Below are 72,089 nucleotides of genomic sequence, written 5' to 3'. Positions count from 1 at the left end.
ATAAAGCAGAAATAGATGTTTTTATGGAACTCTCTTGCTTTTTTGATGATCCAGCGGATGTTGGCAATTTGATCTCTGGTTCCTCTGCCTTTTCTAAAACTCTGATGCTGGGAGAGATTGGGGGCAGGAAGAGAAGGGGAAGCCAGAGGATCAGATGGCTGGATGGCATCACTGCCTCGATGGACATGAGTCTGAGTGAACTCCGGGAGTTGGTGATGGACAGGGAGGCCTGGCGTGTTGCAATTCATGGGGTTGCAAAGATTCGGACAAAACTGATCGACTGAACTGAACTGAACTGATAACCACTATCATTTCTGTGTTCTGTTCAGTTTTCTAAACAATTTATCTGATGTATAAAAGACAATAGAGCATCTTGAACAACTTGTGCTTTTATGTTCACAATTGAAGTGATAGGTTGTGCTTTCTGTCCAAATTGAGTCTACAAAGAAATAGATGTTTCTTTCTTCTTCAAGATGAATTTATTGATATTTGTTCAAAATCCCATCACTTTCAGTATCCTCTGGGAACTTGCTCTATTCATTATCCTATGTTTTTCATGTTTCTTCATTTGTCTCATTTCTATTGGCCACCTCATAGCATCTAATCCACATCCAGGTTCCACCATTTCAAAGGTAATAAACAAATAAATAACAAGCATCATTCCCTTTGGCTTTGATCCCCTCTAAATCTTATGGCACATGTCTCCTCCCTTCCATAGAAAGTTTCTAGAAAGAACAGCTTATATTTGTTGTTTCTACTTCATCATCCTAATTCTTTCCAAAACTATATTTTGCCTTCTACATTTTCCATTTTATACGAACTGGTCTTTTTAAAGTTATTAATGGCCTTCTCATTTCTAAATAAATGACATTTTTTTCAGTCTTAACCCTTTTGGCTCATTAATATATGTTACTCTCTTAGTTCACATTCCCAGACTATAGATGCATTCTCAAAAGGGATGATAACTTTCCCAAGAGAGAAATAAGTTCTCAGTGTCAGGGTATTGTGAAAAAAAACTTATGGTCTTTTAAAAATAAATCATATGTATGAAAACAATACATTAACATATTTATAGTACATATGTGGAATGAAAATTTTGCTAAAATTATTAGTGAAAATATTTATCTAAAAAAGCATTTTTAGGACTTCCCTGTTTGTCCAGTGGTTAAGAACTTGGCTGTCAATGTGGGGGACATGGGTCTCCATCTCTGGTCTGGGAAAATTCCACATGCCACAGCAACTAATCCATAAGCAGCAACTATTGAGCCTATGTGCTGCAATTACTGAGTCCACACGTCTACAGTCAATGCTCTGCAACAAGAGAAGTGACCCCAGTGAAAAGCCTGAGCACTGCAACTAGAGAGTAGCCCCCATTTGCTGCAACTAGAAAGACTTGCACATAGCAGTGAAGACCCAACACAAACCAAAATAAATAAATAAAAATATAAAAGTTTTTTTTTAGCAGGGAGCTAAAACTGGACTGGTGGTTGTTCAGACACTAAAGCATCTGCTTACAATGTGGGAGACCTGGGCTTGATCCCTGAGTCTGGAAGATCCTCTGGAGAAGGAAATGGCAACCCACTCCAGTACTCTTGCCTGGAAAATCTCATGGATGGAGGCGCATAGTAGGCTGCAGTCTATGGGGTCTCAAAGAGTCGGACATGACTGAGCGACTTTACTTTACATTTTTACAATAAAAAAAAGGTTGAGAAACACTGTTAGCCAATTAGGAAACACTCACAAAGCACCTTTTTTACTGGTTATTTACCTGCCTGGAAAATCCTTTCCTTGTACACCTGCATAGTCTAGTTTTCCAAAAATATTTACAATGACATCTTTCATTATTTTCCTTGCCATTTATTTTTCTTTTTACCAGTAACTGCTAACACTTTTATATATTTATTTTGTCAAATTTCTTTCTCTTTCATTAAAATATAAGATCCAATAGTAGGGATTTTATCTTTTTTCAGTATATTTTCTAAAGTCTAAAACACTGTATGCCATAACAGTTAAACACAGTGTACATTTGTGATTGAATGGGTTGACTGAAAGATAACATCATTTAATGTTGGCAATGATGAGAAAGGGCAGATAGACCTAGGCCTTTAGCTTATATAAATACTTAAAGCATTATAGCTGTCAGTTGAACTTTGTAATGCTACATTTATCTCTCCATCCATCAATCTGGAGAATCTGGGATATCGTACAAATCTGTGGAAGGATTGATTGAATTCATTCAAATTCTATGTTGCTTAAAGCAATGTGGCTAGAGATAAACATTAATGGACACATCCTGAAGATCCCTCTCTCTCATTAATTCAGAAATTAGGGATTGCCATGAGCAACTGACAGTCTACAACATGTTCTGCAAACTCACAGAAGTTCTATGTCTTTCAAGAGTACCCAGATGAGAAACCACATGTTTTGCTTGCCTTATTCAAAAAGTCCATTTTAGTGTGCACAAAAAAGGAGAACTACCTCTTACCCGCTTCCAGATATTTCATTCTTACTATAGAGAACTTTATCAGTATGTTTCTTCTGCCTCTTCTTTGTTTTACTTACTCAGACAACTTGTTCATTCAAATCTTAGAGAGATGGACTCAATTACCTGACTCATATATTTGAAAATGAAAATGTACTTACTCAGTTCACCTGGACTCTCATCCTCTTGAAATCAGGTCTGCTCATGGCCAGCAAAAACATTCCTGTGTTACATGAAGACAGAATTTATTTTATCTGTTTCTATATTGTCTTGGGAATGAGTGGCTATGTATGCCTTTAGTTGCTCAGTCATGTCTGACTCTTTGTGACCCCATGGACTATAGCCTGCCAGGCTCCCCGATCCATGGGGATTTTTCAGGCAAGAATACTGGAATGGGTTGCATGCTATCCTTCAGGAGATCTCTCCAACCCAGGGATGGAAACCAGTTCTGCCACATTGCAGGCAGATTCTTAACTATCTGAGCCACCAAGTTTGCCTAAGTAAGCCTACTTGACGTTGGAAAAGACTCTGATGCTGGGAGGGATTGGGGGCAGGAGGAGAAAGGGACAACAGAGGATGAGGTGGCTGGATGGCATCACTGACTCGATGGACGTGAGTCCGGGTGAACTCTGGGAGTTGGTGATGGACAGGGGGGCCTGGCGTGCTGTGATTCATGGGGTCACAAAGAGTTGGATATGACTGAGTGACTGAACTGAACTGAACAAAAGCCCAAATCCATAGCTTCTATCATTCGTAAACATGATATTTTGGCCTGAAAACAGTTTTGCTTTTCTCTCAAATGTGTTCAGAATTGGGCAGAGAAGATGCATATTAAAAGCCCTATTGACTACTCCAATTTTTTTTTATTCCATAGCTTCTTTTATTCACTCTTTTATTCAATTACATATTTAAACAATGTTTATTGAATTTACTATTGAGAAAACCACTTTTTATGCACTGTTTTAATACCAAGAAAACATACCATGTTGTCTTTCATGTATAAGGAGGTTTTTTGGGGTTGCAGAAACATTACTTCTATATTAATATTGCAATTGCACAACAGCCTGAGTATAGAGAAAACACAGACCTCCCCAGTGAGTGTTCTGGCTTATAAAGCAAATGTTAGGCCTTCTGTGAATATGTAGATTCTACCTTATGGCAAGGATTCATTAGAATGTTCAAATTGCTGACTAAAACATCAGCACTCATAATCAGAAGAAGAAAGATTGCTGGTCTGGCCTACTAAAGTAGTTAAGATGCTTGATTGTAAGCAACAGAAACTAACTCATGGTAGGGAATTTGTGTCCAGTTCCAACACTGAGGACAATGATCTATTTTAAATAGAGACTCTGAATAAGGATTTAAAATGTTGTCAGGATGCCTCTGATTTGTGATAAAATAGGCTCCTCTTATACCTTCCACAGTTTCAGCCATATGTTGATGATTTTTTCTGGATCCCATTTCTAAATTTCGGAGAGCCAACACCTGATTAGCCCAGTTAGGAGCAACTTCTCTTCCTTTTACATCTGTTGCAGCCAGGAAACTGAATAATATGATAGAAAAATGGAACAATCTCACGTGTAGGATAAGCATTTTTAAGAGAGATGTTGCTGGTCAGAATTACTAGTAGGTCTCTTCTACACAGAGAAGAGATAGAATTTAGTGAGCATCCATCCTAATATTTTGTTGTTTAGTTGCTAAGTAGTGTCTGACTCTTTCATGACCCCATGAACTGTATCCTGTCAGACTTTTCTGATCATGTGATTTCCCAGGCAAGAATAATGGAATGGAGTGCCATTTCCTTCTCTGGGGGACCTTCCTGACCCAAGGATTGAACTATGTCTCTATGTCTCCTTCATTGGAGGTGAATTCTTTACCACTGAGCTATTGAGTAGGTCTCTTCTATACTGAGAGTATGATACACATTAGTAACTGTTCATCTTAATATTTAGTCTTTATCTTTTGAGTAAGCTTATGAGTATTTGCATATTCATGGAAATAGAAAATTGTGTCAGCCACGTTAAAGTAGTTATGGCAATAAGGGAAAATCAGCCCTCCAGGATCATTTGGGGGAAATTTAACCATTGCTTTTACCCTTTTCTGTGTATTTCCATTTATGTTTCAAATATTGATTAATTATTTGGTGATTAAAATCACCAAAAAATCTGAAGTATAATAGTAAAATTTTTCCAATATGATTAGACCAGAATTAATGTGTATTGACAATAGGTATGTCACAGTCTTTATAACCGGGACCTGGGGACTGGAGTTGATGAAAAGAAGGATGCAGGGGACCCAAGTCTTGAGTGAAACAGGGTACTTTATTTGTAGCAGTGTGTGCTTTATATATCTCCATACAAGGAAGCTTTAGGCAGCAAAAATAAAGTTGAGCAAAAATAAAACTAGGTGAATAACAATCGTCACAGGGCCAGAAGACAATCCATATCCTGAGTAACAGGTACATGACTGAATAGATTATATTAAAGTAAGAGGTCACTGAAGGGAATCCACTCCTGTGCTCTGTCTCATGATCTCAGTCCTGAGAACTGCATGCAGCTCTGCTCATTCCTGTTTTCCAGAAACTGATAAGGAACAGAGGGCCCTTGAGAAACAGCACACAAAAGAAGAAAACAACATATTGGATTCCTTAAAGCTGAATGTCCCCTGACAAAAGTATAAGCAATGAGCTGAAATGTGACAGGTTTACAATGTTAAAAGACTATACAGATCATTCATGTCATTGTCACTCACTTCCTTTATTTATGGCATCTTCAATAAGAAGGGAAAGGGATCAAGGTACTGTTGGCATAAATGAAAATAACTACAGAATATACATATCAGTGTGTAAGCAATGTTTACCCAGCATTTTCTTTCTTTCTTTCTTTCTTTTTTGGTGTTTTACATTTATTTGAGAAAAGTTAAGGATACATATAATATACTATTCTGTAAGAGAAAAGCTTGCAGTTAATATAATTCAACTGAGAATATTCCTCATTCTAACTTGAGTCTACCTAGTCTTTTTCACACAACATTCTCCAGAGATTTATGATTCCTTGTCTTTTTCTAGTTGTTCTCAGCCACTTTCTGATTTATTTTTTTCTCTTTTTTTTATTTTATTTTTTAACTTTACAATATTGTATTGGTTTTGCCATATATCAAAATGAATCTGCCACAGGTATACATGTGTTCCCCATCTGAACCCTCCTCCCTCCTCCCTCCCCATACCATGCCTCTGGGTCATCCCAGTGCACCAGCCCCAAGCATCGAGTATTGTGCATCGAACCTGGACTGGCAACTTGTTTCATACATGATATTATACATGTTTGAATGCCATTCTCCCAAATCATCCCACCCTCTTCCTCTCCCACAGAGTCCATAAGACTGTTCTATATATCAGTGTCTCTTTTGCTGTCTCGTATACAGGGTTATTGTTATCATCTTTCTAAATTCCATATATATGTGTTAGTATACTGCATTGGTGTTTTTCTTTCTGGCTTACTTCACTCTGTATAATAGGCTCCAGTTTCATCCACCTCATTAGAACTGATTCAAATGTATTCTTTTTAATGGCTGAGTAATACTCCATTGTGTATATGTACCACAGCTTTCTTATCCATTCATCTGCTGATGGACATCTAGGTTGCTTCCATGTCCTGGCTATTATAAACAGTGCTGCGATGAACATTGGGGTACATGTGTCTCTTTCAATTCTGGTTTCCTCAGTGTGTATGCCCAGCAGTGGAATTGCTAGATCATAAGGCAGTTCTAGTTCCCGTTTTTTAAGGAATCTCCACACTGTTCTCCATAGTGGCTGTACTAGTTTGCATTCCCACCAACAGTGTAAGAGGGTTCCCTTTTCTCCACACCCTCTCCAGCATTTATTGCTTGTAGACTTTTGGATCACAGCCATTCTGACTGGTGTGAAATGGTACCTCATAGTGGTTTTGATTTGCATTTCTCTGATAATGAGTGATGTTGAGCATCTTTTCACAAAGACAGAAATATAGATCAATGGAACAAAATAGAAAGCCCAGAGATAAATCCATGCACATATGGACACCTTATCTTTGACAAAGGAAGCAAGAATATACAATGGGTTAAAGACAATCTCTTTAACAAGTGGTGCTGGGAAAACTGGTCAACCACTTGTAAAAGAATGAAACTAGAGCACTTTCTAACACCATACACAAAAATAAACTCAAAATGGATTAAAGATCTCAACGTAAGACCAGAAACTATAAAACTCCTAGAGGAGAACATAGGCAAAACACTCTCTGACATACATCACAGCAAGATCCTCTATGACCCACCTCTCAGAATATTGGAAATAAAAGCAAAAATAAACAAATGTGACCTAATTAAACTTAAAAGCTTCTGCACAACAAAAGAAACTATAAGCAAGGTGAAAAGACAGCCTTCAGAATGGGAGAAAATAATAGCAAGTGAAGCAACTGACAAACAACTAATTTCAAAAATATACAAGCAACTCCTACAGCTCAATTCCAGAAAAATAAATGACCCAATCAAAAAATGGGCCAAAGAACTAAATAGACATTTCTCCAAAGTAGACATACAGATGGCTAACAAACACATGAAAAGATACCCAGCATTTTCTACAATCTGCCATTTATTAATGATTTGTGCTTTCCCTCTTGTTGTCGTTCAGGCACTGTCATGTCTGACTCCTGGCAACACCATAAACTGCAGTACACAATACCTTCCTGTCCTTCACTATATCCCAGAATTTGCTCAAACTTATGTGCAGTGATGCCATCCAACCATCTCATCCTCTGTAACTCACTTCTCCATTTGCCTTCAATCTTTCCCAGCATCAGGATCTTTTCTAATGAGCTGGCTTTTCCCATCAGGTGACCAAATTATCTGAGCTTCAGTTTCAGCATCAGTCCTTCCACTGAATATTCAGGGTTGGTTTCCTTTAGGATTGACTGGTTTGATGTCCCTGCAGTCCAAGGGATTCTCAAGAGTCTTCTCCAGTACCACAGTTCAAAAGCATCAATTATTTGGTACTTAGCCTTATTTATGGTCCAACTTTAGCATCTGTACATGACTACTGAAAAAAAAACAAAAACATAGCTTTAACTAGGTGGATCTTTGTTAGCGAAGTGATGCCTCTGCTTTTTAATATGCTGTCAAGGCAATGGCACCCCACTCCAGTACTCTTGCCTGGAAAATCCCATGGATGGAGGAGCTTGGTAGGCTGCAGTCCATGCTAAAGGTTGGACACGACTGAGCGACTTCGCTTTCACTTTACTTTCATGCATTGGAGAAGGAAATGGAAACCCACTCCAGTGTTCTTGCCTGGAGATTCCCAGGGATGGGGGAGTCTGGTGGGCTGACTAGGTCTATGGGGTCACACAGAGTCAGACACGACTGAAGTGACTCAGCAGCAGCAAGGTTTTTCATAGCTTTTCTTCCAAGAAGCAAACATCTTTTAATTTCATGGTTGCAGTCACTGTCCACATGATTCTGGAGGCCAAGAAAATAAAATCTGTCACTGTTTCCACTTTTTCTCTGTTTTCCATGAAGCGATGGGACTGGATGCCATGATCTTAGTTTTTTGAATGTCGACTTTTAACATTTTAACATTAACAGTAATGTTTAGCCTTAGCAGTTTAACATTCAGCCTTTTCACTCTCCTCTTTCACTTTCATCAAGAGGTTCTTTGGTTCCTCTTTGCTTCCTTCCATTAAAGTATCATCTGCATATCTGAGACTATTGATGACTCTTCTGGCAATCTTGATTCCAGCTTGTGATTCAACCAGCTTGACATTTCACATGATGTACTCTGCATGTAAATTAAATTAGCAGGGTCACAATATAGAGTTTTTATATACCCCTTTCCCAATTTGGAACTAGCCCATTGTTCCATGTCCAGCTCTAGCTATTGCTTCTTGACCTTTATACAGGTTTTTCAGGAGACAGATAAGCTGGTGTGATATTACCATCTCTTTAAGAATCTTCACAGTTTCTTATGATCCATACAGTCAAAGGCTTTAGCATAGTCAATGAAGCAGTAGTAGATTTTTTTTTTTAATTCCCTTGCATTTTCTATGATTCAGCAGATGTTGGCAATTTGATCTCTGGTTTCTCTACCTTTTCTTATTCCAACTTGAACACCTGGAAGTGCTAGGTTCACATACATTTAAAGCCTAGCTTGAAGGATTTTGAGCATTACCTTGCTAGCATGAGAACTAAGCACAGTTTTGTGGTAGACTGAGCATTCTTTGGCATTGCCATTCTTTGGGATTGGAATGAAAACTGATATTTTCCTGCCCTGTTGCCACCGCTGAGTTTTCCAAATGTGTTGGCCTATTCAGTGCAGCACTTTAACAGCATCAAACCTTTAAGCTGGTGGTAAATTTTACAGCTGTGATAGGAAATTAATACATCACCTAATGTATTGTTGCCAACTTAATGGGAATACAAACTGTCTATAGATCTTTAAAAGAAATAGATCTTGGTTAGTTCCCGGGATTCTGCATTCCTAATTCGGTCCCAGGTTATGCCAGTACTGTTGAAGCTGGCCTGTACTCCGGTTGGCAGTGTGCCTTATGTCAGTCTGATCCACTCATGAACCTTATGACAAAAAATTTGAGTTGTAAATATTTCAATTTTGTTTAAGAAAGTTATCATGTGCTATTTATTTTCTTCTGATTTATATTTTTGCTTCATACTTTGTTCTGTTTCTGACCCTAGATCTTCTTTACTGACTGTATAAAACAATGTTGATTTTAAAAAATGATTTAAATGTTTTACATATTAATACTGTCAGAATTGATTCCAGCATGCTTCACCAACAACAAGCACCTTTAGGACCAAGATTTTGAGTAGAATAGCTGTCACCCCTTCAACATTTAAGAGATACAAAAACCATTTTATTAACTAGAGTAAAAACCATGTTATTTAAAAGTCTCCACCCTTTTTGAAACAGGCCCCATTTGAGGAAAGACATGTCACATAATTCTAGACAAATGAAAATTACAAGTAGAGTTTCAGAATGTCAGGTCCATTAGATATGATATTTTAATTACTGTAGCTTTTCTGTATTCTATTCCATGGCTTGTGGTAATATTTACCCAATTGTAACTATGTTCTATTTTTAGACACATAAGAATTTAAATAGATTCTTTCTGCTAGTCTTCATATCCCAGTATTCAACTTTGCAATAGATTTGCCTTAGAAGTTTGGGAAAGATAAATCATACATACATACACAAATATATATTACATATGAGGGAGATACATAGTTACATAGATAAACCAGCCCCTCTACCACACTACATACATTTAAAGCAAAATGTAGTTGATAAAGGAAGAGATGTTAATAGACTTAAAATGAATGTCCCTTGATGATTCAAATCAGCTGCCAAATTTGAGGATGACTGACATGAGTAATAATTCTGGCAAGCTTATACTTTTTTATAATGTACATAAAATTTGCATTCTAAAATAACTTGAATCAAATATCAGTTTAAAATTCCATTTCTACTGAAAGAATGAAATATTAAAAACTATCTACATGGTGAATTAGTTGTTTATTGCTGTATAAACAACCATCCTAAAATTTGGTGGACTAAAACATCAATTTGTTTGCTCACTATTTTATAATTTATGTTAACCTCAATTGGTGGTTCTTCTGCCTAGCTTACCTGAGAGCACTCATGTGGTTGTGGTCATTTGGCAAATTGACTAGAGCTGAATGGGCCAAGAAAATCTCATATCTTTATATGGCAGTGAGCCAGGGTTGTTGGTGGGGGAGTTTGTTCTTGTCCATTGGTCCTCTCCAGCATATTAGGAAAGGTTCCTTACACAGTAGTAATGGCATTCGAAGAAGTCAAAACTCAATGTACAAGAGTTAATGAAACTTTTTTATCTGTAACATTTACTGATATGTCATTTATCAAAACACATCACGTGGCCAAGTTGAGAGTTGATACTGGAAGTGAGTACACAAAAGCTCAAAAACTAGGAAGCATGATCAATTGTAGTCTATGAATGCAGCTTTCTAAAGCACACTTGACTTCACATTCCAGGATGTCTGGCTCTAGGTGAGTGATCATGTCATCATGATTATCTTTGTCGTGAAATCTTTTTTGTACAATTCTTCTGTGTATTCTTGCCACCTCTTAATATCTTCTGCTTCTGTTAGGTTCATACCATTTCTGTCCTTATTTGAGACCATCTTGGAATGAAAGCTTCACTTGGTATCTCTAATTTTCTTGAAGATATCGTTAGTATTTCCCATTCTGTTGTTTGCCTCTATTTCTTTGCATTGATCGATGAGGAAGGCTTTCTTAACTCTCCTTGCTATTCTTTGGAACTCTGCATTCAGATGCTTACATCTTTTCTTTTCTCCTTTGCTTTTCACTTCTCTTCTTTTCACAGCTATTTGTAAGGCCTCCTCAAACAGCCATTTGGGTTTTTTTGCATTTCTTTTCCATGGGGATGGTCTTGATTACTGTCTCCAGTATAATGTCATGAACCTTCATCAATAATTCATCAGGCACTCTGTCTATCAGATCTAGTCCCTTAAATCTATTTCTCACTTCCACTGTATAATCATAAGGGATTTGATTTAGGTCATACCTGAATGATCTAGTGGTTTTCCCTACTTTCTTCAATTTAAGTCTGAATTTGGCAATAAAGACTTCATGATCTGAGCCAAAGTCAGCTCCTGGTCTTGTTTTTGCTGACTGTCTAGAGATTCTCCATCTTTGGCTGCAAAGAATATAATCAATCTGATTTTGTTGTTGACCATCTGGTGATGTCCATGTGTAGAGTCTTCTCTTGTGTCTTTAGAAGAAGGTGTTTGCTATGGCCAGTGTGTTCTCTTGGCAAAATTCTATTAGCCTTTCCCCTGCTTCATTCAGTACTCCAAGGCCAAATTTGCCTGTTACTCCAGGTGTTTCTTGACTTCCTACTTTTGCATTCCAGTCCCCTATAATGAAAATGATATCTTTTTTGGGTGTTAGTTCTAAAAGGTCTTGTAGGTCTTCATAGAACCATTCAACTAAAGCCAGATATCCTGGAATGTGAAGTCAAGTGGGCCTTAGAAAGCATCACTGAGAATAAAGCTAGTGGAGGTGATGGAATTCCAATTGAGCTATTTCAAATCCTGAAAGATGATGCTGTGAAAGTGCTGCATTCAATATGCCAGCAAATTAGAAAAACTCAGCAATGGCCACAGGACTGGAAAGGTCAGTTTTCATTCCAATCCAAAGAAAGGCAATACCAAAAATGCTCAAACTACTACACAATTGGACTCATCTCACATGCTATTAAAGTAATGCTCAAAATTCTCCAAGCCAGGCTTCAGCAATATGTGAACCATGAAACTCCAGATGTCCAAGCTGGTTTTAAAAAAGACAGAGGAACCAGAGATCAGATTGCCAACATCTGCTGGATCATCAAAAAAGCCAGAGAGTTTCAGAGAAACATTTATTTCTGCTTTATTGACTATGCCAAAGCTTTTGACTGTGTGGATCACAATAAACTGTGGAAAATTCTGAGAGAGATGGAGATACCAGACCACCTGACCTACCTCTTGAGAAATCTGTATGCAGGTCAGGAAGCAACAGTTAGAACTGGATATGGAACAACAGACTGGTTCCAAATAGAAAAAGGAGTACGTCAAGGCTGTATACTGTCATCTTGCTTATTTAACTTGTATGCAACGTACATCATGAGAAATGCTGGGCTAGAAGAAGCACAAGCTGGAATCAAGATTGCCAGGAGAAATATCAATCACCTCTGATATGCAGATGACACCACCCTTATGGCAGAAAGTGAAGAGGAACTAAAAAGCCTCTTGATGAACGTGAAAGAGGAGAGTGAAAAAGTTGGCTTAAAGCTCAACATTCAGAAAACAAAGATCATGGCATCTGGTCCCATCACTTCATGGGAAATAGATGGGGAAACAGCGGAAACAGTGTCAGACTTTATTTTTGGGGGCTCAAAATCACTGCAGATGGTGACTGCAGCCATGAAATTAAAAGACGCTTACTCCTTGGAAGGAAAGTTATGACCAACCTAGACAGCATATTGAAAAGCAGAGACATTACTTTGCCCACAAAGGTCAGTCTAGTCAAAGTTATGGTAGTCATGTATGGATGTGAGAGTTGGACTGTGAAGAAAGCTGAGCACTGAAGAATTGATGCTTTTGAACTGTGGTGTTGGAGAAGACTCTTGAGAGTCCCTTGGACTGCAAGGAGATCCAACCAGTCCATCATAAAGGAGATCAGTCCTGGGTGTTCATTGGAAGGACTGATGTTAAAGCTGAAACTCCAGTACTTTGGCCACCTCATGCAAAGAGTTGACTCATTGGAAAAGACCCTTATGCTGAGAGGGATTGGTGGCAGGAGGAGAAGGGGACGACAGAGGATGAGATGGCTGGATGGCTCACTGACTCGATGGATATGAGTCTGGGTGAATTCTGGGAATTGGTGATGGACAGGGAGGCCTGGCATGCTGCGATTCATGGGGTCGCAAAGAGTCGGACACAATTGAGTGACTGAACTGAACTGAACTGATGAATGCAGCAAATCTGTCACACTCAGTGTCATGTATTTCATTGATAAAATTTGGACAGGGATAGACACAACTGACAGAGAAGGCAATGGCACCCCACTCCAATACTCTTTCCTGGAAAATCCCATGGATGGAGGAGCCTGGTAGGCTGCAGTCCATGGGGTCGCTTAAGAGTCGGACACGACTGAAGCAACTTAGCAGTAGCAGCAGACACAACTGAAGGGACTTAGCATGCACTTACACAGTTATTAAATACACATTCTGATTTTAGCTTTTTCAAAATTGTTTTTCCTCTGAAATACAGCTTATTTGCAAAATCGTATAAAACACAACTATCAGTCTTAATAAATGAGAAATGATCACAAATTTTGGTCACTACATTTAGGGCTAGGGGAGGGCTTCCCAGATGACGCAATGGAAAAAATCTGCCTGCCAATGCAGGATTCATAGGAGATGTGAGTACAAACCCTGCATTGGGAAGATCCCCTGGAAGAGGAAATGGCAATCCACTCCAGTATACTTTCTTGGATAATCCCATGGACAGAGGAGACCTGCAGGCTACAGTCCTTGGGATCTAAGTTGGATATGACTGAAGTGACTGAGTACGCGTGAGCATGACCAAAATTCAGTCCAAGAAGTAGAATTTTGTCAACATTACAGAATTCCCTTGGATACTCCTTTTGAGTCACAATTTCTTATGTCATAAGTATCTGCTTTCCTGACACTGTGTTAATCACTTATTTGTTTCTTTTGAGAGCCTCCTTGAAAAATTATTACCCTATTTTTGACCTTCATAAACATATAGTTCAAAATTTGGAAAGGAGTACATCAAGGCTATATATTTTAACCTCGTTTATTTAAGTTATATGCAGAGAATATCATGCAAAATGCCAGGCAGAATGAAGTACAAGCTGGAATCAAGACTGCCAGAAGAAATATCAATAACCTCAGATATATAGATGACATTACCATTATGGCAGAATTTAAAGAGGAACTAAAGAACCTCCCAAGGAACATGAAAGAGGAGAGCAAAAATGCTGGCTTAAAACTCAACATTCAAAAATGAAGATTATGGCATTGGCCCCATCATTTCATGGCAAATAGATGGGGAAACAATGGAGAAACAATGACAGACTTTATTTTCTTGGGCTCCAAAATCACTGAAGATGGTGATTGCAGTTATGAAATGAAAAGACGCTTGCTCCTTGGAAGAAAGCCTATGACCAACCTAGACAGCATATTAAAAAGCAGAGACATTACTTTGCCAACAAAGGTCTGTCTAGTCAAAGCTATGGTTTTTCCAGTAGTCATGTATGGATGTGACAGTTGGACCATTAAGAAAGCTGAGTGCTGAAGAATTGATGCTTTTTAACCATGGCATTGGAAAAGACTCCTGAGTCCCTTGGACATCAAGGAGATCAAACCAATCCATCCTAAATGAAATCAGTCCTGAATATACATTGGAAGGACTGATGCTGAAGCTGAAGCTCCAATCCTTTGGCCACCTGATGCGAAGGATGACTCATTAGAAAAGACCCTGATGCTGGGAAAGATTGAGGTCAGGAGGAGAAGTGGATGACAGAGAATGAGATGGTGGATGGCATTACCGACTCAATGGGCATGAATTTGAGCAAGCTCTAGGAGTTGGTGATGGACAGGGAAGCCTGGTGTGCTGCAATCCATGGTGTCACAAAGAGTTGGACATAACTGAGAGTCTGAACTGAACTGAAGCATATAATATGGTACATATTGTTTTCTATCTGATTTCTGCAAAACAATATGTATTCCAGTGTCGTGTTTTTTGCTACATGGGGCCACACATTGCTGACTTAATGACCATATTCTATTTAACCTTATCAGTTCAATTCAGTCTCTCAGTCGTGTCCAACTCTTTGTGACCCCATGAACCACAGCATGTCAGGTCTCCCTGTCCAACACCAACTCCTGGAGCCTACCAAAACTCATGTCCATTGAGTCGGTGATGCCATCCAACCATTTCATCCTCTGTTGTTCCCTTCTCCTTCTGCCCTCCAGTACAGCACATTTAATTTGTTCATAATCATGCTGCTGGGAATTTCAGTTTCTAGCTTAGTTTATCATAGTTTATTATGAATAATACTGCTATACATTTGTTATAAACATACATACATTTTAACTATATATAGAATCATATTTTTCCAGGTTCCAGGGCATATAAACACAGTATACACACACCCAAATTGCATAAATAATCTCAGAGTAGAATAATTTCTGGATCAATTGGGCATGTGCACAAATTTAAAGATAATAAAAGCTAAACACTTGAGCAGGTTATGGTTAAATTTAGTAAGTGTTTCATAGTCACTTGATGACAATGAGGATTTTATCATTATGTAATTCTATGTTTATCATTCAACAAGGCTATTAAACTTACCTATAAATTTGTTTTAATATTTTTATGTTTAAAATTATTTGTACATAATAAGAATATTCTTTTTTCCTAAATTTTACTTTCTCTTCTTAAGTATACAAATATTTTTAGTTTGGTTATCCTTAGAAGTGGTAAGAAGAAGTAAATGCTTTTGCATGAGATGACTTATTTGCAATTCAAGCACCATCAAGAATTTAGTGTTGCTTTCTCTACATCAAATCCTCATCTCAATTCTACCTGCAGACATCATGCATTTTTTTATGCCTATCAAATGTAATTACTCCATTCACTATTATTTTTCTATATTAAACACTTTAAAGTGAGTTTTGGAGGGGTGCTTTGAGGGCTCTTTTTATTACATGTAATATTATGTTCATTATTTAAGAAATAAAATGAAAAAAAGTATTTTTTGAGGTCCAGTGGTTGAACATTCAGTTAATATTTTAAATACTTATATCACTACTTAAGAAGTGCCTCAGTTTGGACTGCCATAACAAAATCAAGTAGACTCGGAGTTCAAACAACAGAAATTTACTTCCTCACAGCTTGGAGACTTTAATTCTAAGATAAGATATATGCATGTTCAAGTTCTGGTGAGAGATTTCTTTCTGGCTGCCTTGTTTTTTTTTCTTTTTTCTTTTTTCTACATGGCAAAGAGAGAAAGTAAGCTCTCTCATGTCTCATTTTATAAAGGCACTTGTCCCATCATAGATTTCTTGGGTGGCTCAGTGGTAAAGAACCCATCTGCCACTGCAGGAGATACAGGTTTGCTCCCTGGATCAGGAAGATCCCCTGGAGAATGAAATGGCAACCCACTCTAGTATCTGGCCTGGGAAATCCCACAGGCAGAGAAGCCTGGTGGGCTACAGTCCATGATGTTATTGTTGTCCAGTCACTAAGTCATATCTGACTCTTTCAGTCCATGGGGTTGCAAAGAGTGGGACATGACCGAGCAACTAAACAACAACAAATCCCACCATGCAGTGCCAAAATATGACCTCATCTAAACCTCACTAAATCCCCAAGGCTCTTTATCTAAATACCATCACTCTGGGGTGAAGCACTTCAAGATATAAATCTGGGAAACACACAATTCAGTCTGTACAAGTTCATTCTTCTTTCATTTTTTCTTTCCTCCCTTTCTTCCCATCCTCCCTCCCTCAGTCTTTCTTTCCTTTGTTTCCTACTCTTTCCCCTTTTCCCTCCTCCTCTTTCTCCCACATCCCCTTTCTGTCTCTTTCTCTCCTTCCTCTTTTCATCTTCTTATTTAAAATTCTTTAAACAATGATTATTGCTTAATGCCTTATATTATTGATCATTTCATGATAATCATTCAATGATTCATTAGATCTGGTTGGCTTTTTCGAATTGTTGGGACTTTAAGTCACTGGGGGCTACAGCTTTTAGTGAGGATAAAACCAGGAAAATATAAGTGATCCAATTGGCCGAAAGACTTCACAGTAATGGCAGCTTTCTTGCAAAGGAAGTTTGTCGTTAAAACCTAATAGATAGTATAGAATTTAAATACCTAATTAAAAGACTCTTACTCCTTGGAAGGAAAGTTATGACCAACCTAGATAGCATATTGAAAAGTAGAGACATTACTTTGCCAACAAAGGTCCATCTAGTCAAGGCTATGGTTTTTCCAGTGGTCATGAGTGGATGTGAAAGTTGGACTGTGAAGAAAGCTGAGCACTGAAGAATTGATGCTTTTGAACTGTGGTGTTGGAGAAGACTCTTGAGAGTCCCTTGGACTGCAAGGAGATTCAACCAGTCCATTCTGAAGGAGATCAGCCCTGGGATTTCTTTGGAAGGAATGATACTAAAGCTGAAACTCCAGTATTTTGGCCACCTCACGCGAAGAGTTAATTCATTGGAAAAGACTCTGATGCTGGGAGGGATTGGGGGCAGGAGGAGAAGGGGACGACAGAGGATGAGATGGCTGGATGGCATCACTGACTTGATGGACGTGAGTCTGAGTGAACTCTGGGAGTTGGTGATGGACAAGGAGGCCTGGCATGCTGCAATTCATGGGGTCGCAAAGAGTCGGACACAACTGAGAGACTGAACTGAACTGAACTGAACTGAATCACCTTTTCATGAAAGATCTACATGCTTATCTCTTTAGTTAAACTGATCTGTAGTTAGGCCTGTGGTTTTCTACTCATTTTAGTTTTAGATGAAAGAATTGCCATTGTGAGGTATCGAACTATGAGTTATTGATTTTTTTTTTTAATCTTGTAGTAATGTATTGAGGTGCTCTGTAGGTTGGTATATATACATATAATACCATATGTATTATATACATTATATATATACATTATATATATACATTATATACATATAATATATAATATATATATATAATACAACAAAATTATAACATCAGTATGTTATAATTTTGTTGTTGACTACATTAGATGATACTAGCAAAGCATTCCTGTCACTTTATCTTTAACATGGAAGACTTGGATCTCAGATATATTTGCTTTGTGCTTTTATTGAAATATCTTTTCTGGTAAAAGAAAAATAAAGATCAACAAAAATTTGGTTGTTGATATTTATCATCAAGTGATTTAATTCAAATGAAAATTGCTTATGCCATAACATCAGCTTACAATCTTATTTTTTCACTTCTATTTCAATAAAATTATTTTAAAACTCTAATTATGTGCTTCTCTTCATTATGAAATATTTATTTACTTATTTATTTTGGACTGTCTTGGTCTTTGTTGTGGTGCAGGCTTTTGCTCTAGTTGTGGAGGGTTTGGGCTACTCCCTAGCTGCAGTGTATGGTCTTCTTATTGTGGTGACTTCTCTTGTTTCAGAGCATGTGCTCTAGGCACATGGGCTTAAGTAACTACAGCACATGGACTCAGCAGTACAGGCTCAATAGTCGTGTCACAGGGGCTTAGTTGCTCCACAGTACGTGGGATCTTCCCAGACCAGGGATCCAACCTGTGTCTCCTGCATTGGCAGAATTTTTTACCACTCAGCCACCAGGGAAACCCTCTCTCCCCATTTTCAAAATTTACCTCTAGATTTTTTTTAAAACCAAAACACAAATTGTTGCAATAAATACAATTTCCCTCTTATTTTTAAAAATGTCATTTACAAAATAAAACTATTCCATTACTATTTTAAATGTATCATGTGTAATATAAGTGAAAGTCTCATCCACATGTTATTTTTAAGAATCAAAATGTGTGCACTGTTTTCTCATTTAACTTATATTTGCATTCTCTTCCCTAGAAAAGTTCATGTTAATACATGCATTTTTTTAAAAGTCTGCTTATGATCACACCCATATTATCCTTAAAAATCATAAATATAAATTTATTATTTAAAAACAATTAACTTTGCCTGAATTACAAAACTTTATTTTTCTGGAATTAGTAATCCTTACAACTTTTATTAGCAAAAATAAAAAATAAAAAAGTACAGTGACTATGAATTTTACAAAACACAGTAAAACTGTAATGCAAATTTTTCTGGAGAAGGATTTTTTCAGTTGGATAGAGTGCTTCCTTGTTAATGTAAAATTCAATTCTTTGGACACAGATCTTCTGAATTGTTCCTGTTTGGGGTATCCACGAATGTTTTACCACTGCCCTTTTTAACATTTTACAGTGAGTGAAGACTATGACTTTTTATGTAAAGTGAAAAAAGAGTGATTGTGTAAACAAAAAAAAAAAAACAAAACAAAAAAACAGATTGAAATATAGAATCTCAATGACATAGGTACATCCTCAAACAATTCAATTCTAGTTAATGTCCTAAAAATTATTGGCACCAAAACCCTCCTTGTGAAGTCTTCTTTATTAATAACTCTAGAGAGTTATTAATATAAATATCCATTTGAAGACTTGTCATTCCAGGAAATAATTCAAAGGCATTATTTTCTTAGAAAATTTCATGAAGTCTTTCACTTTAGACTCTCTGAAAGAGGCATTCCTTCTGAAAAAAAAATTGTTAGATTAATTGAATTAGGAGGCCACTAGACTGAGGGGACTGTAATGTTTTGGCAGCATCTACAATAACAAAGGCATGGAAGCAATTTAAATGTCCACCAGTGGAGGAATGGACAAAGAAGATGTGGTATATTTACACAATGGAATATTACTCAGCCATAAAAAAATTGAAATAATGTCATTTGCAGCAACATGGATGGCCCTAGAGATTATCATACTAAGTAAAGTAAGTCAGATAAAGAGAAATATCATATGATATCACACATATGTTAATTTTAACTTTAAAAACTGATGCATATTTACAAAACAGAGACAAACTTACAGATATTGAAAACAAACTTATGGTTATTAAAAGGGAAACATGGGGAGAGGGATAAATCAGGAGCTTGGGAAGATCATACATGCACAACTATATATAAGACAGAGGAAAAACAAGGACCTCCTGTATAGCACAGGGAAATCTACTCAATATTCTATGATAATCCAAATGAGAAAAGAATCTAAAGAAGAATTAATATATGTATATGCATAACTGAATTTTATACATTTGAAACTAATAAACATCATAGATCAGCTGCACACCAATAAAATAAAAATTTTTTAAAGCAAACCAAAACATAAGCTTGTTGTTGTTCAGTCAGTAAATCATATCCAACTCTGCAACCCCATGAACTGCAGCATGCCAGGCTTCCCTGCCCTTCACTGTCTCCCGGAGTTTGCTCCAACTTATATCCATTGAGTTGATGACTCCATGCAACCATCTCATCCTCTGTCACCCTTTTCTCCTCCTGGCCTCAGTCTTTCCCAGTGTATTTTCCAATGAGTTAGCCCTTTGTATCAGGTGGCCAAAATATTGGAGCTTCAGCTTCAGCATCAGCCCTTCCAAACAATATTCAGGGCTGATTTCCTTTTAAGATTGACTGGTTTGACCTCTTTGCTGTCCAAGGGGCTCTCAAGAGTCTTCCCTGGCACCACAATTCAAAAGCATCAATTCTTCAGTGCTCAACCTTCTTTTTGGTCCAACTCTCACGATTGAAGGCGCTAGGAGAAGGGGACGACAGAGGATGAGATGGTTGGATGGCATCACCAACTCAATGGGCATGAGTTTGAGTAAACTCCAGGAGTTGGTGATGGACAGAGAGGCCTGGAGTGCTGCAGTCCATGGGATCGCAAGGAGTCGGACACGACTGAGCAACCAAACTGAACTGAACAACCTTCTTTTTGGTCAACTCTCACATCCATACATTACTATTTGAAAAACCTAAGCTTGTAAGTGTCTATAAAAGTTATGAATAAAAACATAAGGACAACCAATTGCAGTCAGTTAGGCTTTATGTTGGGCTTCCTTGGTGGCTCAGTGGCAAAGGACCACCTGCCAATGCAGGAGATGTGTGTTTGATCCCTGGGTCAGGAAGATGCTCTGGAAAAGGGAATGGCAACCCACTTCAGTAATCTTGTGAGGGAAATCCCATGAACAGAGGGGCCTGGCATGCTCCAGTCGATGGAGTCACAAACCAGTCAGACATGTCTTAGCAACTAAAACAGCACCAAGGCTCTAAGTTACAGGCAGTCAATAGTTTTCTTGCTTTGCTTGCACGTTTTCTTTAAAATGTCTCTCCCTAAGCTTCTGTGAGAGAAGGACACTTAACCACTTCCCGTCTAGTGCTGCCCAATTTGAACTGATTTTTGGTCAAATAAACTTAATGTTTAAAATATGCACATGTATACCTGTGATGGATTCATTTTGATATTTGGCAAAACTAATACAATTATGTAAAGTTTAAAAATAAAATAAAATTAAAAAAATAGAAATAAATAAATAAAAACATCAGATTAGAAGAAACATCTTTAATCTGAGAAAAACACCTCCAAAACTTACAGAAAAATTATATTTAATGGTAAAATGATAAAAACTTTTCTTTTGAGTTAGAAAATAAACCTAATATGCTTCACTGAAAAAAATAAAATAAAATAAAATATGCACCAATTTATCTTTTATCAGAAGTTAGTGAAACTCCTGCATGAAAAAGGAAATATTAGAAGCTATTTTTTGCAGCCAAATTATTAGTAAATATTATCAAGGGAAGGGCTCACTTTCTAAAAAGTTCTTATAATTTGGGAAGGGTTAGGGTGGGCACTGAGCTCAAATTGTTGAATAGGTCAAGCCTGAGGTAGTAATTCACTCAATGCAAATAATTATTAGAACATGAGCAAAAAGTTGACATAATTACTAAGAATATGAATTTACTGAATCACATATAACTAATTAATATGATAGTTTTTGACTAAAATAATAGTAATAATAATAATAATGCATTTCACTTCATATTATTCCAAATAAAACTTGTTCTCCAATTATTTTTGCTACTTTTCCTTCAACTTTCACTGTATACCCTCAAGAATGTTGCACATCTCTGGCATGGAGGAAAATATTGTTCTATTTTACCATCCAATTTAAGTATAGTAATTATTGTAAACAAATATAAACAAGATGGGTTTCTCTAGGCAAGGATACTGGAGTGAGCTGTCATTCCCTCCTCCAGGGGATCTTCCTTACCCAGTGATGGAACACGTATCTCTTATGCCTCCTGCACTGGCAGGGGGGGGGCGGTCTTTACTACTAATGCCACCTAGAAAGCCCCAATGTAAACAAGAAAAGGTTTCATATACTACAATAAAACAATGCTTAGCTTTAAGGTTCAAAGAAAATAACTTTTTTCCCCTCTATTCTTCTTATAAAACCTTAACTGAAGTGAAGAATTAAGCTCACTGATCCAGAGACAGAAACAAAAAGACAACAATTAGAAGGGTGCACTTTCCCAACTCTTATATTTAGAATTCATTTCTTTCCACTTTGATGAGTTAATTTTTTCTTCAAAGCCTTCCTCCAGGCTTACACTCCTTGCAATATGTTCCTCGATTTCAAATCCTTTGGTTTCAGTATATTTAGCTTGTTAATCAGGTATGAAATTCTAACTCATCAGAGCTCAGAAGTCTGATTGTGGCTTTTTGCAAGATCTCCACTCATCTGTTCCATCTTTAATCCACACAGAGAATAAGTCTTAAGAAATATTTTTCAGTAATTACTGACTTGATTTATGAAAACAGTCACAAAATTTTATATAACATTAATTCTCATATAATATATAGAGTATATATTATATACAGTATATTCTAATGTATAGGATACTCTCAATATACAAAGAGAAGAACATACTTCCTAGTGTCTTATGATGAAGTTTTTATTTTTTTTACCCAAAAGCCTGATGTTATAGAATATTTGGAGAGTTACCTGTTTATCAGGTGTAAATTAGATCAAAATCTAATCACAACTAATATGAAGAAATGATACTTGAGAATCACTTCTCCTTGTCTCTCTTGCAATTAAAATTATTGAAAAATAATAATGCTGATAATATTCCAGACATTGTTTTAAGTGTTTTATTTTATAACAATTATTTGTTCCTCACTTGCCAATATTATTCTTATTTTACAGATGAAGAATCTCAGGTACAGAGAGGTTAAGAAACTTACAGAAGATCACACAGCTTTCTGATGTGATAGACAGTCCATGGAGGTTAGGAGTATGTGGTGTTAACCATGTCACTATATAGATTGTGCAAAGCTCTAGTCTCTGCCTGTCATACAGACTCCTTCTTGACTCTGACCAAGGAGCTGGGACAGAATTCAGTTCAGTTAAGTTGCTCAGGTGTGTCAGACTCTTTGCAACCCCACGGACTGCAGCATGTCAGGCTTCCCTGTCCATCACCAACTCCCGGAACCTGCACAAACTCACGTCCATCAAAGCGGCGACTCCATCCAACCATCTCATTTTCCATCATCCTCTTCTCTTCCTGCCTTCAATCTTTCCCAGCATCAGGGTCTTTTCCAATGAACCATTTCTTAGCATCTGGTGGCCAAAGTATTGGAGCTTCAGTTTAAGCATTAGTCCTTCCAATGAATATTCAGAGTTGATTTCCTGTAAGATTGACTGGTTTGCTCTCCTTGCCGTCCAAGAGACTCTCACAAGTCTTCTCCAAAAGTACAGTTCAAAAGCATCAATTCTTTGGCACTAAGCATTCTTTATGGTCCAACTCTCACATCCATACATGACTACTGGAGAAAACATAATTTTGACGAGATGGACCATGGTCGGGAAAGTAATATCTCTGCTTTTTAATATGTTGTCTAGGTTGGTCATAGCTTTTCTTCCATGGAGCAAGCTTCTATTAATTTCATGGCTGCAGTCACCATCTGCAGTGATTCTAGAGACTAAGAAAATAAAGTCTCTCACTTTTTCATTGTTTCTGTATCTATTTACCTTTCCAATTTTGTCCCAAAGAGTATGAAAAAGGACAGAATTAGAAAGGTTCTAAGAATTCCTTTATCTCTCTTTCACTGATTACTGTGAAGGTAATAATTTGAATTCCTTGAGTAGTAGAGATAGCTCATTGTATACACATCTTGGTGGCAGCAATGTTATATCCTGGTCACACCATTTCTGAGTGATTATTGTTGTCTCTGGAAATTTGTTACTGAATTAAGTCCTCCAGCTCCTCTAAAAGTTTTATAAGCTTCCTAAATCCTCTAATAAATGCCTGTGTGTGTTAGTCATTCAGTCGTGTTCAAATCGTTGCAAGCCCATGTGCTGTAGCCTGCCAGATTCCTGTCCATGGAATTCTCCAGACAAGAATACTGGAGTGGGTAGGCTTTCCCTTATCCAGGGGATCTTCCTGACCTAGGAACTGAAATTGTGTCTCCTGCATTGCAGGCAGGTTCTTTACTGTCTGAGCCACAAAAGAAGACTGATGTTTGTTATTTAATAAATGTATTTAATGCTTAATCAACAGAAATATCAGCCACAGTTCCATTTATTACGCTCGAGTTAGGAATACTCAGTTCAGTTCAGTTCAGTCGTTCAGTCGTGACCAAATCTTTGCAACCCCATGAATTGCAACACGGCAGGGCGCCCTGTCCATCACAAATTCCCGAAGTTCACTCAACCTCATGTCCATCGAGTCAGTGATGCCATCTAGCCATCTCATCCTCTGTCGTCCCTTTCTCCTTCTGCCCCCAATCCCTTGCAGCATCAGAGTCTTTTGCAATGAGTCAACTCTTCACATGAGGTGGCCAAAGTACTGGAGTTTCAGCTTTAGCATCATTCCTTCCAAAGAACACCCAGGATTGATCTCCTTTAGAATGGACTAGTTGGATCTCCTTGCCATCCAAGGGACTCTCAAGGGTCTTCTCCAACACCACAGTTCAAAAGCATCAATTCTTCGGCACTCAGCTTTCTTCACAGTCCAACTCTCACATCCATACATGACCACTGGAAAAACCATAGCCTTGACTAGACGGACCTTTGTGGGCAAAGTAATGTCTCTGCTTTTCAATATGCTGTCTAGGTTGGTCATAACTTTCCTTCCAAGGACTAAGCGTCTTTAAATTTCATGGCTGCAGTCCCATCTGCAGTGATTTTGGAGCCCCCAAAAATAAAGTCTGGCACTGTTTCCACTGTTTCCCCATCTATTTCCCGTGAAGTGATGGGACCAAATGCCATGATCTTCGTTTTCTGAATGTTGAGCTTTAAGCCAACTTTTTCACTCTCCACTTTCACTTTCATCAAGAGGCTTCTGAGTTCCTCTTCACTTTCTGCCATAAGGGTGATGTCATCTGCATATCTGAGGTGATTGATATTTCTCCTGGCAATCTTGATTCCAGCTTGTGCTTCTTCCAGTCCAGCGTTTCTCATGATGTACTCTGCATAGAAGTTAAATAAGCAGGGTGACAATATACAGCCTTGCCATACTCCTTTTTCTATTTGGAACCAGTCTGTTGTTCCATGTCCAGTTCTAACTGTTGCTTCCTGACCTGCATACAGGTTTCTCGGGAGGCAGGTCAGGTGGTCTGGTACTCCCATCTCTTTCAGAATTTTCCAGTTTATTATGATCCACACAATCAAAGGCTTTGGCATAGTCAATAAAGCAGAAATAGATGCTTTTCTGGAACTCTCTTGCTTTTTCGATGATCCAGCAGATGTTGGCAATTTGATCTCTGGTTTCTCTGCCTTTTCTACAACCAGCTTGAACCTCTGGAAGTTAATAGTTCATGTATTGCTGAAGCATGGCTTGGAGAATTTTGAGCATTACTTTTCTAGCATGTGAGATGAGTGCAATTGTGCAGTAGTTTGAGCATTCTTTGGCATTGCCTTTCTTTGGGATTGGAATGAAAACTGACTTTTTCCAGTCCTGTGGCCACTGCTGAGTTTTCCAAATTTGCTGGCAAATTGAGTGCAGCACTTTCACAGCATCATCTTTCAGGATTTGAAATACCTCAACTGGATACCATCACCTCCACTAGCTTTGTTCGTAGTGATGCTTTCTAAGGCCCACTTGACTTCATATTCCAGGATGTCTGCTCTAGGTCAGTGATCACACCATTGTGATTATCTGGGTTGTGAAGATCTTTTTTGTACAGTTCTGTGTATTCTTGCCACCTCTTCTTAATATCTTCTGCTTCTTTTAGGTCCATAGCATTTCTGTCCTTTATTGAGCCCATCTTTGCATGAAATTTTCCCTTGGTATCTCTAATTTTCTTGAAGAGATTTGTAGTCTTTCCCATTCTGTTGTTTTCATCTATTTCTTTGCATTGATCGCTGAGGAAGGCTTTGTTATGTCTTCTTGCTATTCTTTGGAACTCTGCATTCAGATGCTTATATCTTTCCTTTTCTCCTTTGCTTTTGGCTTCTCTTCTTTTCACAGCTATTTGTAAGGCCTCCCCAGACAGCCATTTTGCTTTTTTGCATTTCTTCTTCATGTGGATGGTCTTGTTCCCTGTCTCCTGTACAGTGTCACAAACCTCAGTCCATAGTTCATCAGGCACTCTATCTATCAGATCTAGCCCCTTAAATCTATTTCTCACTTCACTGTATAATAATGAGGGTTTTGATTTAGGTCATACCTGAATGGTCTAGTGGTTTTCCCTACTTTCTTCAATTTCAGTCTAGATTTGGCAATAAGAAGTTCATGATCTGAGCCACAGTCAGCTCCTGGTCTTGTTTTTGCTGACTGTATAGAGCTTCTCCATCTTTGGCTGTAAAGAATATTATCAATCTGATTTCAATGTTGACCATCTGGTGATGTCCATGTGTATAGTCTTCTCTTGTTGTTGGAAGAGGGTGTTTGCTATGACCAGTGTGTTTCCTTGGCAAAACTCTATTAGCCTTTGCCTGCTTCATTCAGTATTCCAAGGCCAAATATGCCTGTTACTCCAGCTGTTTCTTGACTTCCCACTTTTGCATTCCAGTCCCCTGTATGTGTAAAGGACATCTTTTTTGGGTGTTAGTTCTAAAAGGTCTTGTAGGTCTTCATAGAACCATTCAACTTCAGCTTCTTCCACATTACTGGTTGGGGCATAGACTTGGATTACTGTGGTATTGAATGGTTTGCCTTGGAAATGAACAGAGATCATTCTGACATTTTTTAGATTGCATCCAAGTACTGCATTTTGGACTCTTTTGTTAACCATGATGGCTACTCCATTTCTTCTAAGGGATTCCTGCCTGCAGTAGTAGATATAATGGTCATCTGAGTTAAAATTACCAATTCCAGTCCATTTTTAAATTTAACTCATCATACCCAACACAACCACCTAAGAATGAAGAACAAGCTTCATGTACAGAAGGGTAAGACACATCCCTTATATTACTTATTCTAAGTTGTGATTCTTCATTTGTAACAGGAATGAAAAGTAGTCTTAAAGTTCAGTCATATACCTCTTGTATCCAACTTCTAACTCAAGAGCTGAGCTGGGGAGAGCTGAGCTGTCTTTTTTGGAGGAGTCGATTAAGACAAGGAGCCAAAATTAAAGTAACACTCAAGACTTTAATTGCTTATTGCAGCACTATAAACAAGAAGATAAGCAGTAAATGATGTCAGCTGTCATAATTTTCTATTTTTCATCATAGGCAGCAGAGAAGGGTCAGATGCATCAGCACAGACAGGGACAATTTTTCCATTATCAAGGGATCGCTGAACAAAAAACTACTCTCATTTATTGACTTTGGGAGCCAATCTGTACAGATAACTGGGAAGACTTCTGAGGGACTCTGCCAAAATAAAAAGAAAAAAAAAAAAAAGTCTTCAATGAGGAATACAAGCTAAGAATGCAGACATGCAAAGAACAAGGCTGGCCAAGGTAGGGCCTGAGATTCTTCCCCTGTCCTCCACTATCTCTCAGAAAGTGAAACGGAAAGTTTTAGTCACTCACTTGTGTCCCATTCTTTGTGAACCCATTGACTGTAGCTTGCCAGGCTCTTCTGTCCATAGAATTCTCCAGGCAAGAAAACTGGAATGGGCAGCCATTCTCATCTCTTTACCAAGTGAGCTACCAGGGAAACCTTGGAGATTGCTCTAATTCATGTCCTTTGAATCTGTAGTACTGTCTGACCATATCAACCTCTGCAACCCCCTTCTTTTGCCTTCAATCTTTCCCAACATCAGGGCCTTTTCCAGTGTGTTGACTCTTCTCACTAGGTGGCCAAAGTATTGGAGCTTCAGCTTCATCCTCAGTCCTTCCAATGAATATTCAGGGTTGATTTCCTTTAGGATTAATTGGTTTGATCTTCTTGCTCTCCAAGTAACCCTCAAGAATCTTTTCCCACACCACAATTCAAAAACATCAGTTCTTCAGCACTCAACCTTCTTTATGGTCTGACTCTCACATCTATACATGACTACTGGAAAAACCATAGTTTTGACTATATGGTAATACTTGTATCAGAAAATAGACTTTACAAAAAATGACTGTAACAAGAGAGAAAAAAGGACATTACATAATAATCAAGGGTCAATCCAAGAAGAAGATATAACAGTTGTAAATATACATGCACACAATACAGGGACACTTAAACACATAAAATAAATATTAACAAACATAAAGTGAGACATTGATAATAACATAATAATAGCAATACACCTTAACACATCACTTACATCAATGGACAAAATTATCCATAGAGAAGATCAATATGAAAACCCTGGCTTTAAATGATACTTTAGACTATATGGACATAGATAAATAGATACATAGATAAATACATGCATGTGTGCTAAGTTGCTTCAGTCCTGTGATTCTTTGTGATGCTATGGCATAGCCCACTAGGCTCCTCTGTCCATGGGGATTCTCCAGGCAAGAATACTGGACTGGGTTACCAATCCTTCCTTTAGGGTATCTTCCCAACCCAGGGATTGAACCTACATCTTTTATGAGGTCTGCATTGGCAGGGGGGTACTTTACCACTAACACCACCTGGGAAGACCCACTTACAAACATACACATGTGTGAAAGTCACTCAGTTGTGTCTGACTCTTTGCAATCCCATGGAACATACTTCTCCAGGCTGCTCTGTCCCTGGAATTCTCCAGGGAAGAGTACTGGAGTAGCTTGCCACTGCCTTCTCCAGGGGATCTTCCCAACTCAGGGATCAAACCTGAGTCTCCCAAATTGCAAGCAGATTCTTAACCATCTGAGCTACCAGGGAAGCTGAAATATATACATACATATACTTATCTCTGAAGACAAAGAAATACTGAGAAGAATCCAAACAAGCCGTGTTATGTTTCCCCCAGGGCTCTACATTGTATTTACTTTATACTCTTTAAAAAAATTTTATTGGATTATTTTAATTACAGGATAATTAAAATATTGTGATGCATCTGCATCACATCAACATGAATCAGCCATAGGTGTGTATACATGTGTCCCCCCATCCTGAACCTTCCTCCAACCTCCCTCCCCACCCCATCCTTCCAGGTTGTCACAGAGCACTGGCCCTGTTCCTCTATAACTGTCCACTCTTCATCAAACCTAGCACAAAACTCAAATTTGTTTCTTCAGATCTTCATTTATCTATGAAGGCTCACATTTTACATAAAACAAACCATATATATATATATATATATATATATATATATATATCAATTTAATTTTCAGATGCAGCCAGGGACCCTAAAAAGCTCAAGGAGAACTTTCATCCTCCCCTATAGAGTTTAGCCCTTTGAGGTGCTATATAGCAAATACTAGAGAGTGAGTGGCTTATAAACAACACAAATTTATGGCTCACAGTTTTGGAAGTTGGAAGAGTGAAGACAGGGTGTCAGCATGATTGGGTGAAGGTCCTCTTCTGGTTTCAGAAGTCTGCTTGAATCTTCACATGGCAGAGTCAGGGAGCTCTGTGTAGTCTCTTCGTCAGAGCACTAGTCCCATTCATGAGGGTTTTACCCTCATGACCTAATCACCTCCCAATGGCTTCATTGTCTAATACTGTAACATTGGGCACCAAGATTCCAAAATGTGAATTTTGAGGGGACTCAAACACTAAGACTTAGGAGATGGGCATCTTTTCTTTGTGTCACCCTAATGAACTCATTTTAACTTAGTTATCTCTTTAGAGATCTATCTCCAGTGCATTCACAATCTTAGATACTGAAGGTTAGGATTAAAACCTGCGAATTGGCCTGGACTGACAGGCATAAATCAGTCAATAACACTCACCAAAGTTATCATGGAATATTTGTGATTTAAGGGTTCTCAGATTCCATTTTTAGTTTGTCTTTGGGGAAAAGAATATCATATTGTCATAGCTACAACCTGTTTCTCCAGTTTCAAAGAAGTTTTCCTAATTTCCAAAATTATTATATTTTTAGGTTTGCATAATACATATACATATATAAATATATGTATATATGCAGAGTGAATGTGGCAAACATAGATAAAATAGCAGAGAGATTTAATAATGGCATCATCTCACATTTCATAAAATCTCAACTTGTTGCTATAAGGATATTAGCTAATAGAGAATCAGAGGTTCAAGTTTTTAGAATTCATGAAGGGATCAAAGGAAGGAACAAACAGGAGAGATGAGAGCCAGGGAGCCCTGAAAATAAAAAATCTGAGATGTTGGATGTAGAGCAACACAATAAAGAGAAATATAATGTGAAGCAACTTGAAAAGCATAGACAGACATGTGGAAGAATCCAGGCTATATATTTTAAAATGGAAGATAATAGGAATTCACATACAATTTAAATATCAATCTGTATTTAAATCTCTCCCTCTGTACACACATACAAACACAGAGGTACATACATAATGCTGCTTATCAAATAATCTGTAGAGGAAACTGTTTACCAAATCATTTAAAATACTTCACAAATGTGTTTTTAAAAATTTATTTTTGTAAATGCTTATTAAGTTGTTTGTTTTTGATTAATGTGTCCCTTGCTAAAGAAACCATGCACTTGTCTGGAACAAAATGTTTCCTGAGGATTAACATCAAATTCTTCTGATGGCTTCTTCTTTTTTTTTTTTTTTTTGTTCGATAGACATAGATGCATTTTTGTTTCATTATGTTTTGAATTACTTCAAACATTAATGACTTTGTTCAATATGCTAAAGCTTCTCCTACTGCTGCTTAGCTAAAACAATTGCATAAAATATTACAAACTTAAAAATTATAGCTAGGATTTTTATAGATACTGTATTTTAATTGTGAATTAAGTATTCACAATTTATTAATAAGGATGTCCATATTTACTTAGGCTAAGTTCAATGCTTTATGCCAGACAAGGAAAGCTGCAGGATGAGGATAAGGAATGCATAGCTGACAAGGTTTGAATGGAAGCTCTACATCTTACATAATCTCTCTGCATCTCATTTTCCTCCCCTGTTAAAGTAAAAAAATGATACCACTTAAAGCAAATGAAATGAGCAATCATAGATTCTGACATTTGCACTAGCATATAACTCTACAAAGCCTCTTGTATGACAAGATTGATCATTCAATTTCTGGAGCATGGGAATATTGGGGGGAAAGATTCCTGGTGCAGTTCACATGGCATCAGAAGAAGCAGGAAATACTAAGGGGATAATATATCTCCAAGTGTGGAAATACTAATACTTATATATCTTATTATCTGGTAACATCAGTATTTTAATATCCAGTAATGTCAACACTAGATGTTCTCTTATATGGTACCATCACTGGTTAGTATTGGCTACATATCTGCTTGTGATTACTGTCTAGATTAATGTGTTAAATTTTTCCAGAGTCAACAGGAGACAGACAAGGTACAGAGATCAGAGCAAACCTTTTATGAAGAAGCTATAAATGGACTGTAGCTAATAAGCTTAAAAATTTCAGGAACAAATGGATAAAAGGGAAGATCCCTGAGCCAGAAGAGGAATCTAAGCATGCGATGCTGGATAGAAGATTCTGGTGATTCAAGAGTATGGCACTTTTCAATGCTTTGAACTTGTGTTGGGCCTATAAAAGGTATTGCTAGCTGATAATCCAGTCTGCACATCACAAGTAAATTCATATACATTATCTGTACCCAGGAAATTTGGCAAACAAAACATCAGAGGACAATATATAGCCTTGACATACTTCTTTTTCTATTTGGAACCAGTCTGTTGTTCCATGTCCAGTTCTGGCGTGCTGCAATTCATGGGGTCGCAAAGAGTGGGACACGACTGAGGGACTGAACTGAACTGAATTGAACTGAGTATATAAACTGTGTCTCATTTTGCAGATGAGTTAAATGAGAATCAAGCTAGGTTAAGTGGACAGTACCAAAATTTGAATATTTCTTGCTCCAAATTTCATTCCTTTCCCTTTAGGTTTAACATAAATACTAAAGTAGGGTAAAAACTCAAAGTAAAACTTTTTTAATTGCTAGATTTTTAAAATGAAGTAAGGGCACTTATCTATAATTATTCATAGGTATATTTTAATGGTTTAATTCCTTGAATTCAATATTACAAAATACTTGACAAAAACACCTGATGTTTTTGTCATATTAAAAGCTGAAATCCTGTTCAGATACTCAGCCCTGCTGCTTAGTGATAAGCAACTCAATGATTTTTGATAGCAAACATTACAGTAAACTATTTGCTCTGAAAGAGATATATTTTACTCTTTCCAAGACAGGAGTTTTTGAGTCATTGTGTAGATTTTTGTGTCATTTGCTCTGTAAGGATGCAGTTAGGATTATAGTTAAATTGATGTTTTACATATCTGTATGCTTTGGTATTGTAAACAGCAGGGAAGCTTGAAAAAAACAATGAATCGACATCAAGTCAGTCTAAACACTTGGTGCTTAGCAGCATCTATTTTAAAGTCTAAATATACTTCTTTGCCAGTTAATAGTTTCCCTGAGCAGACACAAGAAACAAAGCTCATTGGATGTTTGCATGCATTTAAGGGCCGTTTCATTCATTATACTCTGTAGATGTTTTCTCTCAAGATATTTTCTTGTTAACGAAAACAACAAAAACAGCATTCAGCAAGGTTCGTTAAATACCAGGGGCAAAGGGACAGCAACCCTGGAAGAAACTAAGTTAACTATGATGTGCTCAACTCTGTAGTTAACCTGATTTTCAAAATGTCTGTTTTAATGATGTGACAGCAGAGTAGGGTAATTTGGGGAAGAGAAAGAGTAATTTTCTGGTTGCAAAACAGACTGAAATTACAGGATTTAAATGCATAGGTGGTAAATGTGGAATTTAGATTGCCGGTGGTGTATGAGATATTTTGTTTTAAAGAAAATTTTGCATTTGAATATGCATTCCCTATTTGAACTTAATTCAGTTAGTGATTCTTTACCTTTCCTAAAGAAATTTATCGCATCTCCTAAAGTAGAGAGTATTGAAATTGTGGAAGATGAATAACCACTATAAAATGATTGACTGTCACCATCAAATTTAATTGTTGTTATTCTCTATTATCAAAGTCCTTAGGTCCCTCTAATTTACTTATTATTTCATAAGAGAGCCTGAAAATTCTCTGAGCTAACAGAAAAAAAGCCAAATGTGGAAGCAGAGCATGAACCAAACTACGGACACTCATCAGAGTAAATATCTAGCATTAGATACTTTAGGTATACTGGAAAGTTAGCATTTATAGCCGGAGAAGGCAATGGCGCCCCACTTCAGTACTCTTGCCTGGAAAATCCCATGAATGAAGGAGCCTGGTAGGCTGCAGTCCATGGGGTCGCTAAGAGTTGGACACAACTGAGCAACTTCACTTTCATTTTCACTTTCCTGCATTGGAGAAGGAAATGGCAACCCACTCCAGTGTTCTTGCCTGGAGAATCCCAGGGACGGGGGAGCCTGGTGGCTGCCGTCTACGGGGTCACACAGAGTCGGACACCACTGAAGTGACTTAGCAGCAGCATTTATAGCATAAGGTTTTTAAAGAATAAATTCAATACTTTGAAAATTTCTGTAAATCCATTTCTTTCTGCATTTTGGGGGATATGGTTTGTTTGTTTGTTTCCTTAGTAAACATTTAGGTTGTCCTGCCTTAACCCATGTGTTTTGTTGAATTGGGGAAATATAATTAATTCTAACAGGCTTGGTCAAGGAAATGCCCGCTATAACACCAGATAGGAAAAACAATGTGCAACATTGTGGGTATAACTAACTGTTTTGATGGGAAATGATTGGAAAATCACCACTTTGTTAAAAGCTTGTAACCAAAAGTTAAATAGTGGTATAAACAGAAAGACATATAAAGTCTATAGAAAATATGAGAAATACATGGACGGAGGAGCCTGGTAGGCTGCCGTCCATGGGGTCACTAGAGTCGGACACAACTGAGCTACCCTTTCACTTTTCACTTTCATGCATTGGAGAAGGAAATGGCAACCCACTCCAGTGTTCTTGCCTGGAGAATCCTGGGGACGGGGGAGCCTGGTAGGCTGCCATCTATGGGGTCGCACAGAGTCAGACACAACTGAAGCAACTTAGCAGCAGGAAGAGGCTGGACCAAAGCAAATGTCATGAGGAGACAGATTATGAGATTCCTATTAGACTTTATATAACAAAATTGAGCTGAATAGATTTGACAATTTAAAGCCTTGCTATTCAAAGTATCTCCTATTGTCCAAAACCACTGGAATCACTCAAAAATTTGCTAGAATTACAGAAAATTGGGATACACCTAAAATTGCAAAATTAAAATCTCATTGTTAAAAGATTCTCAAATAATTCAAATCGAATGTATATTAAATTTTAAGATATACTACAAATGGTATGGGACTTTCCAGGTGGCTCAGTGGCGAGAATCTGCCTGCCAATGCAAGAGACTCAGGAGATGAGGGTTCAGGGGTCAGAAAGATCCCTGGAGAAGGAATGGCAACCCACTCCAGTATTCTTGCCTGGAAAATCCCACGGACAGGGGAATCTGGGAAGCTATAGTCCATGGAGTCACGAGAGTCAGACATGACGGAACAACTGAGCATGCAAATGATATATCTGGTTGTGTCAATCTGAGAAACTTGATGGAAATTGGCTGAAACCAGAAATCACACCTGAGTGTTTCCAAAGCAGAGAAAGCCTAAAGAAACTTATTCCTTGAAATATAAAAAAGGAGGATTTACCACCAATTATAATTGTGTCCATAATATGACCAGATAGATAAGAAGATCATTTGGTAGATATGTTTTTGCTTGTCTGTTCTTGTTTACTGTTTTAAAAACCAACCATCCATTTTTTATGTAGTATTTCAATTCAGAATATTTTAGAAAGACAATTCTGGGCAATCTGTAATTTGAAAATGAAGCTCAAATGGGCCTAGTAGTTAATACCCTGAAATTTTAAATTATCATTGTCTATTTCAAAAGCAGGTTTGACTGTTAATGAAATGGAGGGATGTCATATGTTTAATGCATGTTTTATGTTTTACATCATCTATTCTGTGTGATTCTTTAAAAGTTAATTTTCTTTTGTTAGTAATAATTTTTATTTTATTTTTATTATAAATGTATTTATTTTAACTGGAGGCTAATTACTTTACAATATTATAATGGTTTTGCCATACATCAACATGAATCCGCCACGGGTATACACATGTTCTCCATCCTGAAGCCCCCTCTGGGTCATACCATACCATCCCTCTGGGTCATCCCAGTGCACCAGCCCCAAGCATCCTGTATCATGCATCGAACCTGGACAGGCAATTCATCTCTTATATGATATTATACATGTTTCAGTGCCATTCTCCCAAATCATCCCACCCTCTCCCTCTCCCACAGAGTCCAAAAGATTGTTCTATATGTCTGTGTCTCTTGCTGTCTCGCATACAGGGTTATCGTTACCATCTTTCTAAATTCCATATATATGCATTAGTATAGTTAATTTTCTAATATCAGTGAGAGCTTTTATTTGAAGACTCCGTAAGAGTATTTTAATTTAGGCAAGAGGAAGGAATACTTCAAAGGGCTTTAGCAGGATTGGGTCAGCCAAAGTTCTGTTAATTTTGGAGTTCTGTGAAATTCTGAAATTGTTGGTCAAGGATGATTCTTGGAAGAGGAAGGATTGGGTTTTATGACCTAACGGTTGTTTAGGGGGTAACTTGGATATTATCAAGAGGGGCTAATGAACACTGAAGAACTAAATTTATTTTCAAGAGGTCATGAGATAAAGAGCTTCAGGGGACAAGAGTATACAGAGGCCATAACGAAAAATTCTTTGTCCTACCATGTTTTTCACAATCAGCAAAATATTTTAGCATAGGCGTTACAAGTGCAATATTTATTTAGATATGCTATGTTTATTATTATAAATCCAAACCTATTTAACTAATGCTAAACCACCTTCAGTTTCCTTTGTGTTTTTGTTGAAAAGTAAGTGGAGACATTATTGAATAAACATTTGGGTTTATACAAATCTTTAAACCCAACCGTGTAGGAGGTCTTGAATCCTGCCAATGGAAAACACTTAATATCTCTATTCTTGTCCTGAGTCTCATCATTCCCATCCTTGTTCTTTAATCCCAGGATTCCAAGGTATTATTATACTTTATCTCTGTTTATTATACTTTATCTCTCCATATTTAAATTAGGTCAGGTTTGATCCATTATTGGTCTCAAAGTCAAGAGCCTAAGACAAATTGATCTTATAGCTGAACTCTATTCCTTAAAATTCATAGGCTGAAGCCCTAACCCTTAATACTTTACAATGTTAATGTATTAATATATGAAGATTGGGCTTTTAGTGTAAAACTAGGTATTGTGGGTGCATGCTAAGTTGTTTCAATTGTGTCCTACTCTTTGTGACTCTGTAGATTGCCCCTGTCAGGCTGCTCTGTCCTTGGGATTCTCCAGGCAAGAACACTGGAATTGGTTACTGTGTACTCCTGCAGAGGATCTTCCCAACCCAAAGATCAAATCTGCATCTCTTACATCTCCTGCATTGGCATGTGAGTCCTTTACCATTAGAGGTGCTACCTGGGAAACCCCAGGAATTGTGGTTAGGACTTAACCAAACATGACTGATTGTCTCTTTAAGTAGCTTTGGATAGAGACAACACACAGAATGAGGGGAAATAATAGAAGACACCAAAGTAGGGGATTTTGTTTGTTTGTTTGTTTTATGGAAAAAGATCTCTAGAGTCAAATTACAAGAGAAATGTTGGAGAGAAAGTGTTTCATCATGCAGTTTACTCTAATCCTGGTGATAAATGTTTTTTTTTTTTTTTTCTTTTTAATCCAAGAAAGTAAGTTATCCTCCTTTTAATTCTTGTATATATTGTGAGTATGTAAGATCTAGTGTTTATGCCATTCTCAGGATAGAGGAAAAGGCCTACAAGTGTTTGAGGCTGCTTATTTCCAACAGAGCTTTCTCTGTGTGAACTGTTATTCTCACCCAAAAAGATAATTTGAGAAAACCACTGAATATTAAAATTAATCAGCATATTAGCAAACTCATCCAGGAAACCAGGGACAATTACTCACTATGCTTTTAACACTTATATTCTTAAAATAAAATTTAGACATCACTTTGTGTGCAGAAAATATACAGATAAAATTGTAATTTTAAACTCAAATTCAAATAAACAATATATGTTTTGTCAAAACCATTGGCCAGCTACTGCCTTATACTTCTACTTTATTATTACAAATAACAGGAAATATATTTGTTATTTTGGTCATTGTATGAAAATTTCTATCTGTGTAACATTTTTCTTTGTGATTTAATAAGAAAAAAATTAAATACATCATTGGCAAAAGGATTTCAAACAGACATTTAAGAGACTTAAACTAGAATATGTGTTATTCATCCACAAAGTTTGTTATATGCTATTACAAAAAGCATATAAAGTATAATTTCTCCCAAATTAACTGATGAAACAAGCATTTGACTATACATTATATTAATGATAGTGTGAATAACAGATATTTCACAAACAGTATTTTAGAAATTTAAATTGGTGCAGATGTTTTGGAAAACAATTTGGTAATATTGCTTCTTCATCTATATATAATCTTGAACTTGGTGTTTTTACTTTCAAAAATTCATCCTATAAGTAAATATGTACATGTATATAAAATTATAGCAATGGTTGTTTCATTGCTTTTAATTTCAAAAAGCATAAAACAACTTAAGTGCTATCCACTGGAAACTTGTTAACATAAGTAAAGATAAAGTAGATACAATATATATTAACATGGGAAAGTCAAGAAATACCTGGAGTAACAGGCAAATTTGGCCTTTGAGTACAGAATGAAGCAGGACAAAGGCTAATAGGGTTTTGTCATGACAATGCACTGGTCATAGCAAACACCCTCTTCCAACAACACAAGAGAAGACTCTACACATGTACATTACCAGATTGTCAATACTGAAATCAGATTGATTATATTCTTTGCAGCCATGGATGGAGAAGCCCTATACAGTCAGCAAAAACAATACCAGGAGCTGACTATGGCTCATATCATGAACTCCTTATTGTGAAATTCAGAATTAAATGGAAGAAAGTAGGTAAAACCACTAGACCATTCAGGCATGACCTAAAACAAATCCCTTAGGATTAGACAGTGGAAGTGAGAAATAGATTCAAGAGATTAGATCTGGTAACACAGTGCCTGAAGAACTATGGACGGAGGTTGATGACTTTATACAAGAGGCGGGAATAAGACCATCCCCAAGAAAAAGAAATTCAAAAAAGCAAAATGGTTTTCTGAGGAGGCCTTACAAATAGCTGAGAAAAGAAGAGAAGCAAAAGGAAAAGGAGAAAAGGAAAGATATACCCATTTGAATGCAGAGTTCCAAAGAATGGCAAGGAGAGATAAGAAAGTCCTCCTCAGTGATCAATGCAAAGAAATAAAGGAAAACAACAGAATGGGAAAGACTAATGATCTCTTCAAGAAAATTAAAGATACCATGGGAACGTTTCATGCAAAGATTGGCTCAACAAAGGACAGAAATGGGAGGGACCTAACAAAAGCAGAAGATATTAAGAAGAGGTGGCAAGAATACACAGAAGAACTGTACAAAAAAGAGGTTCACAACCCAGATAATCACGATGGTATGATCACTCATTTAGACCCAGACATCCTGGAATGTGAAGTTAAGTGGGCCTTAGAAAGCATCACTACGAACAAAGCTAGTGGAGGTGATGGAATTCCAGTTGAGCTATTTCTAATCCTAAAAGACGATGCTGTGAAAGTGCTGCATGCAATATGCCAGCATTTTGGACTACTCAGCAGTGGCCACAGGAGTGGAAAAGGTTAGTTTTCATTCCAATCCCAAAGAAAGGCAATGCCAAAGAATGTTCAAACTACTGCACAATTGCACTCATCTCACATGCTAAGAAAATAATGCTCAAAATTCTCCAAGCAATGCTTCAACAGGACATGAACTGTGAAATTCCAGATGTTCAATCTGGTTGTAGAAAAGGCAGAGGGACCAGAGACCAAATTGCCAATTTCTGTTGGATCACTGAAAAAGAAGAGTGTTCCAGAATAACATCTATTTCTGCTTTATTGACCATGCCAAAGCCTTTGACTCTGTGGCTCACAATAAACCGTGGAAAATTCTTCAAGAGAAGGGAATACCAGACCACCTGATCTGCCTTTTGAGAAATCTGTATGCAGATCAGGAAGCAATAGTTAGAACTCAACATGAAACAACAGACTGGTTCCAAATAGGGAAAGGAGTATGTCAAGGCTATATGTTGTCATCCTGCTTATATAACCTATATGCAGAGTACATCATGAGAAACATTAGGCTGGATGAAGCACGAGCTGGAATCAAGATTGCCGGGAGAAATATCAATCACTTCAGATATGCAGATGATACCACCCTTAACGGCAGTAAGCAAAGAACTAAAAAGCCTCTTGATGAAAGTGAAAGAGGAGAGTGAAAAAGTTGACTTAAAACTCAACATTCAGAAAACTAAGATCATGGCATCTGGTTCTATAACTTCATGGTAAATAGATGGGGAAACATGGAAACAGTGAGAGACTTCTTTTTTTTTTTTTTTTTGGATTCTGAATTCACTGCTGATGGTGATTGCAGCCATGAAATTCAAGGATGCTTGTTACTTGGAAGAATAGTTATGACCAACCTAGACAGTATATTAAAAAGCAGGGGCATTACTTTGCCAATAAAGGTCTGTCTAATCAAGGCTATGGTTTTTCCAGTAGTCATATATGGATGTCAGTGTTGGACTATAAAGAAAGTTGAGCACTGAAGAATTGATACTTTTGAACTGTGGTGTTGGAGAAGACTCTTGAGAGTCCCTTGGACTGCAGGAAGATCCAACCAGTCCATCATAAAGAAAATCAGTCCCGAATATTCATTGGAAGGACTGATGCTGAAGCTGAAACTGCAATACTTTTGGCCTCCTGTTGGGAAGAACTAACTCATTGGAAAAGACCCTGATGCTTGGAAAGATTGAAGGCAGGAGGAGAAGGGAATGACTGAGGTTGAGATGGTTGGATGGCATCACCAACTCCATGGACATGAGTTTGAGTAAACTCCGGAGTTGGTGATGGACAGTGATGCTTGGCATGCTGCGGTCCATGGAGTCGCCAAGTGTCAGACATGACTAAATAACTGAAATGAACTGACTGAACATGTGGAAATATGTATAATACAAAGAATAAAAAAAAAGTTTGCATATAACATTAAGGTATTAATTTTGCCTTCTGAAAAATAAAAACTTTTCCTTATTTCACATTTTCCATCTGCTTCTACCCATATCACTGCTCCTCCTTCACAACCAAATTCCTTTGAAGAATGAATTAAAAGTGAAAAAAAAGTGAAGTCGCTCAGTTGTGTCTGACTCTTTGTGACACCATGGACTGTAGCCTACCAGGCTCTCATGGAATTCTCCAGGCAAGAGTCCTGTTGCTGGCTGCCATTTCCTTCCCCAGAAGAATCAATTACCTGCCTCTAAATCCTCTTTCCCATTCTCTCTTCAGCTGCTTTACCCAGTCTTTTTCCCCACTGCATTACTAAATTCTCCCCTAGAGAAAATCGCCAATAATTTCAAATTTGCTAAAATCAATGATTAACTACCAATGTTCATTTTATTTTATCTCACTGATTAGTATCAGATAATTGACATGATTGTTCTATTCTTTTTGAAATTCTTGTTTTGCCATTTTTAATTGAAAAACATTTGACATATAATACAGTATGTGTATTTAAGGTATACAATATGATTTGTTACATTTATATATTGTAGTATGGTGTCTACAATAGGACTTCTATCACAACATATAATTAGTCTTTCTTTTTTGGAATGGGAAAATTAAGATCTAGTCTCAGCAAGTTTGATGATTATAATACAATATTATTGTGTATATTCCTTATACTGTGCATCAAGACTTCTAGTTACAAGTTTGTACCATTAGACATATTTTTGTCTTACATTTTAGTTACCACACTCTTCTTCCTTTCCTTCTAGATGGTAGACAATGTTTTATTTTCCACATAGATGTTATAATTTTTCCCAAAATGTATAATAAATATTGCAATAATATATTCCTATATTGTGTCTCAGACTCAACCTTCCAGGATCAATATAGACAAACTAAATTTTAATGTGATGACTTTATTATTTCTATTAAATAATGCTGTTGGATGCCATTTTAGTTACTAAAAGTTAACTTTTGTGGAAATTATACTTGTAATATTTATTATCTATATGCTACATATTTAAATTAATCTATAAGAAAATTGTGAGAAAGCATCTTGAGAGATAACTAGATTATTAGTATTTCTTATTATCTAAATGTATAATCCCAATTATGTCATTCATCAGCAACCATTCTTTCCAGTGGAGAAAACTAAAATAGCAGGATCAAAATATTTGGGAGACAGAATTTTCACTGTCAAAATGAATTACTTAAAATGAAGAGACAAAAATTATATTTTAAAAGCAATTCTATTGCAATAGAACAAGTGTATTGCAGAAGCATAAGTGGTAGGATTAAATGATATTCCATAGATATTTTTTCTACAGTTGCTCTGATTTTATTCAGTAGGCTAATTTTAACCTGCCATGAATAACTCTTCTGATTACTCTTTGTTCCTTGCATGTATGCATGCTAAGTTGCTTCAGTCAGGTCAGACTCTTTGCCACCCTATGGACTATAGCCCGCCAGACGCCTTTGTCCATGGGGATTCTACAGGCAAGAATACTGGAGTGGATTGTCATGCCCTCCTCCAGGATTTGTTCCTTCAGTTCAGTTCAGTTCAGTTCAGTCGCTCAGTCGTGTCTGACTCTTTGCGACCCCATGAATCATAACACGCCAGGCCTCCCTGTCCATCACCAACTCCCAGAGTTCACCCAAACTCATGTCCATCGAGTCAGTGATGCCATCCAGACATCTCATCCTCTGCCATCCCCTTATCCTCCTGCCCCCAGTCCCTCCCAGCAGCAGAGTCTTTTCCAATGAGTCAACTCTTCACATGAGGTGGCCAAAGTACTGGAGTTTCAGCTTCACCATCATTCCCTCCAAAGAAATCCCAGGGCTGATCTCCTTCAGAATGGACTTGGTGGATCTCCTTGCAGTCCAAGGGACTCTCAAGAGTCTTCTCCAACACCACAGTTCAAAAGCATCAATTCTTTGGTGCTCAGCTTTCTTCACAGTCCAACTCTCACATCCATACATGACCACAGGAAAAACCATAGCCTTGACTAGATGCACCTTTGTTGGCAAAGTAATGTCTCTGCTTTTGAATATGATACCTAGGTTGGTCATAACTTTCCTTCCAAGGAGTAAGCGTCTTTTAATTTTATGGCTGCAGTCACCATCTGCAGTGATTTTGGAGCCCAGAAAAATAAAGTCTGACACTGTTTCCCTATTTCCCATGAAGTGATGGGACCAGATGCCATGATCTTCGTTTTCTGAATGTTGAGCTTTAAGCCAACTTTTTCACTCTCCACTTTCACTTTCATCAAGAGGCTTTTTAGTTCCTCTTGACCCTCTGCCATAAGGGTGGTATCATCTGCATATCTTAGATTATTGATATTTCTGCCGGCAATCTTGATTCCAGCTTGTGCTTCTTCCAGCCCAGGGTTTCTCATGAGGTACTCTGCATACAAGTTAAATAAGCAGGGTGCCAATATACAGCCTTACCATCCTCCTTTTCCTATTTGGAACCAGTCTGTTGTTCCATGTCCAGTTCTAACTGTTGCTTCCTGACCTGCATATAAGTTTCTCAAGAGGCAGTTCAGGTGGTCTGGTATTCCCATCCCTTTCAGAATTTTCCACAGTTTATTATAATCCACATAGTCAAAGGCTTTGGCATAGTCAATAAAGCAGAAATAGATGTTTTTCTGGAACTCTCTTCATTTTTCCATGATCCAGCAGATAGTGGCAATTTGATCTCTGGTTACTCTGCCTTTCCTAAAACTAACTTGAACATCTGGAAGTTCACGGTTCACATATGTGTTCCTTAGATAAGGTTAAATTTGCCAAAGAAGCTCATTTCAGTAATATACAATATCTAGTTCCTTAAGCATTCTAATTTTTTAGTTTATATTGTCTTCATCAACAATGGCTGGCAAAGTGTGATAGTCCTAAATCATGGTAAGGGGATAAAAAATCTTCTTCCTCCCCCACCATTTTCAACTTCCTACTTTGTTTTAACAAGCTAGTTTCTATTTCTAACAGGTCAAGAAAGCAGAAAAAGAGAGGGAAGAAGAAGGAGGAATACCAGTAAATTCTCACTTGATTAAAACAGTTTAAAACATATAAAACTTCTTTTTTATTGCTTTGAGGCAGCATTTGTGTGTCTTCCCAGCAGACATCTTGACACTAGAAATCCTTCACTTGTTGTTGTTAGTAATGCCCACCCAGGAATGCAGCAATACCTTCAGCTTCTTCCTACTGCTGTCACTCACTACTCCAAGAACCATTTTGGACAGGACATAAAGTGATCTCCCACTTCCAATGTGGCTCCGTGGAAAAGAATCCACCTGCCAAAGCAGGAGATACAGGTTCAATCCCTGGGTCTGGAAGATCCCCTGGAGGAGGAAATGGCATTCCACTCCAGTATTCTTGTCTTAGAAATCCCATGGACAGAGAAGCCTGGCAGGCTACAGTCTACAAGGTCACAAAGAGTCGGACACAACTGAGCACACAACTCCTCTCTTAATATGGTCTCACCCTGGCTGTCCCTCATACATTGTATCTATTGTGTTCCACAGAAAACAAACTCAAGCAGTAAGAATCTGTCTGCAGATAGCTATGTCCCCTCAGGTTTTCTTCAGCACTAAACAGACTTTTCTCAAACTTTAAAATCAGCTGAAAAGTGTTAAACACTAGCCCATTGGATCTCCCAGCCCCAACTGTAGTAGCTTTATATTCTATGTCTTGACTTGGCTATATGCTAAGCTCTTCTCTCTAGTTCTGAGTTCTCAGGGAAATCCTCCTTTTTCCAAACTTGTAGAGAAAATGTTTATAGCAAATCAGTAGCTCTCTTTGAATAAATTATCTTCCAAGTCTCCCAATAATCTTTATTTATATCTTTAATATAGGTTACAGTTTTAAGAGTTGTGTAGCTAGCTTTCAGTATGCTGTTTGAAGATTTCTACTTTTGCAAATAACCATGGTGTCTTATCAATATTATCTGTTGCCTTGGGGTAAAGTTCCAATTAATCATTTTACTTCTGAGTATATAGCCAAAGGAGATGAAAGCAAGATACTGAAATATGTCTTTACTATCATATTTATTGCAGCACTATTCACAATAGACAAAATATAAAAACAATCTAAGTGATCTAAGTGTGTGGCAAGGGATGAGGTGATTAAGAGAATATATATATATATATGTATATATACACACACACATATCAATATATACGTATAATGGAATAGTATTCAGCCATGACAGAGAAGAAAATCCTACCACTTGTACCTACCATGGAAGGACCTTGAGAGCATTATGCTATGTGACGTAAGTCAAAGACAAACGTTCAATATCACTTATATGTGAAATCTGAAAAATCCAAACTCAAAAAACAAGAGAATAGGATGGTAGTTACCAAGAGTTACCAGGTGGTTAACGGGGAGTTAGGGATATTAGGGAGGTGCTGTTTAAGTGTACAAATTTGCAATTGAGTAGGTAAATAAGTTCCTGAAATCTAACGTAGATCATAGTGATCATAATCAACAGAACTTAATACAAACTTCAAGTTGGTAAGAGACTAGATCTTAATTTTTCTCACCACAAAAAAGAAATACTATGTGGTATGATAGAGGTGCCAACTAGCACTATGGTAGAGATCATATATTTAACTGTATCAAATCAACACATTGTATACTTTAAAATTACTCACTGTTATTTTATAATAACCTAAAAGGGAAAACTATTTGAAAAAGAATATAAATATATATCTGAATCACTGTGCTGTACACCTGAAACTATTAATAACACAACATTGTAAATGAAGCATACTTCAATTTAAAAAAATAAGTAAAATTACTCAATGTTATATGTCAGTTTTAGCTCAAAATTAAAAACCAAATAAAAAAGTCATTATATGTATTTCTGAAAATCTTTACAGTTGGAATGATGTTTCCTTCTTTTACATTTGAGAAAAAGACAATTCAAAAAATTAACTAATTCTTCTAATTTCTATAGTTAGCAAGGGTTACAGTAGCTCTTTGAAGCCAGATTCTTCTACCTATTTTTATTGTGCCTCTGCCATGTTCATAGTAAAACAATGTATGCAATGCAGTTAAGTTGATTTTGTCTTTATATAATATGTATATGAATATGTGTAAATGAATGTTTATGCTGCATCATTCTATGCATTTTATTTCCAACTAATCTGTTTGCTATTTTCATACTGACATGAATTAATGCACTGCCTTCAATAGTTAAAGACCAGATTAGCAAGGCATTCTCATTGCAGTGATCATCAGCATGCTACTATTTCTCTAACCAGATAAGCAATGTGTTTATACATAATAGCTTTGGGGGTATGAGCCATTAATTACACATGCCCAGCAGCTGACATGTGATTAATTAGAAGTGGGAAAACTATTCTTCAGGTGACCAGAAAACTCCTTCCACTTGTCAATGTTTATCTCTTTTTTCAAAGTTATATTATCCCAGAAGGTAGAGGAAACAGTATTAAAGAAAAGAAACTCACTCAGAAATTTTGACAGTCAAGTTCTTAAACATATTTAGAGGATCAATACCAAAGCTATTTGAGAAACTGAATCAAGATTATACCAAATAAAAAGCTGCAAGCTAATAATAAAAATTAAAGAACAATTAAGAGTATGGGCATTTTTTATTTAGTTTACTTTGAAATGTCAAATATGTGTCAATATTAAGGACTGTATATTGAAAATAAAAATATACTTCTCATAGTAATATCCTTAGTCAGCTACTCAAAAATTCAATTAAAGTTCATTCTTAATCTCTCCCTAACGACTTTCAGATTTCTCATGGTTTTCATAGCATGAGAATGAATCTAGGTGCTAGTTTAAACTCAATTACAATTTTTTTTGTTTGTTTAAACTTGTACCCATAAGCTTTGCATCTATTTATTCTATTGTTTTTATTGTTTTTGTTCAATTGCTCAGTCATATCCTATTCTTTGGGACTCCATGGACCGCAGCAGAGGCTTTCCTGTCATTTATTATCTCCCAGAGATTGCTCAAACTCATGTCCTTTGAGTCGATGATGTCATCCAACCATCTCATCCTCTGTCGCCCTCTTCTCCTGCTTTCAATCTTGCCCAGCACCAGGGTCTTTTCCAGTGAGTCAGCTCTTCTCATCAGGTGGCCAAAGTACTGGAGTTTCAGCATCAGTCCTTCCAATGAATATTCAGGGTTGATGTCCTTTAAGGACTGACTGGTTTGATTTCTTTGCTGTCTAAGGGACTCTCAAGAGCCTTTTTCCAAAACTACAGTTCAAAAGCATCAATTATTTGACTCTGAGCCTTCTTTAAGCTCCAGCTCTCAATGTAAGATTACTCAATTACTGTATTGGTGTTGAAAAGTTTCAATTACCTTGTGATCATGAGACCAAAATCTTTTTAATTAAAACTAAAATTGTTGTAGATAATTTTCACTATTGAAAATAAAATCATCACTTAAAATTGTCATCTATAAGCTAGTCATTAATATTGACCTTCATATTTAAAGTTTTTAAAATATGAAAATCAAAATTGCTAATTTTTTAAAAATAATGATTCAAGGCTAAATTTTGCATCTACTATATGGAATCTCAAAAAACAGTGTAGTTAAAAGTAACAAATGATTGCAAACATTTATACATAAATGCACAACAGCACAGACACATATCCATTATCATAGTAATAGTTTTGTCAACGTTCTGAGTTTTTATGCATAGTGTTCTTCTAAAAGCCTTTAAATAGAAATATTCCTTTGTAAACATCTCTGATGTTCTTTTTTTTTCCTTTCTATCAAATTGTTAACACAAATTCAGGGAAGCAACCCTGACCTACAAAATCAAATTCTTGGAGGTAGGTTCAGGAATCACTTTTGACAAAATGTGTTAAGATACTTTTAGTGAGTTCCATTGTTTGAATTGGGCTTCCCTGGTGATTCAGAAAGTAAAGAATCTGCCTGCAATTTGGGAGACCTGGATTCTATCCCTGGGTTGGGAAAATCCCCTAGAGGAGGGCATGGCAACCCACTCCAGTTTTCTTGCCTAGAGAATCCCAATGGACAGAGGAGCCTGGCAGGCTACAGTCCTTGGGGTCACAAAGAGTTGAACATGAATGAGTGACTAAGCACATTTTTTGAATCACTGTCCTATGAATTATATACTACTCTTATTCCATTAAATAGGGCTTCCCCGGTAGATCAGATAGTAAAGAATCGGCCTGAAATGCAGGAGACCTGGTTTCAATCCCTGGGTTTGGAGAAGGAAAGGGTAACCCATTCTAGTATTCTTGTCTGGAGAATTCCATGGACAGAGGAGCCTGGCAGGCTATAGTCCATGGGGTCACAAAGAATCAGCCACAACTGAGTGACTAACACACATTCCATTATATATGCAAATATATTGAGCTTCTGAGGGATATAACCTCCCAATATTACACAAATAGTAAATGACTGAGCACTGATCCCAACATGAGTCACTCTAAACTTGTATAGCCTTAGAAACTGGAAAAGGCAGGGAAACAGGATCTCCCCTAGAGCCTCCATAAGAAACAAACACCTGCTGACACCTTGATATGACCCTTATAAAACCCACTGGACCTCTGATCTCCACAATTGCACAGGTACACAGTGAGTAATGGATGCAGCTTCTGTCCTTGAATATGGAAGACAGAGCAGAAGAGTAAGTATCAGAGTAATATGATACGAGAGAGACTTGACTGGCCACTGTTGGCTTGGAAGATGGTCGGAACCATAAGCCAAAGAAGGTGGACAAACTATGGAACTTGGAAAAAACAAGGAAAGAGATTCTTCTTACCACAGGGGTTCCTAACCTTTGGGAGCCAATGCGTGATGATCTGAAGTGCAGCTAAAGTAATGACGATAGGCATAAAGTGCACCGTAAGTGTAAGGAGCTTGAATCATCCTAAAATCATCCTCATCCCAAGTCTGAAAAAAATGTCTTCCAGAAACCTGTCCCTGGTGAAAAAAAAGTTTGGGACCACTGTCCTAGAGCCTTCAGAAGCAAGACAGCCTTGCCTGACATTGTGATCATTGTAGCCCAAGACACCTGTGTTAATTGCTGATCACCAAAACTTTAAATGTAATAAACTTGTGATGTTTTAGCCTACACAATATGTAGTTTACATATATAAATATACATATATGTATGTGTGCATATGTGCATAAATATCTATATACATATATATGAAAATTGGATTAAAAATTTTCTGAGCATTACCCTGCCCAACAGAGGAGGATCCAGTTTTCCCCACAGCCAGTACTTCCCAATAGGAAGCTTGTACAAGCAAGCCTCTTGTCCTCATTCATCAGAGGGCAAAGAGAAGAAGCAAGAACTAAAATCTCACATCCTCCAGAATGAAAGCAACAATCACAGAAAGCTAGCCAAAATGATCACAGTCTTGTGTAACTCAGTGAGCTATGAGCCATGCAATACAGGGCCACCCAGGATGAACAGGACATGGTGGAGTTCTGACTAACATAGTCCACTGGAGAAGGAAATGGTAAACCACTTCAGTATTCTTGCCAAGAGAACCCCATGCAATGCATTAAAAGGCAAAATGATATGAAACTGGAAGAGGAGCCCCCTAGGTCAGTAGGTGTCCAATATGCAACTGGGGAAGAGTGGGGAAATAGCTCCAGAAGGAATAAAGAGGCTGGGCCAAAGCAGAAGCTATGCCCAGTTGTGTATGTGCCTGGTGGTGAAAGTAATGTCTGATGCTGTAAAGAACAATATTGCATAATAATCTGGATTTTTGACTCATAAATTAAGGCAAATTGGATGTGGTCAAGCAGCAGATACCAAGAGTGAAAATCAACATTTTAGAAATCAGTGAACTTAAATGAATGAAAGCGGCCAAATTCAGATGATCATTGTATCTACTACTGTGGGAAAGGAATTAGAAGAAATGGAGTAGCCTTCAGAGTCAACAAGTACTGGAATGCAGTACTGGGTGCAATCTCAAAAACGTCTGAATGATGTCAGCTCATTTCGAAGGAAAGCATGAAACCACAGTAATGCAAGTCTATGCCCCAGCCACTAATGCTGAAGAAGGTGAAGCTGAGCAGTTCTATGAAGACCTACAAGATCTTCTAGAACAAACACCAAAATAGATGTCCTTTTCATCATAAGGGGCTGGAATACAAATGTAGGAAGTCAAGAGATACCTGGAGTAACAAGCAAGTTTGGCTTTAGAGTACAAAATGAAACAGGGCAAAGGCTAACAGAGTTTTACCAAGAGAACACACTGATCACAGCAAACATCCTCTTCCAATAAACAAGAGATTACACATGTACATCACAAGATAGTAAATACCAGAATCAGATTTATTATATTATTTGCTGCTGAAGATGGAGAAATGCTACACAGTCAGCAAAAACAAGACCTGGAGCTGATTGTAGTTCAGATCATGAACTCCTTATTGTAAAATTAAAACTTAAACTTAAGACAGTAGGGAAAAACACTAGACCATTCAGGTATGACCTGAGTAAAATCCCATATTATTATACAGTGGAGGTGATAAATAGATGCAAGGAATTAGATCCAGTAGAATGCCTAAGAACTATGGATGGAAGTTCCAAACACTGTACATTTGATGACAGGAGTTGGTGACCAAAACCATCTCAAAGAAAAAAAACATGCAGGAAGGCAAAGTGATTGTCTATGGAGGCTTCACAAATAGCTGAGGAAAGAAGAGAATCAAAAGGCAAAGGAGAAAAGGAAAGATATACCCAACTGAATGCAGAAATCCAGAGAAGAGGAGGGAGAGATAAGAAAGTCTTCTTAAGTGAACAATGGAAAGAAATAGAAAAAAATGATAGAATGGGAAAGACTAGAGATCTCTTAAAGAAAATTAGAGATACCAAGGGAACTTTTCATTCAAAGATGGGCACAATAAAGGGCAGAAACAGTATTAACCTAACAGAAGCAAGAGATATTAAGAAGAGGAGGTAAGAATACACAGAAGAACTGTACAAAAATGTCTTAATGACCCGGTCACAATGGTGTTGTCACTTACCTAGAGCCAGACATCCTGGAGTATGAAATCAGTCGGGCCTTAGGAAGCAATACTATGAACAAAGCTAGAGGAGGTGATGGAATTCCAGCTGAGTATTTCAAATCCTACAAGACGCTGCTATTAAGGTGTTGCACTCAATATTCCCTGGTGGCTCAGACGGTAAAGAGTCTGCCTACTATGTGGGAGACCTGGGTTCGATCCCTGGGTCAGGAAGATCTCCTGGAGAAGGAAATGGCAACCCACTCCAGTACTCTTGCCTGGAAAATCCCATGGACGAGGATCCTGGTAGGCTAGAGTCCATGGGGTTGCAAAGAGTTGGACACGACTGAGCGACTTCACTTTACTTCTTCACTCAATATTCCAGCAAATTTGGAAAACTCAGCAGTGGCTACAGGACTGGAAAAGGTCAGTTTTCATTCCAATCCCAATTCCAAAGAATATTCAAACTACCTTACAATTGTGCTCATTTCACATGGTAGTAAGGTAGTGCTCAAAATCCTTCAAGCTAGGCTTCAACAATATGTGAATTGAGAAATTCAAGATTTTTAAGCTGAATTTAGAAAAAAACAGAGGTATCAGAGATCAAATTGCTAACATCCACTGGATGGTAAATGTGCCGATGATACCACTCTAATGGCAGAAAGCAAAGAGGAACTAAAGAACCTCTTGATGAGTGTGAAAGAGAAGAGTGAAAAAGCTGGCTTAAAGTTTATCATTCAAAAAACTAAGGTCATGGTATCTTGTCCCATCACTTCATGGCAAATATATGGATAAAAGGTAGAAAAACTGAAAGATTTTCTTTTCTTGGGCTCCAATACCACTGTAGCCAGTGACTGCAGCCATGAAATTAAGACAATTGCTCCTTGGAAGAAAAGCCATGACATACCTAGAAGGAAAAAAGAAATTTAGAAGAAAAACTATGAAAAACAAAACAATGAGAAAAGCTATGGCCAACCAGTGTATTAAAAGCACTGAGTTCACTTTGCTAACAAAGTTCCATATATCAAAGCTATCGTTTTTCTGATAGTCATGTATGGATGTGATAGTAGGACCATAAAGAAGGCTGAGTGCTGAAGAACTGATGCTTTTGAAATGTGGTGCTACAGAAGACTCTTGAGAGACCCTTGGCCTGCAAGGAGATCAAACCAGTCAATCCTACAGGAAACCAAGCCTGAATATTCATTGGAAGGACTGATGCTGAAGCTGAAGCTCCAATACTTTGGCCACCTAATTCAATGAGCTGACTCACTGGAAAAATCCTTGTTGCTGAGAAAGATTGAGGGCTGGATTAGAAGTGGACCACAGAGGATGAGATGGTTGAATGGTATTACAAACCCAGTGGACATAAGTTTGAGCAAACTCTGAGAGATAGTGAGAAGCCTGATATGCTGCAGTCCATGGGGTTGCAAAGAGTTGGACGTGACTTAGTGACTGAACAACAACAAAACATACATCCCACAGGCCAAGCCCAGTTTCCAACACCCACAGCCTCAGCTGTGCATGTTCCACACATTACTTCTCAACAACAGCATTATGAACTTCGGGACTTCCCTGGTGGCTCAGCTGATACAGAATTCACCTAAAATGCAGGAGACCCCAGTTAGATTCCTGGGTTGGGAAAATCCACTGGAGAAGGGATAGGCTGGATACCCACTGTAGTATTCTTGGGCTTTCCTGGTGGCTCAGATGGTAAGGAGTTTGCCTATAATACAGAGACCTGTGTTCAATCCTTGGGTTGGGAAGATCCCCTGGAGAAGGGATAGGCTATCCACTCAAGTATTATAGCCTGGAGAATTCCACAGACAGAGGAGCCTTGTAGGCCATAGTCTACGGGGTTACAAACAAGTGGGCATGACTGAGAAGCTTTTACTTTCACTGTGAACAACAACAAAACATACGTATATGCATATTTGCATATGTCAACTATCTTGTACTAATGTTCAGTTATTTTTATGGTCTCACTACTTTTAATATAATTAATGGTTTCCCAACAAAAACTAGTTTTCACAACTGTACTTATTGTAATCTGATGTATTGATTCAGAAGAGCATGTTAAAAGATGAAAGTATTGTACAACTTCAAGATTTTAAAGATTTGTAAGGTCACAGTTCTTCTCCACTATCACATTCACATGTTGCAAATTTTTCACTGTTTTTCCATAAACAACAAGATCTTGTTATATAGTTTTAAAAAATGGATACAAAAGAAATAAAAACAGATAAAACCTCAATGTGGAGTTTAAAATGGTGATGACTTTTTTTTCCCAAAATAAAATAATACAGAAATAGAAAACCCCTGTGATATAAAAGAATCTCAAGTCTAGTAAAGAAGATTTTCACCTTCAAAGACCTCACTCCAACTTTTTATTGCTATCATATTTCTAAAGCACTTAAGATGTTTATAGAGATATTTAGACAGCTACAGCAATATAGAAACATATAATTAAGTAGGTATAGAGATATTGGCATAGACAATTATTTGGGAAAAATCCTTAGTTAATGAGATATTTTTGCTTTTGCTGCATTTATCTTCCCTTGAAGTACCATTGGTTAATTTATTGTCATTTAAAAAATTTTTTTTAATAAAAGAATGGGAAACATGAAATTAGGTATCTGAGGAAGCAATTTCACAGGCCAAGCCTAGTTTCCAATGCCCACAGCCTTAGCTTTGCGTGCTCAAGTAATTACTGCTTAACAACAGCACTCTGAAAATTCTCATCTGGCTTGTTCTATGGACTTTGGAGATGTGTTCCTGGCTCAGTAATGCTCAGCCCATTGAAACAATTCCAAATCTTTGCGATAAACTCATTTTCACAAAAAAAATATCTCCCAAATTTGGCTTCAGTTGCTTGCAATTGGGAACTTTTATTCATTCAAGTAGGCATCATAATCTCATTTTCCATATGAGGAATTTAGATTTAGAGAATTTAATGTATCACCAAGTTCATGTAACTGGTAGAAAGCAGAATCTATTAATAGATCCAAACCCAAGTCCAGCTGATTTCAGCATCCATTCTCATTAGTATGCTGAGATATCTCACACAACAAAACTGAAGGAAAACCTGACAGATGCTCCTACCTAAATATCAGTTCATCAGATATCAGGTATCAGTTCATCAGATACCTACAACTGCTTTAAACTCTTTTGATTTAATCTCACCATGTGCATATTATTTTAAAAAATTGCCACATCCTCTTTTGTGATTCGTTTATTATTATGCTTGTTTTGCTGTTCTCTTCTAGCTTTGAGCATGGATTTTGCATTGTCATTTTTCATACACTGAAGATAACTTAGTGATACCCCTGGTCACCATTCTTTATCTCCTTGAGCTACAGTTAATGTCATTTCTTGTAATCAGTTCTTATTTAAAAACCATCTCTCCATTATAGCAAAGCATAGTGTAAACATGTCTATGATGTGTGGATTCATAATCTCGTGTAGTATTTAGCCTAGTTGAAAATAGGCACACTGAAAAAGAATCTGAGTTACCAGGAGACCAGCCAGTACAGTCTAGCTGAAACTCAGGACCCAGACTTCATGAAGGGAGGAGAACAGACAACAGGAGCACTCTGTGAACTAGATCTTGACACAGCATAAACAATTCAAATTGGAAGAACCAAAACCTGGCAGGCAGTGATTCATTGGTTCATTAAGTGGAAAGAAAAGAACAGTCTTATTGACTGATGATATCTCTAGGACAAAATCTTTGGGCCTAAAGCTAAGAAACTCTGGAAAAGGGCAGAAATAAAAAAGTAATGTATGAGTCAAAGGCACCAGAGACTGGAAATGATTAGAAACAGTGAGGGGACCATGGACCGTAGCTAGTGTGCTGTGGTGGCTGCATCAGAGTAGGTGAATCAGACCAATGTGCTTGGGTCCTTACAGGAATCCATGGTAAATCTTCACTTTCAAAAAGGAACTGTCCAGTCAGACTTCATCAGTCTGACAAGGCAAAGGCATAGCAGGAAGGTCTAGAGAGTTTTCCTGAATAGCCCAGAATCCATTCCTTTAATCCATAACTTTCCTGGCCTCCTAGTAAACTGAAGTGTGATGGTGATGGTTTAGTCACTAAGTCGTGTCCAACTCTTTTGAGACCTGATGGACTGTGGCCGCGCAGGCTCCTCTGTCTATGGGATTTCCAGGCAAGAATACTGCAGTTGGTTGCCATTTCTTTCACCAGGGGATCTTCTCAACCCAGAGGTCAAACTCTGGTCTACCTGCATTCCAGGTGGATTCTTTACTGAATCACCAGGATTAAGAGCCACAGGAAAGCCTCTACTGAAGTGTAATTGACAACCGAAAATATAAGATATTCAAAGTGTACAAAATACATTGTGGAAGGATTTCCCCCGTGAGTTGAGTAAAACTTCCATTTATGTCTTTGCAATTTTTTTACTGTCCCCTCTGTTTATTCAGTGATTGACTTTGCTTCCAGTGTGTTCCAGATTTGGCATCTTATTTTATAAGCCTCTTTATTCACTATTTTGCCCGTATCTCATACTTTAACTTCTATATCAGGCTTATTTCAGGAAAAAAAAAAAAAAGCCTTATAGTTATGGAACTCTCTAGCCTTGGAAAATTATTTCTCAAGTTTCTTCAGGGATGACCCTAGAGGATTAGTTCCTGCTGGTACTGGAACTAGATTTACATACACATATTAAAGAGTAAACATTTTCTATTTGTTTATCTACTGAATATATAAATGAATGCAAACAAATTCACTTAGCAGTACTCCAGGAAGAAGGAGCTTTAATTTTATATGTATGGAACAATGGCAACTGAAAGTAAAATTTACTTAAAGAAAAACTGTAAACTTAAAAGAAAAAGATACCTACATAAGTATATAAGACAGTGAAGAAGCTGCTTCCTTTCACAAGGGTAACCTAATACCAAATAAAATTTGCTAAAGGTAAAATTTTCAGTTGTCACGGCATTTAAAAAAGAAACACTTGTGCCTAGGAAGTCAGTGTCTCAAAACATTGGAATTACTTAAATATGTGGGATTTCCCATGTATAGTATAACCACATTTATGCTAAATGCTATCTTCTAGTGATCAACTGTCCATAAGATCTCTGACCCTGAATTAAGAATTTAAGCTACAATCCAGTCTGCTTCTACAGGTGCTTTTACATGTGAAAACAATTGTTAGACAAATTTAATTTTCCAAACTTTTGATTATATGATTAACTACAGCATAAAAATAATTTAGCAAAAACATTGTACATCGAAACATCTTCATCCCCTGTTAGCAATTTTTGAGTCACTTTAAATTAAAATAGTAACCAATAGTAAAGAATGTCTGCTAGGACATTATGCTAAAATTGATACTTTATTATAAATTCAACTCTCTCAACTATTAATTTATAGAAAGGGTAATCAGCTTTTGTTCAATTAATCCAAATTCACAGAAAAGCACTAAAATTTTCATGAATATCTCTGAAATAATTAGAGAAATTCTATATTTTTAGCATACTGACATGTCATAAATATCACATTGTGCTTTCATCTTCATATGTGATCCTTATTACTAAATATATAAAAGTGATAATTAGCCTTATAAATATCCATTAAGCACAAAGAAAGAGAAATGTAAAGACTAAATGTCATTTACTCATAATTTGCAAAATAAAATAGTGCTAATTCTCTAGTGGTAGCTATTAATATAGCAAAAAATTGTCTGACTAACACAAAACCAGAAATCCACTCTAATTCCTAAAAACTAAAGATTTGCTAGGAGAACATCATCAAGAAAACAAAGCATAGCATTAAAATAGGAAGGAAAGCTAGTAACAGCGTGATATTCTATAACACAAATTCTTTTAACAAAATGTTTTTAAAAGTAAAATATTAAGAAACAACTAAATATTTAAAAAATATTTATGCTATGTTAAAATATAAAATTAATAAATTTTAATAATTTCAAAGTCAAAATAGGGTGAATATAAATGTAAACTACCATAGTTATTTTATTAAATTATAGACTTTAATGAAACTATTTAAATACTAAATTATTTGAGCACATTGAAATAGAGTGTGCTGCTATGGACCTCTAAGGATATATATTGTTTAAAACTTTTAAAAATAATATTGTAAATTATCTAAAGTGTCTTCCAATTTCAGCTAAAAATCAAAGTGTTGGATAAGTTGGCTCTCAGGGAGTTGTTACTATTGGTCCTCTACAGTTTTGGAAATACTGATCTATATTCAGACACACTGACTCTTTCCTCAGCTGCGGCCAGTCTAGGTTGAGCTCATCCCAAGTGTTTGGCGGTTTAGTCACTAAGTTGTATCTGACTCTTGTGATCCCATGCTGTGTAGCCCTCCAGGTTCCTCTGTCCATGGGAGTTTCCAGGTAAGAATACTGGAGTGGGCTGCCACTGCCTTCTCCAGGGGATCTTCCTGACCCAGGAATCAAGCCCAGGTCTCCCGCATTGCAGACAGATTCTTTAGTGACTGAGGTACAAGGGAATCCCTCATCCCAAGTGTTTACAACCATAAACTTCTCTCTGAGCAGTACTTTCACTGTATCCCATGCATTCTGGTATCCATCTTGATACCAAGACCTGACTGTAAAAGGGGAAATCCACTGCAACACAATAAGAGTGGGGAACTTTAACACTGCACTTATACTAATGGACAGATCATCCACATAGAAAATCAATAAAGAAACACAATTTTTAAATGACATATTAAATCAATGGACTTAATCAAGGAAAATAAAAGCTGGTTCTTTGAAAAGAAAAGATTGATAAACTTTTAGTCAGACTAATCAAGAAAAAAAGGTAGAGGATTCAAGTCAATAAAACTAGAAATGAGAAAGGAGAAGTTACAACTGACACCACAGAAAAAGAAAGGGTTAAAAGAGACTATTACAAGTAGATAGATAGTGTTAGTCACTCAGTCATGTTCGACTCTGCGACCACAAGGACTATAGCCTTGCAGGCTTCTCTGCCTATGGGATTTCCCAGGCAACAGTACTGGAGTAGGCTCCCATTCCCTTTTCCAGGGGATCTTCCCAACCCAGGAATCAAACCCAGGTCTCCTGCCTTGCAGGCAGATTCTTTACTGTCTGAGCCACCAGGGAAGAAGTAACTATATGCCAATAAAATGGACAACCTGAAAGAAATGAAAAAATTATTAGAAAAGTACAAATTTCCAAGGTTGAATCAGGAAGAAATAGAAAAATATGAACTGAAAAATCACAAATAATAAAATTGAAACTGATTAAAAGTCTTCCAACAAGCAAAAGTTCAGGAACAGAGTACTTTACAGGTAAATTTTATCAGACATTCAAAGAAGAGCTAACACCTATTCTTCTCAAACTCTTTCAAAAATTTTCAGAGAGAAGAACACTCCTAAACTCACCTTTCAAGGTCACCATCAGTGTGATAAGAAAACCAAACAAAGAAGGCACAAAGAAAGAAAATTACAGATTAATGTCACTGATGAATGTAGATGTAGAAGTCTTCAACAAAATACCAACAAATCAAATCCAAAAATACAGTAAGAGAATTAATGCCATGATCAAGTAGGATTTATCACAGGGATGCAAGGATTCTAAAACGTATGCAAATCAATCTAAGTGATACACCCTTGTTCTTATAATTCAGTCACTACATCCTGTCCAACTCTTTGTGACCCCAAATACTTCAGCACAGCAGGCTTCCCTGTCCTTCACTATCTCCTGGAGTTTGCTCATTTTCATGTCCATTGAATCGGTGAGGATAGTAAACTATTTCATCCTCTGATGCTTCCTTCTCCCTTTGATTTCAATCTTTCCCAGCATTAGGGTCTTTTCCAATGAGTCAGCACTTCATGTCACGTGGCCAAAGAGCTTCAGCTTTTGGAGCTTTAGCTTCAGCATCAGTCCTTCTAATGAATATTCAGGGTTCATTTTCTTTGAGATGGACTGGTTTGATCTCCTTGCTATCCAAGGGACTCTCAAGAGTCTTCTCCAGCACCACAATTTGAAAGCATTAAGTATTTGGTGCTCAGCCTTCTTTGTGGTACAACTCTGACATCTGTACATGACTACAGGAAAAATTATAGCTTTGACTATATGGACCTTTGTCGGTAAAGTGATGTCTCTGCTTTTTAATACACAATCTAGATTTGTCATAGCTTTTCTTCCAAGGAGCAAGTGTCTTTTAATTTCATGGCTGCAATCACTGTCCTCAGGAAATAAAATCTGGCACTGTTTCCAAATCTCCCCGTTCTATTTGTGATAAAGTGATGAGAGTGAATGCTATGATTTTAGTTGTCATTGTCGTTGTTTTTTTAATGTTGAGTTTTAAGCCAGCTTTTTCACTCTTCTCTTTCACCCTTATCAAAGGATCTTCAGTTCCTCTTCACGTTGTTCTGCCATTAGAGTGGTATCATCGGCACATCTGAGGTTGTTGATATTTCTCCTTGAAATCTTGATTACAGGTTGTAACTCATCCAGACTGGCATTTCGCATGAAGCACTCTGCGTAGAAGTTAAATAAGCAAGGTGACAATACAGCTTTGACATATTCCTTTCCCAATTTTGAACCAGTGTGTTGTACCATGTCTGGTCCTAACTATTGCTTCTTGTCTGCCTACAGATTTCTCAAGGACAAGGAAGGTGATCTGGTATTCCCATCTGTTTAAAAAATTTCCAGTTTCTTGTGATCCACATAGTCAAAGGCTTTAGTGTAGTCAATGAAGCAGAAGTAGTTTTTTTTTTTTTTTTTTTTAATTCCCTTGCTTTCTCCATGATCCAATGGATGTTGACAATTTGATCTCTGGTTATTCTAAACCCTGCTTGTACATCTGGATATTCTCAGTTCACATACTGCTGAAGCCTAGCTTGAAGGATTTTGAGCTAAACATTCAAATAGAAATTTGAAAAGATTTTGATACGAATGAAAACAAAAGCTCATATATGAAAACTTATGTGATCACTAAGACCATAATTAGACAGACATTTATAGCTTTCAGTTCAGTTCAGTTCAGTTCAGTCGTTCAGTCCTGTCTGATTCTTTGCGACCCCATGAATAGCAGCACGCCAGGCCTCCATGTCCATCATCAACTCCCGGAGCTCACTCAGACTCAAGTCCATCGAGTTAGTGATGCCAACCAGCCATCTCATCCTCTGTCGTCCCCTTCTCCTCCCGCCCCCAATCCCTTCCAGCATCAGAGTCTTTTCCAATGAGTCAACTCTTCGCATGAGGTGGCCAAAGTACTGGAGTTTCAACTTTAGCATCATTCCTTCCAAAGAACACCCAGGGTTGATCTTCAAAATGGACTGGTTGGATCTCCTTGCAGTCCAAGAGACTCTCAAGAGTTTCTCCAACATGACAGTTCAAAAGCATCAATTCTTCGGTGCTCAGCTTTCTTCATAGTCCAACTTTCACACCCATACATGACCACTGGAAAAACTATAGCCTTGACTAGAAGGAGCTTTGTTGGCAAAGTAATGTCTCTGCTTTTGAATATGCCATCTAGGTTGGTCATAACTTTCCTTCCAAGGAGTAAGCGTCTTTTGATTTCATGGCTGCAGTCACCATCTTCAGTGATTTTGGAGCCCAGAAAAATAAAGTCTGACACTGTTTCCACTGTTTCCCCACCTATTATAGCTTTAAGTTATTATAAAATTATTTTAAATCAGTAACCTAAACCTCCACCTTAACAAGGAAAAATAACAGAAGTTAAATCTAATGCAAGCAGCAGGAAGGAAATAATATTCATTGAGTGATGATAATTCATTAAAAAATGAAAGCAGTGAAGTAAATCAATGTAAACAAAAACTGTTTATTTGAAATAAGCAAAAAAAGAATTGATGCTTAGTTAGATTGATGAAGACAGCAAGAGCAAAGACTCCATTTATTAAAATAAGTAATTATAGTTGGTACATTTCTGGATAATATAAAAAATAAAAAGGATTATAAACCTATACTATAACCAAATGCATGCCAACAAATTGAGATAATTAATTTAATAGGAATACCAAGACACAAATGACAGAAATTGCCTCAAAATGAAATAGAAATTCTACAAATAACCATTCAAGAGTTTAAACAGTGATTCAAAAACCTCTCACTTTGGAAAATGCCAGGTCCAGATGTCTTCACAGTGAATTCTACAAGATATATGAAAAATAATTATTTCCAATTTTGCACCAACTCTTTAAACAATAAAAAGAAACATTTCTCAGTCTATCCTATAAAGTCAGTATTTATCCGGTATCAAGTCTCAGAAGAATATTATAGGAAAGGAGATGACAGCATTTCTTTCTTAATATTGATGCAAAAGTCCCCAACAAAATATTAGCAAACCAAATCCAGCAACATATTGAATAGGTTGCACCTCATGACCAACAAGTATTTTTCTCATTTGTTTAATATCTGAAACCCAAGCAATGTTATCCATCAGATCAATAAACTAAAGGCAAAATCATGTGATCATCTCAGTAGATGTTGTAAAACCATTTGCTAAAATACAATAAACCATCATGATTTTTTAAAAAAATGCCCTACATACTAGGAATAGAGGAAACTTCTTCAACTTGGTAAAGAACATCTATGAAACATCCATAGCTAGCATCAAATGTAATGATAACAGTGAGAATACTTTCTTCTTAAGGTCAAAAAAGAAAGCAATATTCACTCTAGTTACTTTTATTCAATGCTTTACTGGAGGTTCTAGCTAGGGCATTTATGTAAGAAAATTAAATAAAATCTATCCAGATAGAAAAGCAATATATAGAACAATACATTTCTCATTTTTTTGTGAGGAGAAAACATGATCTTGAACACTGAAAATGCCAAATAATTCACTAAAAAACAAAACAAACAAACAAAAACTATTAATTAGCTCTAATAAATTAAGCAAGCATACAGAGTACAAAATCAATAAACAATAACAAAGTTTATCTATATAAACTATTGAAAAATTATCTGAAAATAAAACTATATAATTAATTTTAATTCCAAGAGTGTTAAAATTATATAGTTAGGAATATATTCAACAATAAGTTATAAAATTTATACTCTGAAAGAAATTAAAGACCTACATAAATGGAAACCCATCTATGTCCATGTATCAGAAGACTTAATATTGTTAAGATAGTCCTAAACTGTGAAACCTTTAGAAGAGAATGCAAGAGTAATTCTGTGTGATCTGTAATCAGAGTTGGGAATTTAATGAGAAGTTATCACCAATAGGGACAAAGATTGTCTTTAAGATTATTAAATGGTCTTACATTGGTTGTGGTGATGGTTAAACTGACTGGAATATACTAAAATCCATTGAATTGTATTTTAAACCAGATGAAGTAATGTTTCGATAAAACTGCTAAATGTTTTAAATAAGTGTATAAATGGTTTCTTAGTAAACAACACTAAACAAAATTAGAAAGACATCAGGAATTTTAAAAAATATTTATTGTCTCCTTTAATGAACAGCAAGGTATTGCTGGTGTTAAAAATCCAAAAGCATTGCTTAATAAAAACACAATCAATAGTTTTTCAAGTTATCTGTCATTTTTGTTAGGTGTTAAGTGCTTCTCTGTTGCTATCATTGCAATTTGGTTTGATGCAATAGTAAAGAGGATTTGATAATATATTTGAAGCCATAGATTACATAGTCAAGTGTTTTTCAATTTGGTCATGAAGATCAGAGTGCTTTCTGAAGGTACCTTAACATCTGGAAAGGTGCAGAGCAGTAAGCAGAGGGATTAAACAATACTCTCTTCCCATTTCACTAACAATATGTAATGATCTACATGAAGCTTCTACTTTAGAAGTGAAGATGATCCACTCCCAAGAAACCTAAATACTTTATCTCAAAGTTAAGCAAATTAATAAAAATTGAAACAACTCAGATTGCATGATTATATATTCAGTGAATTTGAAATATAGCCTGTTTTGTTTAAAGACATTTAACTATTTCATACACTACAATATTGTTCAAATAGATATCATACTTACACAACAAATATGAATTTTGTTGAATTTCTAAATTTAATATATTTCTAAATTTTTGAATATTTATTTGTAATCTGTGATTCCCCCACCATAATTTTGAATAAATTTCTTATTTAGACTAGTTCTTCTTATGGGGAACTGGTCATCCCTTCTATTTCAATCATGTGTTTATTAGCTGCCAAACTTAATATTACATTTTGAGCTGTCAAAACATAATCACAGTAACTGCACAGAAACAGGTATATACACCAGCAGAGAGAGGATATGTAGGCACACAGGTGGTGGTGGTGGTTTAATTGTTAAGTCTTATCCAACTCTGGCAACCCCATGGACTGTAGCCTACCAGGCTCCTCTGTCTGTGGACTTTCCCAGGAAAAAATAGTGGAGTAAGTTGACATTTCCTTCTCGAGATCTACCTGACCCAGGGATCAAACCCATGTCTCCTTCATTACAGGTAGTCTTCTGCACTGCACATGGATTTTTTTTCCACTGAGCCACCAGGGAAGCCCAAACAGCCATGACAGCATCTCCTTTCTTTTTTGATGGCAACCTTTAAGCATGTGAGCTTTGATATGTGCATGACTGTGTGTGTATTGGGGGCTTCCCTGGTGGCTCAGAGGTTAAAGTGTGTATCGGGGAATTTATATCAGATAAATGGACCAATATGTAGAAACAAACCAAGTTATAAGACAGCAAATGACTTCTGATGGTATTTGAGTCCCAAAAGTCAGTTATATTTGAGTTCCTTCTCATACTTTAGTTCCATACCTGTAATCCACTTTAAAATTGTTTACAGTTTTGTTATTTTCAGTTGCAATTTTATCCATTTCAAAAATAAATAATTTCCTTTTCCAGTAAAAAAAAATTGTTTGAAAATGCAGAAAATTATTAGTATGTTTCACCTTGTGTTTCTTTGTGGTGGTCAGCAAGTATTCCTGTGGGTGTTCTCACAATATAATTTATTTGCTTTACTCTAAGTCAGTGGGACAACACATTCTGGCAGCCCCTCAAATAAGTCATGATCCCATGAAAGAAATTCTGCAATGGACAGAGGATATGATCCTCTTACCAAGACATCAGTTGAAGCTGGGGTTGGGCAATGGGCCCCTGAGATAATTACACTGATGAAAGATCTGAATATTTTCAGGATATCTGATTCAAGCAACCAATGATCAGTGGACCTGGAAGACAAAGGGTCTGGGAAAACACTGAAGAAAAGAATTAAAGACTATGCCTGATGGCCCTAGAAGATCTTAAGCACTGTGGGAACTTGAAAATCTCAATGGCACTCAAAAGAGCAACCCCCTGCCCCACCAATCACTGCCCCAGGCATAGAACCCAGGGCAGTGACATGCCTGTGTCTAGATGAGGTATTGAATAATAGAAGATGCTGCTGCTGCTGCTGCTGCTAAGTCGCTTCAGTCGTGTCCGACTCTGCGACCCCATAGATGGCAGCCCAACAGGCTCCGCCATCCCTGAGATTCTCCAGGCAAGAACACTGGAGTGGATATAATAGAAGATAAGAAAACATTATTAATAAAATCAATACTAGAGCATGAAGGAAATATGAGTGTGTGACTCTTGCTTAAAGGAGTTCTATGGTTTACCCTGTATGTATAATATTAAAACAAGTTTGAGATATGAAAATATTAATTCTACAAATTTTCTTATCTTTCCCACACTGCCTAAGCCATTTGAACATGAGTTCTTCTGTTGAATCCATTCATTATTTTTTTCTCAGCTTTTTATAGACACAGTCTGGCTCACTGTTACTGACAAAATCTCTGAGGGGAAAATCAGATATGGCAGCTTTTTTTTTTTTTTTTTTCCAGTTTCCATGGAAAGAGGAGACTGTCACTCAGAAAGGCTACGGGGGAGATGTGGATGAAGGAGTTGTGAATAGTTTGCATTTGGCTCCCAGCCAGACTCATATGATTTGGTGTTGTTTTGGCCACAAATTGAAAGGAGTTTATGAATTTGCAAAACTGTTTATAATATTATTTGACACATCTTTTGACTACCTAAATCCTCTATGCTAAAATTGGAATAAAATTCATATGAAATATTTATGAGTTGGAAGGAATCCTGGAGAGAACTAGCAACATCAGTGATTGATTAGGATTCAAAAGTACAGACACATTGTCATGTGTCTAATACACTCAAGCCAATCTTTAAAACTAGGATTTACCAATATTCTTTCCCCTTCCACAGACTTTTACCTATAAATAGTTGCTAGGTAGCTACATGAGGGCAAAGAGCCCCAGTGTATCAGAGGAAGTAATAATTGGTCAGAAATAACCTCCTCCTTGAAATACAAATCCCCAAGACTAAATATCTATTGATAATATATATTTATATATTTATCAGCAACAATCCCTCAAATTTTTGTATCCTCATTTCTTATTTAAACTGTTTGCCAGCATCTACATTTTCACTGTATTAGAGTTATCAAAACATTATTTTAAATCTCTGTCACAAGTTGGTTTTCATCATTTTGTAAAACATTTATAATATAGGTTGCTTATTTTAATAAAAAAGATCATGCTCTATAATAAAAAGACAGATATTTTTAGAAGGAATTATTCACAAGCCCTTAACAGTGATGAAATGATCACAAGTTTACTGAAATTAAAATATAATTAATGATGGAGGTTTTTATTCTTAATTAGTACTTTAAGAATTCAGAAGACACACTGCCTTTCATAAAATTAATCTGACAATCATATTTAACGTATCTATTATGTGTGTGTCATAAAAGAGAATCATTATGTGTATTTTTATTTTATTCCACACAGAGTTATGGACTCATTGGCCATTTATTAATTTAAATAATGTGTTAGTTAATTAGCAATCACTTTTATAAAAATATTCCTTTAGGCTTTGTTTTTTAAAAAATTCCTGTGTATAAAAATATACTTAGGAGACTATATTTGTATTAATATATTCATAAGCTTTTATCATTCCATTTTATAACTGTAGACCCTATAAAATATAAAAAGATGATTTGCTTGGCATAATTTTGAAGGTAATTTAGAATTAGTCAATCATCCTAATTCTAACAGCCAGCCATTTTTGCTTATAAAATCCATGTAAAACCTAGTTCCTTAAAAAATCACTTGCCGAATTTGCAGTTTCTATGGCTTGACTGGGATTCTTTATGCTTCCATGATCAGCTGTGATCATCTTTGCCTGGTTCTCTCCAAGCTTTGGGCCTCACCTAGGTTGCCTGGACTGACCTGGCTCTCATCCTGTTGCTCTCTCATCCTTCTGTAGGCCAGCTTAGATTGTTTGTCAGGGAAGACAGGTGTCATGAAAGAGGACAAGTGTGCATGTCTACTGAGTGGTAGAACTGGCACAGGTAACTCCTGACTCATTCTACTGGACTGAAATCGTCACAAGGTTTATCCGGATACAAGGCATAGGAAAATAGACTCAAATACTTGAAAGTGGTTGCAGAGTCACAATGTAAAACATGTGGATGGTACAATTTTGTATTGAGTCTATGCTACATCTGACCCTGAGAGAAACTTTAAAGACGTCCCACATAAGCTTCCAAATTACAATTGCTCTCAAAATGTTTCTACCCTTTAATTATCCTCCATTTTTTCAAAATAGCCACTTGATCAACAATATCTATCTTGGTTAATAGAGGAATTTACAGAAATCCAAATCCCCCAATTTATAGCTATTTATAGAAACTCAAACCCCCACAAAAATAAAAGCAATAAGGCAAAATGGTGGTCTGAGGAGTTCTTAACAAATAGCTGTGAAAAAAAAGAGAAGCTAAAGGTAAAGGAGAAAAGGAAAGATATACCCATTTAAATGCAGAGTTCCAAAGAATAGCAAGGAGAAATAAGAAAGCCTTCCTCAGTGATCAATGAAAAGAAATAGGGGAAAACATAGAATGGGAAAGACTAGAGATCACTTCAAGAAAATTAGAGATACTGAGGGAATATTTCATGCAAAGATGGGCACAACAAAGGACAGAAACGGTATGGGCCTAACAGAAGCAGAAGATATTAAGAAGAGGTGGCAAGAATACATAGAGGAATTATACAAAAAATGATCCTCATAATCCAGACAAGACTGATGGTGTGATCACTCACCTAGAGCCAGATATCTGGGAGTGTGAAGTCAGTTGGGCCTTAGGAAGAATCACTATGAACAAAGCTAGTTGAGGAGATGGAATTCCATTTGAGTTATTTCAAATCCTAAAAGATGATGCTGTGAAAGTGTTGAACTCAATATGCCAGTAAATTTGGAAAACACAGTAGTGGCCACAGGACTGGAAAATGTCAGTTTTCATTCCAATTCCACAGAAAGGCAATGCCAAAGAATGTTCAAACTACTGCACAATAACTGTGATCTCAAATGCTAACAAATTAATGGTCAAAATTCTCCAAGTCAGACTTCAACAGTGTGTGAACCGTGAAATTCCGGATGTTCATGCTGGATTTAGAAAAGGCAGAGGAACAACAGATCAAATTGCCAACATCTGTTGGATCATTGAAAAAGCAAGAGAGTTTTGGAAAAACATCTACTTCTGCTTTATTGACTATGACAAAGCCTTTGACTGTGTGGATCACAACAAACTGGAAAATTCTTCAAGAGATGGGAATACAAGACCAACTTACCTACCTCCTGAGAAATCTGAATGCTGTCAAGAAGCAACAGTTAGAACCAGACATAGAACAACAGACTGGTTACAAATTGGGAAAGGATGTATATTGTACAGGCTATAGATCAGGGCTGTATATTGTCATCCTACTTATTTAACTTATATGCAGAGTACATAATGCAATATGCCAGGCTGGATGAAGCACAAGCTGCAATCAGGATTACAGTGAAAATGTCAGTAACCTCATATATGCAGATGGCATCACTCTTTTTGCAGAAAGCAAAGAAGAACTGAAGATCTTCTTCATGAAAGTGAAAGAGGAGAGTGAAAAAACTGGCTTAAAACTCAACATTAAACCTCCAATTAAAATAAATAAATTTATATTAAAAAATAAAAAAAGAATACCATCAAACTAAAAAAAAAGAAAACTCAACATTCAAAAAACAAAGATCATGGCATCCAGTCCTATCACTTAATGGCAAATACATGGGGAAACATGGAAACAGTGTCAAACTTTATTTTCTTGGGTTCCAAAATCACTGCAGATTGTGACTGCAGCCATGAAATTAAAAGGCACTGGCTCCTTGGAAGAAAAGCTATGATCAACCTAGACAGCGTATTAAAAAGCAGAGACATTACTTTGCCGACAAAGGTCTGTCTAGTCAAAACTATGGTTTTTCCTGTAGTCATATGGATGTGATAGTTGGACTATAAAGAAAGCTGAGTGCCAAAGAATTGATAGTTTTGAATTGTGGTATTGGAGAAGACTTTTGAGAGTCCCTTGGACTGCAAGGAGATCCAATCAGTGCATCCTAAAGGAAATTAGTCATGAATATTCATTGGAAGGACTGATGCTAAAGCTGAAACTCCAATACTTTGGCCACATGATGCAAAGAAATAACTCATTGAAAAAGACCCTGATACTGGGAAAGAAATGAAGGTAGGAGGAGATGTGGACAATAGAGGATGAAATGGTTGGATGACATCACTGACTCAATGGAAATGAGTTTGAGCAAGCTCCAGGAATTGGTGATGAACAAAGAAGCCTGGCATGTTATAGTCCATGGGGTTACAAAATGTCGGACATGACTGAGGGACTGAACTGAACTGAAATCCCTGCAGCCTGATGATTTCTATGACTATAGAATTTTTCCTGAGAGATCTCCGTTACTATTTTGTCTTGTGAATTTCAGACATTATGGCCGTTAGCATCTGCCTCTAAATATTGGGACATACAGTATTAATGGTCATACTTAGGCTCTAGTTCCAATTTCAAAGTTTTATATTAATAAAAAATGAGAAGGCTTTCCCCCCCCCCTTCCCATGCTATACAATTAACACCTTCTTTAAAAGGAAATATAACACACATGTTTATATATATGAAAGTGAAAGTTGCTGTCGTGTCTGACTCTTTCTGACACTATAGCCTGAATAGTCCATGGAATTCTCCAGGCCAGTAATTGGAGTGAGTAGCCTTTCATTCTCCAGGGGATCTTCTCAACCCAGGGACTGAACCCAGGTCTCCTTCACTGTATGCAAATTCTTTATGAGTTGAGCCACCAGGGAAGCCCAAGAATACTGCAGGGAGTAGCTTATCCCCTCTCCAGCAGATTTTCCAGACTCCTGAATCAAACTGAGGTCTCCTGAATTGCAGGCAGACTCTTTACCAGCTGAGTTACCAGAGAAGTTATATATGTATATATCTTATACGTATATACATTTATCTATATCTATATAGATATATACACATGCTAAGTTGCTTCAGTCATGGCCGACTCTTCGCGGCCCCATGGACTGCAGCCTACCAGGTTTCTCCATCCATGGGATTTTCCAAGCAAGAGTATTGGAGTGTGTTGCCATTGCCTTCTCCGATATATACACATAGATTAGATTAGACTAGATCAGTTGCTCAGTCCTGTCCGACTCTTTGCAATCCCATGAATCACAGCACCTCAGGCCTCCCTGTCCATCACCAACTTCCGGAGTTCACTGAGACTCATGTCCATTGAGTCAGTGATGCCATCCAGCCATCTCATCCTATGTCGTCCCCTTCTCCTCTTGCCCCCAATCCCTCCCAGCACCATAATCTTTTTCAATGAGTCAACTCTTCCCATGAGGTGGCCAAAGTACTGGAGTTTCAGCTTTAGCATCATTCCTTCCAAAGAACACCCAGGGTTGATCTTTAAAATGGACTGGTTGGATCTCCATGCAGTCCAAGGGACTCTCAAGAGTCTTCTCCAACACCACAGTTCAAAAGCATCAATTCTTCAGTGCTCAGCCTTCTTCACAGTCCAACTCTCACCTCCATACATGACCACAGGAAAAACCATAGCCTTGACTAGATGGACCTTTGTTGGCAAAGTAATGTCTCTGCTTTTGAATATGCTATCTAGGTTGGTCATAACTTTCCTTCCAAGGAGTAAGCGTCTTTTAATTTCATGGCTGAAGTCACCATCTGCAGTGATTTTGGAGCCCAGAAAAATAAAGTCTGACAGTTTCCACTGTTTCCCCATCTATTTCCCATGAAGTGATGGGACCGGATGTCATGATCTTCGTTTTCTGAATGTTGAGCTTTAAGCCAACTTTTTCACTCTCCACTTTCACTTTCCTCAAGAGGCTCTTTAGTTCCTCTTCACTTTCTGCCATAAGGGTGGTGTCATCTGCATATCTAAGGTTATTGATATTTCTCCCAGCAATCTTGATTCCAGCTTGTGTTTCTTCCAGTCCAGCGTTTCTCATGATGTACTCTGCATATAAGTTAAATAAACAGGGTGACAACATACAGCCTTGATGGACTCCTTTTCCTATTTGGAACCAGTCTGTTGTTCCATGTCCAGCTCTAACTGTTGCTTCCTGACCTGCATACAGATTTCTCAAGAGGCAGATCAGGTGATCTGGTATTCCCATCTCTTGAAGAATTATCCATAGTTTATTGTGATCCACCCAGTCAAAGGCCTTGGTGTAGTCAATAAAGCAGAAATAGATGCTTTTCTGGAACTCTCTTGCTTTTTCCATGATCCAGCAAATGTTGGCAATTTGATCTCTGGTTCCTCTGCCTTTTCTAAAACCAGCTTGAACATCAGGAAGTTCACGGTTCACATATTGCTGAAGCCTGGCTTGGAGAATTTTGAGCATTACTTTACCAGCATGTGAAATGAGTGCAGTTGTGTGGTAGTTTGAGCATTCTTTGGCATTGCCTTTCTTTGGGATTGGAATGAAAACTGACCTTTTCTAGTCCTGTGGCCACTGCTGAGTTTTCCAAATTTGCTGGCATATTGAGTGTAGCACTTTCACAGCATCATCTTTCAGGATTTGGAATAGTACAAATGCCCAAGACATATGTATGCATATAGTATGACAATGATTCTTCACCCTTTATCCATACTTTCTTGCAGTTTATCTTTGCAATTCTTTCCATCAAATAAATTTAACTTCCCTAGCCCTTGAATCTTCTCTTGTCTTGTGGTTTAGTTTGACCAATATGATGCAGTCAAAATGGCAATCCACAGTTCTGAACCCAGGCATCAAATCTTACAGACTTCTGATATGTTTCTGAGAACTCTACTGAGCCATGAGTATAAATTTTGGCTATCTTCCTAGATTTTTTTGTAAGACATGCAATACTCACCCACTTGATTCCACTAGCTAATAGCTAATGTAGATTAATTTATTGGAGATAAGTCAGTCTCAACTCTCCCATAACTGGACACAATTGAGTAACTAAACACACAACACAAGCTTACCATAGACACATGAATGCTCTCAACTAAGATCATTCAAAGCCAAATCCAATTGTCAACATTGTCCAATGACCCATAGATTTGTGAAGAAAAAATCATTCTAATATTAAATCACCAAGTGTAAGCATCATTTCAGTTCAATTCAGTTCAGTCTCTCAGTCGTGTCCAACTCTTTGTGACCCCATGAACTGCAGCACGCCAGGCCTACCTGTGCTTCCTCCAGCCCAGCATTTCTCATGATGTAGTCTGCATATAAGTTAAATAAGTAGGGTGACAATATACACCCTTGACCTACTCCTTTTTCTATTTGGAACTATTCTGTTGTTCCATATCCAGTTCTAACTGTTGCTTCCTGACCTGCATACAGATTTCTCAAGGTCAGGTGGTCTGGTATTCCCATCTCTTTAAGAATTCTCCACCATGACCTGTCCATCTTGGGTAGCCCCACATGGCATGGCTTAGTTTCATTGAGTTAGACAAGGCTGTTGTCCATGTGATCAGATTGACTAGTAAGCATCATTTATTACAGTTAAAACTGACAAATATAACTGTACATATCTTGTATAAATATGTCAAAAATTAAGAAAAAATAATAGCAATTATTCAGATTATTAATCCATAACTCCCATCATAAACCAGAAGATGGTTTAAGAGTTTTTTACTCTTTCAGTATATTGTAAACTGTGATGTATTTTTTGTTTCTCTAAAATTTTAATTTTTCTTCCTCAAAAAATTGATTTTATAAATTGGACCAAATGAATTGACCAGTACTCAAAATAAGTACATACTGAAGATCTAATTCCTTCAGGGCATTTACATTTTCAGTGTTAACTTAGCATATGCATTACCAAGATATGTAGTTACCAGTTTGAATTTTTCTAGACTTATATTTTGCTTTAGTCAGATACACTAAGAATTTAGACCTCCCTTGGATTTTTCACCTGTCAAACTCTATCCTATTACAACAACATCAAAAGTTTAACTGTCTACCCTGACCTAATTTTTACTCAAGTGGCCAGATAAAAGGGAATGAAAAATAAATTAGAAAGCCATCGTTGCAACACAAGTAAGTAAATATGAAGAGAGGTTAATGAGAGGACAAAGATCAAACAAGCTCAACCAAAATAACAAGCAAACTCCTCTTAATGATTGCAAATGTTCACAAGACTTTTACTTTCATCCTATAAAATAAAACATCCTAAAATACAATGAATTGCATTGAAATATGGATGAATAACATCTCATGACCAGGGTTCATTGCCCTTATGTTTTTATCAGAAGCATGTTTCTCACAAGTCCCTCTACATCAAAGCTTTATTCAGATCACAGTGGTTATCTTTCATTTCATCGTTTATTCAAAAGGCATGCAGTAATATGAAGGAGTAAA

The sequence above is a fragment of the Bos taurus genome, chromosome 20, assembly GCF_002263795.3.
Source record: "Bos taurus isolate L1 Dominette 01449 registration number 42190680 breed Hereford chromosome 20, ARS-UCD2.0, whole genome shotgun sequence".
NCBI lineage: Eukaryota > Metazoa > Chordata > Mammalia > Artiodactyla > Bovidae > Bos > Bos taurus.
Note: the sequence above shows the minus strand (reverse complement) of the source record.